The sequence below is a fragment of the Dermacentor albipictus genome, chromosome 7, assembly GCF_038994185.2.
Source record: "Dermacentor albipictus isolate Rhodes 1998 colony chromosome 7, USDA_Dalb.pri_finalv2, whole genome shotgun sequence".
Lineage (NCBI taxonomy): Eukaryota > Metazoa > Arthropoda > Arachnida > Ixodida > Ixodidae > Dermacentor > Dermacentor albipictus.
In genome coordinates this window covers 127,484,992-127,557,080 of record NC_091827.1, presented here as the reverse complement: position 1 = coordinate 127,557,080, position 72,089 = coordinate 127,484,992, and positions in this window count along the sequence as shown.

Here is a 72,089-nt window from a genome sequence, read left to right as displayed (position 1 = left end):
AGTAAAGATACCCTCCCCTCATTTACCTAGAAAAGTTACCTTGGGTTAACCCCCCCCCCCCCCCCCGCCTTGAAAAAAATGCTGGGTACGTTCCTGCTTTGTACCCTACATAGTTTTGCATCGTCTAAGTCCTGTCAACTACGAAGTTATTCCAGCCGAAACCTCGCACCACTCCCGTAGATCACGTTCCTCTGATATTGTAGACGTTACCAGGAAGAAGTCCATCCACTCGCGCTGACTCCCATCCACAAACTATGTGATTCGGCCCCTGTCGTCACGTCCGTTGTCTTTCTCATTTCTTTTATTTTCTCTCTTCTTTTTGTCTTTTTCTGGAGGGAGGCACGCCCTAGTTACGCTAGAAGCCGAGGATGAAGAAGTGTGCGTGGTAGCTGCAGCAGAAACAAACAGTAAACTGCCGTTCGCTTGGAACTGCCTGCTTTCCTTTTCCTATCATGACACTATATCACAACGGAGGAAAAACGTGTTGCCCATCAGAAACATTGGAAAGAACAGCGATGACACACATGTTTGGCACTGTGATTGTAATCCAAACTTTGTATTGCGAACTTTCTAGTATGCTCCTCAATTTTATTTTATGCTTGCTAATTCCCAGTCATAGTTGCTCATGTCATGGTTGCTCAAGTTTTGTTCTCTTGTTTGGTCAGCTCTGTAATATTGCTATACACAACTACCCATATTATTTTGTATTATCATTCCTATTTTATTGGTATCGTGTTGCATGAATATTTTTGTATGGTCAATGCTATGTTGCATGCTTCAATATAAGAAGCATTATTGTTCCTTTTTTCTCATTTGTACTTTGCTATTTTCTAGCCTGCTGCCTAATAATGCTAGTCATTTTATGTTCTACCTGACAGGAGGTCCCCTTACAGCCTTGTGTTCTGTGACTTTCTTCTGCATCTTATTTTATGTGCTCCATGTAACTCAATAAAACATCTTTCTGATTTTGAGTGTATGACACATAAGCATGACAAGCACGTGTCTGACGTCAAGGTGTAAAACAGCATTACAGGCGCGCGAGTATTTCGATGCAAACGTGTACCGTGTTATGTAGTTCATTTGCTTCCATGTGCAAATAAACAATTGCAGTAATTCTTGGGGCTGGAGATACAACACCTACCTACATGCCCTCCCATGATTACAAAAACGCTGGCTTAGGATTATTACTTATTGTAACTACAACCACAGTTGCACACTGTTTTTTGATTAATTAGAAGTATAACCACCTGACTTATTACGAGAATTGAAATATCCAAAGCTGTAAACGAGAGCGTAACACTCAACCGCCCATTTAACTCCTTCTTTGTTCTCAAATCATCGCGAATGATACGAAATGTTCGCGATGCTAATTTTAATGTAGCACCAGGGAAAAACGTGAAGGAAAACATAACTGGGGGAATTTATAGACACAAACTCATAGTATTGCCAGCGCCATAAATAATACCATCTACAAATTCAATAATTTGTAAAGAAATATATGTCACTATTATTATCGAGTGTTAGCATTACCGATTTTTCTTTTACTTGTTTCATTCCCAAACATATTGCAGTGATGCCACCTAGTTATGATCAGAGTCGGCACTCAAAAAAAGAAGCCTTACGCATGAATTGTCTTGAAGAAAAAGACTTTACCGAACCTTATGATGGACACTTTAGTGAAGGGGTCGGCCAATGGCAAAGATCACTTGCGAACAAAAACCTTTCGAAATACGGACCGTGTTCCAGATTCTGAACAGTGTTGCAGTTTGTATTCATACTGAGCTACGCTTAGTGAAACTAACGACAGCAAGTAGCAGAAATAGACGCACCAAGGAGGCCGATAGGGAGCTACCTCATCCTGTTTCGTGTATTTATTATTGTTACTTGCCGGGATCGGGTTCACTCAGCGCAGCTAGAATAAACATTAAGCAGCACACTTCCTTGCCTTACTCGATGGCTCTTTGTATATTAATTTATTTCGCTAGATTGTTATTCACTAGAGAATGAGATTGCTTTAGATTATTTAACTATTCGGTCAAGGTGGAGGAGCGTTTGAAGTTTTCATGTTTATTGCAACGGCTTCTAAGTATGCCAGATTCATGCTTCGACCGGACGAATAACTAGCTTTTGGCTATTCGTCCGATATTTCTTTGCATTTCTTTCGCGGTTGATTTACACAATAATGTGAATGAATGAATAGCGGACGTCTTAATGCACTGTGTGTTCATTCAGTGGAAAATATTGCAGATTTGTCGACATGTTTGTCGAATAAAATAGTGTGAAGAGTGTGAGACTTACACCACCAATGCAAAAGACAACTAATTACCTTATATTCTAAGATTTCAGCCGCGTGTTAAGGAAGATAAGGTTGTCATGGCGCCTCAATGAATGTGGCGATTTTGCGCACATATATTGAAAACTACATGGCTATCATGTTTTCCTGAGGGTGCTATACTATGGCACCTATGTGAGGTCGCCATCGACGTTTCTGAAACGTACTGACGTAGCATCGACATGCTTATTTCTTAGGCGTGATTTTTAGCGAAGCACACTCTTGCTTATACCAGAAGTATTTTCTTTCGCTGTGTAAGCTTCTTTAAAAATTATGTGTGGGATGCGGCACAATTATATCCTTTGAGAAAAATTACTTGATGAGGGGGCCATCATTTCTACGAAAAAAACAAAATTCCTAAACTAATATTATCGTAATTTCACTGAATACTTTTTTAAATAAATATTTTGGGGAACCTAGTTCAATCTACGAATTGTAGACGGAGAGTTCGCAAGTGCATACACTTTGAACGAATTCCCAGGCCTACACCAGTATCGAGCTATTAATTTTCAGTGTCCAACGAAATGTTTTGTGCTCAAGTTACTTTTGTGCTTAAACGCATAAAGCAGCGTTTTCATAGGCAAAAGTAAGCGGAACAACAGGGCACCTTCACGCACGTTTCACGGTGGATATCTCGAGACCAGCGCCATCCTCACAACTTGTTCCTAGACGATAGCCTCCCAAACTCATTAAGTACACTTCGTAGATTAAAATACGTTCCGTATGGTAATTAATTAGAAAGGTAATTAGCATAATTATGCTATTTACGTAAATAACCATTTTGATTTCACGTAGAAGCAATGGTCGCCTCAGAAAATTTAGCTCAAGGGTTAGAATTTGGCTATCTGCCGAAGGTAATTTTTAGACCCTTGGCGACGCAACAAAAATATTTATAGAAAAACTATTGACAAATCCGACTGTCATGTCTGTACAAAATAAAAATGTATTCGCTTGTTTGATCACTGCTGTCGCATACAACTGCCTGAACTGCCAGCTGTAAGTGAAGGTAGCTCAAAAAAGGCTCAATCACAGGGAAGCGGGCAAGAACAAGGGCTAAACTAGCCCCTTGTTCTTTCAAGTGTCCCATGTGATCGTATGTTTTTTAGGCTACCTTTAGTTGGAAATACATCTAACGCAATGGGCAATATCAAAATGGGCTTGGGCAGGACACGTAATGAGGAGGGAAGATAACCGATGGTCATTAAGCGTTACAGAATGGATTCCAAGGGAAGGGAAGCGTAGCAGAGAGCGGCAGAAAGTTAGGTCGGCGGATGAGATTAAGAAGTTTGCAGAGACAACATGGCCACAATTAGTACATGACCGGGGTAGCTACAGAAGTATGGGAGAGGCCTTTGCCCTGCAGTGGGCGTAACCAGGCTGATGACGATGATGATATCTAACGCGCTAGGTTCTTCATGCAGGCGCCAACTTATATCTCAATATAATATGTGAAACAAAGCAACAGGCGAGCGTACGGTAGAAATTGGATTCTTTCATTGCTGCAACTTTAGCCGCGAAATAAAGCGCCAGGCGCTGATCCCCTCCAGGCGTTGAAACTATAGAATTACACGTGAGATTGTCGCCTAATGGTTAGTGTATCGGTATCCAGTGCTGCTAGCGATTCCCCGATCGGGAGGGTATTTAGTATGGGCTATTCAGTATGGCAGCAACCACGGGCAGGAAACTTCGCTGTGGTTTTCAGACACAGCTTTGTTTCAATAGCTTTACTAAATTCTCCGCACATGCATTTGTCTTTCACCACGATGCTTGCCTATTGGCCGCGTTGTTCCTTCTCCTTTTTTTTCCAGCTTATATTAGTATGGCGCGATGCACGATTGTTGCTGCCGCCATATTATTTAAGGCAGTAATCCGTACAGGCTGTGGTTCTTGCGAAACTCATAGCATGCGCAGGGCACCATAAAGGCGGTCTTTTTTAAAATTCTTTAAGAAAGAACGTATTTGATTTGACCGGCTGTGCGATGCTGTCTGTAATGTCTGTACACTTCTTGGAAGCAGCAACAGCGGTTGCAGCACTTGCACTGTGGCTAATACGCTCACTCGGTGCATCGCAGGCTGCTTGAGTTCCTGATAAGGAAGCATCGCCGTGTCTCGTAACTGCCAGATGAAGTGCCGATAGCGTTTTTCAAGTGGGAGCTTGCCTTTTTTCATCCTGCGACCCTGCTACTACACACCTGCACCGCCCATTGGTCCTGGAAGTGAGCTGCATTCTGGAGCACCGCCACATAACCACAGGCGTCGATGATCACCCCTTCTTGACTGCAGCAACAACGGATGCAACACTTGCCCTATGGCTAATACACTCCCATGTAAATCGCAGGTTTGTTAACTCTTGCATATGTACTATTCCTTCGTGTGCTCCATTGCTGTATCCGCTGTTGCCGCTGCGGCCAGATTGTGCCTTCCTGTTACTTTCTCTGCATTGTAGTTCTTAGCAGCCTTTTGGCACCAGAAATTTCTTTTTGAAGGAATTGCACGAAGCACTGATATCTGCTGGAGAAAACCAATATGGCGAAAGCAGCTATTGCAGAGCTAACGCTTGAATTCGATGAAAAACTTGCGGTGTGCAGGCAGGAAATGGAAGATAAAATCACAGAGATTAAAGAAACTGTGGAATTTCTTAGTGCGATGTACGTGGAAAGTAAAACGCTGCTGGACTCTACTCAGTCAGAAAACAAAAAGTTACAAGAAGAAAATCTGTCCCTGAAGGCCACGCATGAGGCCTTAGAAACGCAGCTGGAAACTGTTGGGGACAGACTAACTTAGTCAGAGCAGCACAAGTGAAATTGCAAACTGGAAGTCCAATGTGCGCCTGTACCTTAATATGGAAAGCATACAGACCTGAGCAAGATTGGCGAAAAGGTGGGAGACCCCATCGATGCATTAGACATTGAAAGTGTTCAGCGTGCTCCAGTAGCTAAAAAGGCGAACCATAAAAACATCGTTGTCCAGTTTGTACACCGCAAAAAACGTGACGCTGTCTTGGAAAAGGCTCGCAAAGCAAGGATTGCGGGAACTGACCTTGGTCTGAACACATCAGACTCAGTCTCTGTCAACGAGCACCTGTTTTCCCTGCTGAAAAGACTCCTGAGAAGCGCAGTTGCACGAAAACATGAAGACAGAAGGAAATTTGTTTGGGTTCAAAATGGCCGCATCTTTGCGTGAAAAGATGAAAGCTCGCCGTTGCTCAAAGTTTCACGTGTGTGTGACGTGTCTGAAACCGTTTAAACGGCTTCCGAGAGCCACTCAGCAAAATCCCAATTCAATCTTATCAGTCATGGCGACACATCTGCACGACTCTCCCACCGTGGTTTTGGAATTTTCTTGTTATCATCGTTATCATAGTTTCAGCTAAAGGCTAGCCATTTCTCATCCGAAGAGCGCATACAGTGACTGCTAAACCTACATGCGTGAGCATGTCTGGCAAGGTCGCTTTTTCAGATAAGGAATATCACACAACACTTGCTGATAGTTCAAGCCTCAGCGAAGTAAAAGCCACTTTGGGCCACCTAAATAGGTCTCGCCAAATCAATTATGCAAAAAAAGTGTGCGTTGCCTGATATTCCAGCCACCGCATATCTGGTGTATTTTTCCTCGGATACAAAACTTGTACCATTGCTAAATCAGTCATGACTGCACCAAATAACATTCCGTGTACTCAGGAAGGGGGGACTAAGTTTTTCCATTGCAATGTACAATCAGCCAGAAGTAAGCTGGATGACATATCAGAGTTTCCTAACGAATTTTCCTTTAAATTTGAAATCGTTATGCTAACTGAAACCTGCTTCGAAAATGAGCATGACGTCTTGACCCTACCTCGGTACACTACCTATTGTTTATTCAGGCTAAGAAAACGCGGTGCAAGAGCACTACACCTTTTAGGCGCCAAATTGACCGCAAGCCTACAATCAGATTTCTCAGTTACATACAAAAATTATGAAGGCTTGTCTGTCGTTTGTGATTGAAATATGTTTACAGTTATATACCACTCACCCACAGGATATCTAGATGCCTTTTGCCGCTTCCTAGACAACATGTTCTTTTTTATCCACACGAATAAGTTAAAATGGGTTATAGGTGGTGACCTAAATATTATTCTCCTTCAATGTAGTACAGTATCACATGACTTCACATTACTGCACGAATCACATGATTTCAAGAAAGGCATTACAGAGTGAACACGCGTCACAGTAGAATCAGAATCATTATGGGGCACGTTAATCACCCTCCGTTACACAGAAGACATAAAGGCTGGTGTAAGTATAAGTGACCACCTACGAATATCATAAGAAACCAACTAACCCTGACACCAAGGACAAGATAGGCGAAATTGTGCTTAATAAATGATATAAAGAAGCGACAAATTAGTGGAAATAAATTGGATGAAAGAAACAACTTGCCGCAGGTGGGGAACGATCCCATCTGCGGCATGCGAAGGTTCTGGGATTCTTCCCCACTTGCGGCAAGTTGTTTCTTTCATCCAATTTATTTCCACTAATTTGTCGCTTCTTTATATGATTTATTAAGCACAATTTCGCCTATCTTGTCCTTGGTGTCAGTGTTAGTTGGCTTCTTATGATATGACCAACAAAATTCGGACCCCTCAGTTAACCCCATTTCTTCTACTTTATCACCTTTGAAAATATATATGTTTTCGAAAGCTAATACTCAAATTGAAAGGAAAGCTGTCTGAAAAACTTACTCTGTCGTGTACATAACTCCTACTTCACTTCATAATTTCCGGAATCAAATTTCTGTAAATAAGTTGAACGCCATGTTCGAATCTCGCAAAGCAAACGAGGCGTGCAATATTTTCCTTGACATCTTCAAATGCGTTTACCAGAATTGTTTTAGATTTCAAAAAGTTGGTGAATTTAAAAACATACGAAAACCTTGGATAACTGCCAAGTGTCTTGGTCAGTGGCGTAGCTAGGTCGTCTGGCACCCGGGGCCCTTTGCTCTTCTGTCATCCCCCCCCCCCAGGGTGTAGTCGAGGAAGGCGAGGATATCGACAATTTTCGGGTGTCTTCAGACGTATATGACACCCCCCCCCCTCCCTACTGGCCCCGTGCACCCGGGGCCCACGGCCCCCCGCACCCTCCCCCCCCCCCCCCCCCCCTGTTGCTACGCCACTGGTCTTGGTACAATCCATAGGAACACGTCTATGTATACGCAATTGCTCAAACATAGAAAACCAGAAAATCTCACTAACTTTAAGAAATACAGAAACTTTGTGACGCGTTTTCTTCGAAATGCGAAACAGGCCTATTTCATCAATTTATATGACAGTGTAAACAGAAACCACCCCGACGACTTATGGCGTGCTACAAATATTATCATGAACCGCAATTAATAAACAATTGATGATATTCAAATTATACAAAAGAGCGAAATTCTAAAAGGCCAGCAACTCGCCCATGCATTGAACTCCTATTTTCTTAACTCGGTAAAAAGCAGTCATGATGAAAGCTTGAGGACCAAATTGAGTAAACCTAACGAACACAGTACATTTTTTCCCTAGAAGTGAGAACGAAATACGGTCGCTCTTTGCTGCTTCATGCAATAGCAGCGCTAGAGATGTTGATAGTTTTCAAATTATACCGACCAAATTTGCCTTAGACCTGTAGTTTGCCTGTACCTAATCTGATATATAGCTTCAGCCTGTCATCGGGTGAATTTCCGGACAGTATGAAGCGTGCTAGAGTGACCAGTAATAATAACCCAGGCGACGAAAAGTAAATTTTCAACCGTCGCCCCATATCTACCCTTCCCATTCTCTCGAAGCCGGTGAAGAAGATAGTATCGCGCAGGTTAGACTCATTCTGTAATTAGCACTAATTTTTATAACCCATGCAGTTTGGCTTCCGAAAGGGTATGTCGACCGGCTTAGTCCTATTGACACAGAAGGAAATCATTCTTAAATCATTTGTGGATAAGAAGTTATTATTGGGCATTTTCATCAATTTTACAAAAGCGTTCAACAGCTTAAATCACTAAACGTTAATAACAGAATTGGGATATTATCGTTTCGTGGAATTACCTTGGAAATTTTCAAATCCTGCCTTGCTAAAAAAAAAAAACAATGCCTCGCCATAAGGGCGGTTTTTCCCTTTTTATGGATTTGAATGCCGGCGTTATCCGGGGAAGCACATTGGGCCCGCAGCGTTTCAACTTGTATTTTAATGGTATAGTGAACATAACTACTCAATCAAAATATTTTTTGATGCGGATGACACGAGTGTCTTTATACAATCTGAGAATCCCGCTGAACTCTCCCTTCTTGTTAAAACAACCCTTGAAAGGTTATTTGAATGGAGCAGCAAAAGTCCCCTGTAGATCAACAACGCGAAAACGAATGCTGTGCTATTTACACCATATCTAAAATCAATTAGCCACAACTTTAACGTTATTATTGCCAATAATCCCATTGAAGTAGTTTATGAGGGAAAACGCTAAGTGACACATTTAATCGGCTCTTATCATGGAATCCCCACGTGCAGCATGTTTCAGCAATCTTGCCAAAATACCAGTGCTCTGGAGGTTCCGGTACATTTTGCCACCGAAGTTTAAACTCTTGATGTATAGTGCCCTGTTTCTTGCTCAGCTAAATTACGGTGGACTGGTATGGGGCCCAATTTCAAAAGAAAATGTGAATACGATTTATTTCTGTACAAAAGAAAGCCCTCCGACATGTAGCCAATCTACCTAATGACAGTCCATTACAAGACACCTATTATGCATACAACACAATACCCTTTCCTAAATAATATGACTTCAACCTGATAACGAGGCGCAAACATAGCTTCAAAACAAATAACGACTCATTTCTGGCCCTATGCAAATTGCAGCCTCCCCCGCCCCTATTAGGAGATATGCCATTGATGTAGAAAGAAGCATGGTATGTGCCACTCCGCATAATCAGTTATGGTGTCGACCACCTCGAAAATCGCCTTCCAAGATTAATAAAGGAATTCATGCAAAACGAAATTGACCCATGAACTGCAACTAAGGCTAATATTAAACTTCATTTCATCAACCAGCTCTTTGGCATTGAATAACACTATCAGTCGTCACCTTCATTAACACTAGATATGTGAAATACTTTGTTTCACCACAAATTGCAGTGCTTGCGTTTCGTCATTTTTCTTAATTTTCTTTAATCCTTCCCATCAAGCGAATATGTTTCTCATCACTCTCATCTTTCAGATCACGAATTGTGCTATCATGCGAGAGTTTGTGCCTCGTATTTGTAATTAGAGTTGTATGAAACACTGTCATCTTCTGTAGAAAAATGACATCTGCTGCGAATTGTTTCTGCTTTGACTGACCAATTGATGTAGAGCTGCTCAAAAAACTGCCTGGTAAAGGAGTTGGGGACGCAGTCAAGCTTGCCTTAGAGCAGCTTTTTGTCTCCACTTTCTGTATTTTGACCTGTGTGAAAATAAAGAAATGAACGATTGATTGATTGATTGAGTGATTGATTGAAATAATCAAGAAAGAGCTATGGGCCTTCTCAGCTGTCGCGGCACATTACCCTCGTGCTGTGTTCTCTCCCCGCCAACCTACCCCTCTAGCTGATCAAAAATCGTTCCGTTAATTATAAAAAAACTTGCAGGATGCTAAAGCTTCCCCTTTATGACTAGAACGCGATAGCATACAAAGATCACTGACAGCTCCTCAAGGTTCCCGGCAACTGTAGCTTATGCACCCGCAATGTTTACCGGAAAACGCTGGCGGCATACGCTATGCACGAGGCGAGCTTTCAGGTAGAAAGGCGCCATCTTGCATGCGCCAGTCCCGCATGCAGTGCACAGCCGCGCCGAAAGAAAAAACGTAAGTTTTAGGTTTCTTTTATTGTTCCATACATTTAATATTTAAGTCAGAGAAGAGTTAACTTAAAAGTCATGCGGTACCGGTGTTTTGTTTCATGTTTTGGATGTTTGCATAACAAACTTGAGTCCACGAGACATCTCGAGCGGAATATTTTCATATGCTCTTAGTGATCATCTGCCAGTCTTTTTGCTTTTTTCAATCGCTAAGCACTATGACAAGCCCTATATTAACAGAGAAGGTAGACGAGCCATAAACCGTCCAAGACAAAAAGAATTTTTCCACTTGGTCAGTCTGATTGACTGGACTGACGTTTACAATGACGAAAATGCAGACAGCGCTTACGAGAAATTCTTTTCTTTACTACACGCTTCATACAATGCCGCATTTCCTGTATTACAGCCGACCGGTCGTAATAGAATAAAACACAAGAAACCTTGGATTAATTCAGAGCTTTATCACCGTATCAAAATAAAAAATAAGTTATTCCATGATTTTATCCGTTCACGGGATCCAAATACATTCACAGAGTTTAAGAAGTATCGGAATGCTTTAACGATGGAGTTAAGAAAAGCAAAACAGTACTACTATCAGAATCTTTTTGAGAGCATATATAATAATCAGCGACGAATATGGGAGGTTGTAAACTCGCTCACTTCAAGAACAAAAACTAGGGATAGGATTACGCAGCTCGTACTTGATGGTAAAACACTCATCGGTGAACAACTAGCTAATACAATGAACACACATTTTGTGGATGCTGGCTGCTACAATACCATGAGCGAAACTGTCAGCGACGACAGTATGCCACTAGACACCATATTGAATCACTCTCTTTTCCTGAAACCTACTGATCCTAGTGAAATTTCAAGTATAATTGGCAAGCTAAAGAATAATACATCTCCAGGCGTGGATGAACTTCGTTCAAATGAAATAAAATTAATATCGCCTTTAATATGTGAAGTTCTTAGCTACATAATTAACCTCACTCTAACAACAGGCGTATTTCCTAAGCTATTAAAAATCGCCAAAGTCACCGCAATTTTCAAAGGAGGTGATACAAACAATTTATCTAACTACCGACCTATTTCAGTACTTCCTACAATATCTAAAATATTTGAATGCGTCATTCATGAGAGGCTAGTTTCATTTCTAGAAAAGCATCAGGTCATAACCCAATGTCAATATGGCTTTCGCAAGCATCGATCGACAGAACACGCTCTCGTACACATCAAAGACAGGATAATTGAAAACATGGAATGTAGAAAATATACACTAGGTTTGTTTTTAGACATTCAGAAAGCTTTTGATTCCATACAGTTTGATTTATTACTTAACAAATTATCAAGATACGGTGTCCGAGGTATTGTGCTAGATCTTCTAGATGGCTATCTGAATGATCGTTATCAGTTGGTGAAAATTAATGATGCGGTATCAACACTCGCGAAGCTAAAACAAGGAGTACCACAAGGATCCATATTGGGCCCATTACTATTTCTTGTCTATATCAATGACATTGTCAAAATTGATAGTTCCGCTGAAACCATAATGTATGCTGATGATACCAATGTCTTTTTCTCTTCGCATAACTTACTGACCCTTGAATCCTCTGTAAATGACTACCTTGTGCATCTTTCGAACTGGTTAAGCAGAAACAAGTTAAGATTAAATGCCTCTAAAACAACATATGTCATATTTCGTCCTCCCAACAAACCTCTACACCACAAACTTAACGTGAAATTTGAAAACACCCTTATAAAACAAGTTCAGACACAAAAATTTCTCGGGGTTTGGTTTCAGGAAGACTTGAGCTGGTCAGTGCACGTTAGAAACCTAAGTGTAGATCTTGCCCGCACAGTTGGATGTCTATATAGGATATCTGCGCTCATACCGCTCTGGCTAAAAAAGAACATTTATTATTCACTTTTTTATTCCAAATTAACCTATGGCTTAATGGTTTGGGGCACTACTACGCAATACAATTATACTAAACTAATTACTTTGCAGAAGAAAATTCTGCGCTGTTTTGAATCTTATTGTGGTAATCCACAAGACTTAAGAACCGCTCCACTGTTTAAGAAACACGGTATCCTAAAGGCAGACCAGTTATATTATTTAAAAGCGCTGCAACTAATGCATCAGAAGAAACTATACGGAATTATGGACTCTGCAAATGCTGAATACCTTTTGAGGCACCGAAAACACCGAACACCAAAAATCCGAACAAATTATGGAAGGCAAACAATGGCGTATCAAATACCTGCGATCTTAAACAAATTTGAAGGCAAGCTAAACTTTGAATGCAAATTAAAAGCATTTAAAAGCCAACTTAGGGAGCTATTGTTATCCTGCCAATTTAACTATAGCCAAAATTGAAGTGTTTTTTCATATTTTACTGTCTTCTCGTAAAGGATACTTAAACTCTATATAACACCAAATGACTAGTAATGGCTCCTATCTTACTTTTGTGTCGTTTCAAGCAACATTATTCAGTTTCACTGACAGTTATATTTTATTTGTATGCTTTTGTACAACAGCTGTTTGTGCTGATTCATTCAAGTAATTTGCTTAGCGTCCTATTATGTATCATTGTATTGTTTCATTGTATCATTATGTATCATTGTATTATCCTATTATGTATCATTGTATGATTTGTTATGTGTCATTTGTGTGCAACAGTATATGCACTACATTTGTGTATAGGTGTCAAATACTGCGTCTCTTTTACTTTATTTCCTTTGTTTCTAAGATTTGTGTTGTATCTGTAACCGCTGTAGACTGTTTGGGGTCAGAGGCCTCGTCAGGCTCCATCAGCCTTTAGCTTCTGTCCCTACATCAGGCTCTGCTTTCGTCTGATGTTGAAATAAAATAAATAAATAAATAAATAAATGGCACTTGTCTGCAGGCTGTCATTCTCAAAATACCCAGGAATAACTTTGTCACGAATGTAAGACAAGGTATGAGCAACTTTAGTGAAAAAATGGTGTAGTAAAATAACGCGCATATACCGTATGTCATATAGCAAGGCGTCACATATACATGTACCTGAAATATATACGGAAATTTCCGCTGACGGACAACTCCGCCGACACCGTCACCGGATTTTCTGCGACCCAAATCACAAAATGGAGGAAATCATTCACAACTTGCACGATTTAAGCTTTGTTCATTTGCGTGCGTCGAAAAGTAAAGTGCAGTTTACTTGGCCCTCAACTTATGATAACTTCGCAGACCGAACGCATAGTCTGCGTTACAAAGATTTTTTCTGCGTAGAAGGCGCACAGGATCGATGTAACCAAGGGTCTGACGTGCACCCCTGATGTGCACTTGGACGCCCGTCCCTAGAAGCTTGTAGACAATATCTTCTTTCGTGAAGGCGTCGCAATATAATTTCCAATAAATAACTTTCTCTCAAACTCGCGTATTTGATCCTTTCTGCACCTTTCTCGTTTCAGCGCATTTATTGTTCAACTGAAAGTTGAAGAAGTTAATGGTCACTTGGCCTTCCTTGACGTCGAATTCATGCGCACTGCATCCGGCCTTTCCACAACTGTTTATCGAAAGCCTACCCACACAGGGAAATATCTGCACTTTGATTCGGCCCATCCCCTTGGAGCAAAAACGATCTGTTGCCTCCACATTGTTCACCCGTGCATTCCGATTATGCTCGGCTACTGACGCTCGCAAAGCTGAGTTGAAGAGAGTGATGCAGGATTTGGTCAGCAATGGCTATCCCGGCCAGTTTATAAAAACTGAAGAAAAGCGTGCAGCTGAGCCCCCTGTAGGGCCGATAAGAACAAGAAAACGGGTCTCTCCCCTATGCACGAGGCGTGAGTGAGTCAATGTCAAGAAGTTTCAAAGATTATGATGTACTAATCTTCCACATCCCTTCAAGCAAGCTAAAACAACTCGTCCAAGTCAAAAACCGCCTCGAAAAAGAAAAAAATTTCCCAGCGTCATCTCCAAAATTCCTTGCCAGGACTGCCTTGCGTGCTACGTAGGCGAGACGGAGAACTTTAAAAGAAGGCTACAACAGCATCGCAATGATGTAGCGAAAGGACACATGGTCTCCAGCGCCCTGGCAGAGCATCACGAAAAGACTGGACATAGTATTAACTGGCATTCGGCTTCTATCGTCGACAGAGAGAACAAATTATCATCCCGATTGCTCCCGACGAAGACGAAGTGATCTGAGCAAGCATCGCTTCCTGCCTTGCTACGCTCGTTTTCTCATAGCGGAGGCCTAATTGTGCTTCTTGGACGAGACGCCGTCCCAAGCGATGACAGACGACACACCACCACTTGCGTCGAGCACGCCTCTTCGCACTGCGTCTCGCAGGGACATATTGTAAGGCTTGTAACGTAGCCATGGAGACGTCCGCTTCCTGTTTCTCCAAGAGGGAGTCAATGGACTCCGACAACGACTACACCGTCGTGGAGGGCAAGCGACTGAAGAGAAAATACCGCAAAACAAGCAAAGACGTGAGTCAGCAGGGCCCCAATGGACCGCCTACTCCGACTAACAGGATTGCTTTTGTGCTACTCGACGTCTCTAAGAATTTAAATTCTGTACACAGGCAGATTCTTAACACCTACCTTGGTAATGTGTCTCCGAAAGGAATTAACTAAGTGCGTTTCAACACCAAGAAAAATGTAGTCACCGTGGAAGTAGCGACGCAGGCCGCACTAGAAAAATTGAAAACCGTGCGCATACCAGGACACACAGAAGTCCGGTCGTTCGTCGTGCACAGTGGTCGCACTAGGGCAGATGTTATCTCCGATGCCGTGATTGACATCAGCGACGAAGAGCTACGAAGGCTTTTGTCTTCAACAGTGAAGGTCACAGATTTTCACCGCTTTGGTCTCTCGACGAGCGTCAAGCTTCTTTTCGAGGGAGACACGCTACCTGATCATGTCAAGGTGGGCTACGTGAGACACCCGATGCGTCCTTCTGTGCCCCGACCATTGCAGTGTCACAAGTGCCTAAAGCTAGGCCATGTCAGCACTCTCTGCACGGGCCAGACGGCATGCCTCCGATGTGCCGGCAGCCACGACGTATCTTCATGCGCAGTAAGACAAACGAAGTGCTCGATTTGCGACGGAACCCACTAGGCCAATTGCAAGGACTGTCCTAAACAGAAAAAGGAGAAAAAAATACAGAACCAAATGAGCAAGACAAGTATGTCCCACAAGGAGGCGGCAGCATCAGTGCAACACCGAAGGAGACGAACGCGTCGTCGGCGTGGACAAGCTGTAGGTCCAGATGAGAGTTTCCTGGCTCCAATTCCGCAGGTCCAGCAGAAGGCAATCGAATCGGCATCAATAGATAAACCATTGCTTCAAGCGAGCCGTGCAAGCCCGGAACCAAATGAATGGCCACGCTTACCGCCGCGCTCACGGGCCTCAGACTGTCAGCGCGAGCAAGGACAGTGCACTCAGGTATCGCCATCGGACTCTGTCATCAAAGCCATGCTGCGACAAGTAGTCGCCGCCGTGCAGCTGCTACTGTCCGGTTTGAATACGCCAGTGGCGCTAACAGCGGCAAAAATTATGAACGCTATAGACAGCCTCTTCGCTCCGCTGCAGTAACTTATACCTCTGCCCGCGAAGATGACTGTGCTGTGCAGCCCTCATCATATTCACCTTACCACCACCGTCTTTCCTCTTCACATCCTATCTGTGTTATTCCCCAAACCCCTTCCCCAGCGTGGAGTAGCAGGCTCGAGGCATTTCACTCAGGCCGACCTCTCCACCTTTCTGTCATTAAATATTATATATATATATATATATATATATATATATATATATATATATATATATATATATATATATATATATATATATATATATATATATATATATATATACCGTATTTACTCGCGTATAACCCGCCCTTGCATATAACCCGCACCCCTAACTTTGAACCCCATGAAATAAAAAAAAATATCCTCGCGTATAACCCGCACACTTACCTGAAAAAATGAGGACTAGGAAGTTACAACTGAGCAAACAGTCACCATTTTAGTTTTCAAAACAAATATATTTGAAAACTACTGCCGCAACGTTGTCAGTGCTGTCGTTCAATTGTCAATCGTCGCCACTCTCACTGCTGCCGTCTGAGGCTTCATCGCCGCTCTCAAAGACGTAATCATCTTCGGTACCATCTAGGCTGTTGCTTATGGCACACTTCTTGAAACTCTTGCGTACCATGTCGGCCGGGATCATCCCCCATGCATCAACGATCCACTGGCACAGCAGTGCAATATCTGGCCTTCGCACGCGTCCCGTCGGCGTAAGGGCGTAAAGGCCATCGGCCATCCACTGGGCATATAGCCGCTTCACGTGAGCCTTGAAAGGCTTATTGATGCACACGTCGAGTGGTTGGAGCATGGAAGTCATGCCGCCAGGTATTACGACAAGGTCTGTGCCGTTGTCAGCGAGGCGAGCTTTCACCGCGTCAGTGCAGTGGCCTCGGAACGAATCCAGCACCAGCATCGAACGGCGTGCCAACAAGGCACCTGGTCTTTTTTCCCAGATTGCTTGAATCCAGTCAATGACGAGGTCACTGTTCATCCACGAGTTATCTTCCACTCGCACAACAATTCCTGGGGGAAGTGGTGTACTCGGTAGAGTCTTGCGCTTGAATATTACATACGGGCGCAGTTTGGTGCCGTCGGCCAAAGCACACAACATCACTGTGCAGCGCAGCTTGGTGTTGCCGCCAGTCAGCACACTAACAGATTTTGCGCCCTTTTTTTCCAGGGTCGTGTCCATAGGCATCTCGAAATATACTGGCGTTTGGTCAGCATTTCCCAGCTGAGATAGCAAGTAGTTGCGCTCTTTCCTCAGTCCGATGACGTAACGTTGAAAGTTGAGCAGCTTCTCCTCGTAAGCGTCGGGAAGCCGCTGGCACATGGTAGTTCGCCGCCGCATCGAAAATCCATGCCTGGCCATAAAGCGCTGCAGCCATCCGCGGCTCGCATGAAACTCGCGTGGAATGTGCATTTCCCGGGCCAGCTTCAGGGCTGTAGACACAGCGTGGCCACGACTCCTCTGCTCCTCGATGAATTTTGCGTCTCGAGGTACGCGCCAGTCTTCGGGCCGCGAAACGCTCGCCTGTCCTTGTTCGCAGCTTCGTCTTTTTTCTTCCGCCAGTAGATTCGTCGACATCGTTCTTTCTCGCAGCAGCTCTGTTGCCGATTTGTTCAGCAGCGGCGACGATCCTGAGTTTCTCCTTCGCCGTGAATGATTGCCGCCGAGACACACTCATGATGCCTAGACAAGGCTGGCGAACTGTGCAAACTGGGCGTACAAGAAACGGCACCTTACTCAAGGCTCATCAACGTCTGAACAAAGCGTATGCAAAGCATGCGAAACGCGTGGCTGGCGTGGGACTAAACAGACTATGGATGTGGATCTGGCTGTGACCTGCGTTGGCCTCTTGTTGGCTGGATGGATGGATCATAGTGGCTTAGCCCTTTGTAGCGGTGGTGGCTTGCGCCCCCTAGCCTAGGATTCCCCCCTTTTTTTCCCCCGTAATTTTGTTCGTATTGTGAACTGTAATTTGTCCCTCTTTTATAGACTCACTCGTCCCTAGCCCCTTTTGCACCAATCTTCCAACCTACTCTTTGTCACCACTACCCTTCTGTCATCCACACGTCCGTCCTCCCCTGCAAATCCCAGGGCACCCTCTATATCTATCGCCGCGTCTTCGGCAATGTCCGGACGAAGTGTTCTGCACCGCAAAACGATATGCTCCATGGTCTCCGCTTCCACGTGGTCTTCTTTCAGTCCATACTGGCCTTCGGTGGTCAAAAGGTTGGTGCAATATTAATATGCACTGCAACACACGTTGATGTCGATGGGGATGCGGACTCTGCACGGCAGGCCGCGCGTTGCCGTGAAGCCGACCCGCCGAGCCCCCCTTCTCCGGAATATTCGCGTATTACCCGCACCCCCACTTTTTAAACACATTTTTTCAATTTTTGGTGCGGGTTATATGCGAGTAAATACGGTATATATATATATATATATATATATATATATATATATATATATATATATATATATATATATATGTATATATATGTATATATATATATATATATATATATATATATATATATATATATATATATATGTATATATATGTATATATATATATATATATATATATATATATATATATATATATATATATATATATATATATATATATATATATATATATATATATATATATATATATATATATATATATATATATCTGCATAGAATCTACTACTAACACAATAAACTGGACACGGGGACCCCTCCCTGAGTGGTACGCAAGCGCACTGCGTCTTCCAACACGTATATAATAAAGACCACCATGCATTCGTACATTGTGAAAAAGGCACCCGTATTGGGCGCCGAAACGCCAATCTCTGTTATGAATTTTTTCAGTTGGCGAGTGTACGTTTATTCAGTCATGTTCTTTCCTCGCCCGACGAGTTTTCGTCAAACCCTAGACTTTATCGTTCAACTGCGCGCGAGCGCCAAAATGTTTTCCACCGAGGCGTCGTGAACGTGTCGGGACTGACACGCGCTTTTATCGGCTGACCCCGACTCTTCGGGCCGTCCCTGCTTTGCCGGTGGCAGACGAACCCATCGTTGGCGCCGCTTCGGCCTGGCCGAGCGCCCCCTGGGCCGCGGGATGCGGGTGTCGACGGCGTCCGTCGCCATGGCAACGGCCCCCATCCCTACTCGCTCGCCTCGTCCCGAGCTTCCCAGGCGTGTGTCCAGCCGCCGCGCGACGGGATGCGTGCTCCTGCGCTGAGCGGCGCCAGCAGCGGGCACATCGGCGGCACCACGCTGTCGCCGTCCGGCAAGCGGTGAGTGCTGCAGCGGGCGTCCATGCGTGCGGTCCCGGATGCGTGCTTGCCCGCTTTCCCAAATCAGTGGCAGAACGGGTCTCTCCGCGAAAGCTTTCCAAAATGCAAATTGGCCGTGTCTGCGCTCAGCATGTGCTGTGCGTGTTATCGGCGCCGATTCGCACGTGCCAGCATTGGTGATTTGCGAACCGGCGTTGCTCTGCTTTGGTGTGCGGTGATGTTTTGGGGTTGACGTTTACCTCTAGTGAGTAGTGTGCGAAACAGGAGCTCGGTTGGCAGCTGCGGTATTGCTTGGCATTCTGATAAAGATGGTGACAGAGAAATATTTGATGTTAAATGTCTTCAGAAGGCATCGTCGTTGGCATGTGTCACTTTACATAATAACGGTATGCACCTTCGTGCGAGACCACTGATAGCACAATGGGCATATAGCACCATGCCATGTTACAGTCTTATTCCAACGGATAATTTTGTTGAAAGCGAAACTTCTTTGTACGGTAGGTGTTATTTGCTCTTCAAGAGCGTATTAGAAGGAAATAAATGGGACTAGTGTAATATTCGAGAGCGACAGTTTCAAACAAGCTGCGAACAATTTTAGGTCAAGAAAAGTGCGCTTACGCCAAGAAGAGCCTTTTAAAGGAAGGGAATGCTGTAAATAGTTCTTGTAAAATGTATTGTTCTTCACCAATAGACGTACAATAGAAGTGCTCATCGAGAACATGTGCAATCGTGACATGCGTTCCGCTAACAATTCGCAGTATCACCTCTGATATTTGAAGCATTCAAGCCACTGTTTCGGGGCCTAATTCACTATAAAAAAAATGGCTGTGGCTTAGCTAAGGTTAAGCCCAGGACGCGAAGCATACTAGCCTTTATTTTAATTGTTGAACCACTGTTTAGCCTGGTGAACTGCTGTTGCTTGGCTATATTTGGTTCGGCTAGACGAAGAAACAACTCATGCACGCGAGCGCACGAGCTGAGACCCGGCTACGTAGCTACGCGGCCGCAAGCGAGCGCACGAGTTGAGCCTCCGCTTTTGCAGCTGTTATGACGTCATATGGTAGCTACGCAGCCGCACGCGGCGCAGCAAGGAAGAGCGTGGTTGTGCGGCTAGTATGCTTCGCATAAAAATTTGTTGGCCTCTACGTCAATAATTGCAACTTGAATACCTCTGACTACATGGCAAGGAAATTCACAATTGCGCCTTATTTTGTTACTCGATGCGAGAACTGTGTGAGTGGAATTTTTACTCTTTGGCAATAAAGCGAATGTAATCCTGCTCCTCGAATTTGCTAATTCGGGATGTATAAACAAGTAAGCTATTTTTCCCCGTCTAGCAAAACTTCTGGCACGTCTGAACGGGAGGCAAGTGCATAAGGGAAGGAGGTCCAGGGCTACAAGTTATTCAGTTTTGTATATCAGTGTAGTCGACTTTGATCTTACAACATATTATTAAGGAAATGGGGTAGTTTCTCATAGAAGACATCGTCTGTACCAGCAGACAATCTTGCTTTTTGCAAGCTCTGTTATCCGTCCCTAGGAAGCTATGCAGTCACAATTCGTCAGATCGCTACAGTACAAACTCCCAATTGGTAATGTAGCTTCACTCCCACAGTCACCTCTTTAGGAAACAACAAATTAAAAGCCGCGATGTTTGCGTCGTTTTGCGACCCCATGAACTGCTTCAAGTAAATTCAGTGCTATCATGCTGAGAACACATCGGCTTCTTGGGCGTCCCTCAAAAGTACCCTGCGAGCGTCCCCCCCCCCTTTTTTTTGCTTTCTATTGTTGCCCCGTGGCATAACACGAGAATGAAACTACTCAAATGCAGGGGTCGTTTTAAGCATATACAGCCACAGCCACTTGTGAATCTCGTTACCCTTGAGTCAGCGCTGTTAGTCACCGGATGGCCAGCGCTTTGCAACACTCCGTTTTCAGCTTCAGATGCCAGGCGATCGCCCGGTGGATTTCGAGAGAAATCTTGCGAGACTATGTGGTTGGATGAGCCGCGCGAAATTGTGTGTTTTGCACTATGCAGGGTGTTCGTTAACCTTGCAACCAATTTTTAATACCGAATGGCCGCATTTTTTCCACCGAGCCGTCGGGAACGTGTCGGGAGTGACACGCGCTTTTATCGGCCGACCCCGACTGTTCGGGCCGGCCCCGCTTTGCCGGTGGCAGACGAACCCATCGTCGACGCCGCTTCGCGATGTGGCACCCGGCGTGGCCGAGCGCCCCCTGGGCCGCGGGTGTCGACGGCGTCCACAGCAACACACGTTCGTTTATCACCAATTTCTGTGGGTCGCCTAAATACTCAGTTTTCTTTTTACCCCATGCACCTGTCATCTGAATGCGCTCATTCTCACACCCAAGGGGCCATATAACACGAAGCTATTCCGATCTCCTGATGTCAAGGTTACGCAGCTGCCGACGCAATTATGCAGCGATTGCTCGCAGCCTTGTTTAAACAGCCCACTCAAATGCTACCTTTGTGTATTGGTGGACACCTTTATTTGCTTTCATAGCAAATAGCATTGTCTATCGCTGGAGATTTTTCGTGTTTGATTGGCTGTCAAGAGGCAAGGAGCGCGGAAAAGTGGAGGGTGTTTCAGGGGCACAAGCTAGTGTAGCGAAACTAGATAACAGAATCATGTAGGTGATGCCGGCGTCTGCGATTGGCCCGCTTCTCCTTGCTTTACTTGCGGTGGCTGGTCGTCGAAAATTGTGGCAGCGTCCGAGGGAACGTTAAAGATGCCGCTAGAACGGATCGTAAACCTACAACAGTTGACAGAGTCATGACGTATGCGTTGCACAAGGGATCGCTAGCCTTATAATGCCACCCGCCGTGGTTGCTCAGTGGCTATGGTGTTGGGCTGCTGAGCACTAGGTCGCGGCATCGAATCCCGGCCACGGCGGCCGCGTTTCGATGGGGGCGAAATGCGAAAACACCCGTGTACTTAGATTTAGGTGCACGTTAAAGAACCCCAGGTGGTCGAAATTTCCGGAGTCCTCCACTACGGCGTGCCTCATAGTCAGAAAGTGGTTTTGGCACGTAAAACCCCATAATTATATATATTAAGATTATAATGCCATGCAGCAAGTGCAGTTGTACGCAGGGGAATTTATTCTCCCCAGAAGCTCCGAGTGACCAGTGCCAAAACGATCGGCGGGCAGCCATCTTTCGGACCTTCTGGAACAGGGGAAGGTCCGGCAATTCTGTAAAGCTTTTTTTTGGCATAATATTGCATCTTTAACGCGGACACATCACTTTGACGTGGGAAATCTTGTGGTTTATTGATATCGCGTGACTGACCGCAGAAGTGGTCGCGCCCGGAAACGTTTTACCAATAGCGGATAGCTAATGGTCAAAAAGGCACAGAATTGGAAAGGATTTCGCTTTTTTTGCTCATCCTAATTATGAAAAATAATGGGTACACGTCATACCAGGCGGCAACGTTTCGCTGTTTTTGTGACGTGGTGGACCGAAAAGCTCATCGGTGATTGTGAAACATTATAATGGGAAATTTTAGTGCAGCTCTTCGTGTGTTTTCATTTCACGAAATATTGCCTGGCACGGACAATCTGTCTCGCACGGCACGTCGTAAACAGAGCGAAGTGTGGCGCGACTATGTCGCTATTCAGGCGACCGCGAGAGCCAGCGCGTGGGTTACGTACGGACGCGATTCACACAAGTCACCGCAAACAGCCCTCCACTAATGCAGCGCTTTGTTTTTATATATAGTATCATTCGACGCACTAGCCGCATGCCGTCGGTGAACAGATGCCGCGCGCCATGCTGGCGCCTTCTCGTAACCTTGGTCAGCGCAGCGTGGCGCGACATTTTTTTCTCAAACTTTCGCCATGCCCCCTTCGCCACTTTCCGCCTCAAGCTTTCACTGGAGCCTCCTCTACCGCTTCCTTCCACGCACTTTCTTCGTTTTTCATGCCCCGCTGGGCTTCTACATACACCAATCCTTCGCTTTGCTCGCTCGGTTACATTTACGACGACCACACCGAAGCACGCCGAAGCTCAACTCAGAAACGGGAGCTTAAGAGTTGCGCTCTAAATCATTTGACCAATCGTGGAGGGCAAGTGGCAGGAATAGATTAGAAACTTATAGGAATAGCTCTACTCTATAGAGCCGCAGATGCTCCTTTACTGCACCACCATACCGAATGCAGAAAATGTGTACAGCAGTCATGGATCTTTCTTAGATTTGGCGGTGTGGGATAAAAAAATGTGTTGGGCGCTCTCATGTTGCTCTGAAGAAGGTTAAGTCCCTTGAAGCCAAAACAGATTCTATCGTGGGACATGCCAGTATATTTCCATCGAATTATTGCTGTGCAACCACTACGGCGTACGTATATTCCGCTATTTAGGCTATGATGGCATCCCTGTTATATTGAATTAATGCGTGTTGCTCCAAATTCATTCACTGATGCTGCCGACAAGGAAAGCGATGATTGTGTACTGCGCTGAATGCGTCCATGTTCGTTACTTTTAACGCAAAGCATTCTTGTCGAAGTCACCCCAGCATTTGTAATGCGTCCGACTGTTGTCATGGGCTGATCTCGAAGATAATGCAGTATACAATGCAGCCATTAAACATTTGCCCTGCATGACTTCTTTACGAGTTAAAAGCATTATAGTCCAAAAGAAAAACAGCATAGAACTGCATAATTAGGCTTGGCATTGTTCCGCCTCTTCAGAAGCTGCTTTGCGTCAAAGAGCGGGCCCCTTAGCTCTGCCGTGGAGGTCGAACTTGCAATCGCGTACTGTGTTTGGCAGTGCACTCAGATCGGCCTCCCAAAACACTGTAGAGACGCACATCGCACTAGCTCCACCCAAGGCTTCTTATGATATGACATATATATATACATATATATATATATATATATATATACATATATATATATATATATATATATATATATATATATATATATATATATATATATATATATATATATATATATATATAATGTTGCGGGATTAACGACAGTCAGACGAGCATTTACAGAATATTTACAATATATATATATATATATATATATATATATATATATATATATGTATATATATATATAAACGAGAAGAAAGGGGGTTAACCGAGGGACCCGATAATTATTAGTCATATAATGAGAAGCCAACAAACACTGACACCAAGTACAACATAGTGGAAATTGCATGTGCTTAATAAATGAAATAAAGTAATGATAAATTAATGGAAATTAAAGTGGATGAAAAAACAACTTGCCGCAGGTGGGAACCGAACCCACAACCTTCGCATGTCGCGTGCGATGCTCTACCAATTGAGCTACCGCGGCGGCGTTTCCCCATCCACTTTCTTGGGTATTTATGTGTACTAGTAGAACCCTGGGAGTGTTAGCCAGCGCCCTCACTCACAGACCTTGGCGGCGGACGTGGAACCTCTTTTTTGCCGCAGGCGTCACGAGAACGTGATCTTTTCGGGTGAAGGCAACTGGTCAATAAACCCACATATGCTACCTGAAGGCATCAATGTTGCCGGATTCGAGACCCTCGTTATGTAATAAACGAGAAGAAAGGGGGTTAACCGAGGGACCCGATAATTATTAGTCATATAATGAGAAGCCAACAAACACTGACACCAAGTACAACATAGTGGAAATTGCATGTGCTTAATAAATGAAATAAAGTAATGATAAATTAATGGAAATTAAAGTGGATGAAAAAACAACTTGCCGCAGGTGGGAACCTCACCCACAACCTTCGCATGTCGCGTGCGATGCTCTACCAATTGAGCTAATTGGTAGAGCATCGCACGCGACATGCGAAGGTTGTGGGTCGGTTCCCACCTGCGGCAAGTTGTTTTTTCATCCACTTTAATTTCCATTATTTATCATTACTTTATTTCATTTATTAAGCACATGCAATTTCCACTATGTTGTACTTGGTGTCAGTGTTTGTTGGCTTCTCATTATATGACTATATATATATATATATATATATATATATATATATATATATATATATATATATATATATATATATATATTTAATGTTACGGGGTTAAAGGCAGTCAGACGTGCATTTACAGAATATTTACAATAATTATATCAGCTGACAAGATGGTAGCCAGCGCGCGAAGCCCAGCACATCATCTTCGTCCGACGATGATTAAAACATCTTCGTCAGCGTGTCACATGACCCCCGGTGGATGAAGCACCGGCTCGGTGCTGGTTAAGAGGCGGGCGAGTGATACAACTTAAGACGTCAGTTACTTGACGCAAGACACGGTACGGGCCGGAGTAGCGTGAAAGTAACTTCTCTGAGAGGCCTACGCGTCGTGACGGTGACCAAAGGAGAACCAGGGTGCCCGGTGTGTAATGGACGTCAGGATGGCGGGCGTCATATAAGCGCCGCTGATTGTCCTGCGACTCCACAAGTTGACGTCGAGCAATATGGTGTGCTTCTTGTGTTTTGAGGATGGCTTCACAGGCGTAGTCGGGTGTGGAATTCTGAGTAGCAGGCAGAACGGTGTCGAAAGGTAACGTAGGGTCACGGCCAAACAAGAGAAAGAATGGAGAGAAGCCTGCGGTATCATGGCGAGACGAATTATAGGCGAAAGTAACGAACGGCAGCGCAACGTCCCCGTCTCGGTGGTCATCGGAGACATACATGGACAGCATGTCAGTGAGGGTGCGGTTAAGGCGCTCGGTTAGATCATTCCTTTGTGGATGGTAAGCAGTAGCAAATTTGTGCTTAGTCGCGCATGAGTGCAGAGTGTCATTGACAAATTTAGAAAGAAAGTAGCGGCCTTGGTCGGTGAGGAGCTGTCGAGGGGTGCCGTGGTGAAGGATGACGTTTTCTAGGAGGAAGCTGGTGACATCGGTTGCACAGTATGCCGGAAGAGCCCGTTTGATTGCATATCGGGTGGCGTAGTCTGTTGCTACAGGAATCCACTTGTTTCCTGAAGCAGACATAGGGAAAGGGCCTAAAAGATCAACACCTGCACGGAAGAATGGTTCTGATGGTACGTCAAGTGGTTGAAGGTGACTAGCAGGGAGTGTGGTCGGCTTTTTGCAAGTTGAGAGCGATCACACGCAGCGACATAATGGCAGACGTCACGGCATTGGCCTCGAGCTCCACCAGTGGAAAAGCTGGCGCCACCATCGGCGTGACGTGCTATTAGGGATCACGTGGACATAGCGGCCGCGTCGGCCGCTTCGGGAGCGCCCAAGCCAGCTGAAAACGAGAGTTTAAATTCCTTTGTACGTTGCGGTTCTCATTTAGTGGCGAGATTTTCCCGCTTGGAGTGTCTCCTTAACAACGATGGAAAGCACTACAATAGGCAGTGGCTGCCCTTGAAAACGCGCAGCATGGTAGGCACAGTGCTCGGTGCCACCGGGCCGGACGCACGTAACGGAGGCCGGTGTCAGCCTTATTCACACGTAGCCGCAGGACAAGAAGCTGCGTGAAGCTTGGCTAGCGAAACATAAAACCGGCAAACAGTACTCGGCTACAACTCGGGTATGCAGCAAGCACAGACGCGAGGAAGATTTCTGCTACCCCGCCGGGTCTGCGATGTTCGGAAAGCGCGCCCTCTGACGCTCGCCCGAGTCCGCTGCCCAACAAATGTCATGATGGTTTGGTCTATGAACTTGTCGATGCTTTAGATACTGGCAAGTTCAGTGGAGTGGAAAGGGAGTGGTAAGTTGCACATTAATGAAATCATGGCATATGGTCATGTTTGTGCTATGAATTCTGTGCACTGGATTACATAAAAGAAACAGCGGGAAATCGCACGCTGAAAACACCAATAAACACACAGTGCGACGCAACTTGAGAAATAACATTGAAACGTCCAAGAATTTAGAAGAAAAAGAAAGATTGAATCATCGCAACCGCACATCACAGTCCCCGTAGACGTCGAAGTCTCTACTATGAAATTATTTTTGAACAGCTCTGATAGCGCCCACGCAACAATGGTTGCTTGTATATTGTCAAATGCTCATATTCTGCGGCCTAAAGCTCATGGCACGGTGCGAAAACGCGCACGCGGAGAAAGCGACACAGTGCGCGGACAAGCATGCAGACGCGCAGTCGTTCGCTGCGAATCTGTGCGATCGCTGCATTGAGGCTTCATTCTATTACGCTCCATTTAGTTACACAGACCCTATAAGAACACATTTCATGTATTTTACTCTCAGGGTTTACACACCTTTCGCGCAAGAAAGCCCGTTCGGAAGTCTCCATCGCGGTGACAGCGCGCAGTGGCGTTCACTGTACATATTCGGTAAAGAGATAGCGTCTGTAAACGAGTCTGGGATTTCAGTTTGCCCAAGATTATTATTTAGACAGTAAAAAACTTCTCTCGTTTCGAAAGTACTTACAGAAATGTCCGGGAGAGCTCGCGCGTGGTGTTTTCAGTGAGCGCTGACAGCAAAACCTATGAGGAGCGCGCCGCGTGTTCCCTCATAATACGCCAGCGAGGCGCTTCCGTTAGATGGCGACTCCGTAACTCCTCGCCGCCAATAGACCAAGCGAAAAGAAGCGCCGCCGAATCGCGGTCATAAGTCCGTGGCACGCCAAGGTGACCTGCAGTCGGTACATCATGAAGCTGGGCGAGAACAGCCTGACGCAGATGCTCAGGCACAACAGAGTTACCATTTCGTTACCATCGTTACCATTGCGCGTTACCGAAATGGTAACGATGGCGTGAGGGAAAGCGACGTTATGTGAGAGCAGGACATCCGGATTAGAAGATACGAACATTAAAACATCGTCTTCCTCAGCCAGTCAGAATATATATATATATATATATATATACAAATACCTTATGGCGTTTTAGGCGCCAAAACCACTTTCTGATTCTGACGCACGCCGTAGTGGACCCTATCAATTATATAATACAGAATAGAAGCACCTACGAAAAACAACAGAACTTTACTGACGTTTCAGCCGCAGGACCGGCCTTCGTCAGAAAGTCGGTCCCGCGGGTGGCTGATACGTCAGCGAAATCTAGTTCTTTTTCCCCTGGATGCTTCTATTCATTGACACACACACACACACACGCACACGCACACACACACACGCACGCACACACGCACACACACACACGCACACACACATACGCACACACGCACACGCGCGCACGCACACACACGCACACACGCGCGCACACACACACACACGCACACACACGCACACACACACACGCACACACACGCACACGCACACACACACGCACACACACACGCACACACACACACACATATCTCGGCGACGGCAGCGGTATTTAGATGGGGGCGAAATGTGATAACACTTGTGTACTTAGATTTAGGTGCACGCTAAAGAACTCCAGGTTGTCGAAATTTCTGGAGTCCTCCACTACGGTGTGCGTCATGAGAAAGTGATTTTGGCACGTAAAATCCCATAATTTAATTTCTTTTTTAAATACATAAAATCATATCATAAGAAGCCATCAAACACGGACCCCAAGGACAGCATAGAGGAAATAACTTATGCTTAAAAAATGAAATAAAGCAACGATAAATTCAACATCCTCATCAGCTTGGTTACGCCCACTGCAGGGCAAAGGCCTCTCCCATAGTTCTCCAACTTTACCGGTCATGTACTAATTGTGGCCATGTCGTCCCTGCAAACTTCTTAATCTCATCCGCCCACCTAACTTTCTGCCTCCCCCGGCTACGCTTCATTTCCATTGGAGTACAGTCCGCAACTCTTGATGACCACCGATTATCTTCCCTCCTCTTTACATGTCCTGCCCATGCACGATAAATTAATGGAAATGAAATTGGATAAAAAAAACAACTTGCCGCAAGCGGGGAACGACCCCACAACCTTCGCGTTTTGCGTGCGAGGCTCTACCGATGCTCTACCCCCTTTCTTCTTGCTTATTACATAACGGGGCTCTAGAATCCAGCAACATCGATGCCTTCAGGTAGCATGTGAGGGTTTAATGACTGGCTGCCTTCACCCAAAAAGATCGCGTTCTCGTGACGCCTGTGGCAGAAAGAATGTTCTACATCCGCCGCCGAGGTCTGTGAGTGGTGGCGCTGGCTAACACTCCCAGTGTTCTACTAGGAAAACATAAATACCGAAGAAAGTGGATGGGAAAACGGCGCCGCTTTACCTCATTGGTAGAGCATCGGACGTGAAATGCGGAGCTTGTGCCAGACGCTCGTCACGTCCGCCTTAAAAGCCTGGATCCCGATATGAAATTTCCTATTCTGCGTGGAATTCCACGCCCTCATACATGCCTGATACACAGACTGCGATTAGGCGTCGCCTTCACGCGCAAATATTTGCACATTATTGGACGGACAGACTCCCCGGACTGTTCAGTGTGTCGCGCTGTAGAGACTATAGAACATGTGCTCGTGGTGTGCCCTGAATATGCGCGAGAAAGACTGACATTGGCAGATACATTGAGACATTTCCACAATGGACCACTGTCGGAGGACCTCTTGCTAGGCGCGTGGCCACAGAGATGGCAGACGACAGAGACAATGCATGCACTTTCACGTTTCCTAGGTGACACGGGCCTGGACTCACGCCTGTGATACCAGTTGTGTAATGTGTCATTCACCTCGTTCCTCCCATTATCATCCATCATTGTGACCCCTTTTCTTCCCCTCTTCCCCCTCCCTTACGTAGAGTAGCAGGCCAGATGCTCCATTATCCGGCCGACCTCTCTACATTTTCCAATCATTAAAATACTTCTTCTTCTTGTGGAATCGTTCTCCACCTGCGGCAAGTTATTTTTTCATCCACTTTCATATCCATTAAGTTATTATTTTTTTATATCATTTTTTAAGCACAAGCAATTCCCCTGTGCTGTCTTTGGTGCCAGTGTTTGTTGGCTTCTTATGAGATGACTAATAAAAATCGGGCCCCCTCGGTAGCCTCTTTTCTTCTGATATATATATATATATATATATATATATATATATATATATATATATATATATATATATATATGCGCAGGAAGGCGGCGATGAACTTTTTCGAAGACTTATTTACTAAGCGTTTTCGGTTTATGGGCCAGCCTTTGTCAGAGTACAGTCATGTACTGTACTCTGACGAAGGCTGGTTTACCAGCCGAAAACGTTTAGTAAATAAGTCGTCCAGAAAGTTCGTCGGCTCTTTCCTGCATGTGTTACGTCAGATCCTGCGTGCTGAACTCTGAAGAAATTACGGATATATATATATATATATATATATATATATATATATATATATATATATATATATATATATTGTCACGTAGTAGTGACGGAGAAGAAGGCAGCCAAGCTGTTGATATAGAAACTAGCGTTTTATTGGACGAACTTGTGCCCTCAAAAGCAGGCTACACTCAAAGAACAACGATGGCGGCGAACCCACTCGGCGATCGTCAAAAATCTGATCAGCTGGTCAAGCGCGTCGTCTTTTATACATCAGTTGTTGAATGTTCAACAGTTATAGCTGGCACCCGCGTGCCTTCCACAAAGTTCTACACCATTCGCGTCGCGCAAACATGCAATCAGATTACGCAAGGTTCGGCGACAACAGACAGTGGATAGAACCATCGATAACATTCCAGAAACATTTGTTAGGTGTTGAAACGTGTGGCCTGATAGATACAAGTACGCATGTCAATATATAATGAATGAGAAGAAAGGATACTGAGGAGCCGGCGTGTATTAGTCATATCAAGGACACGCAAACACACATATTATATATATATATATATGTGCGTGTGTGTGTGTGTGTGTGTGTGTGTGTGTGTGTGTGTGTGTGTGTGTGTGTGTGTGTGTGTGTAAAGATGTCGCAGTGCTGCGCGACTGAGGCAGAGAAAGAAGTAGAATGCGCGTGTGTGAGCTTGGGGTACTCTGCGCCGGCTCGGCCTTCCCTGTGTCTTCCTCCTTGACCTCGTTTCGCCATGTACCAGGAGAACACAGCCTTCGTGAGACCTGACGGTTTCCTTGAGTTCAACGTTATGCCCTTTGGCTTATGCAATGTTCCAGCGACATTCGAGCGATTTACGGATACCACGATCCGCAGACTCAGATAGGAAATTTACTTGTGCTATTTAGACGGCGACATTATCAATGGTCGGACATTTGACAATCAGGGCCTGTCGGTCATTCTTGACTGTATCCAGCAAGCTGGCCTTGTGTTCAACTCGAAGAAATGTCATTTCGGCGAGCGTCAACCCTTTGTACTAGGCTTTCTGGTCGACAAAGACTGCATACGACCAGACCCTAAAAAGACAGAAGCGGTTCACGACTTGCAACAGCCACACACATGATGAAAGATCTGCTTAGAACGACAGAAAGCTGAGCTAGTTGGTAAGGATTCATTATGCGAAATAGAAGTGAGGCGTGCGGACAGGATAGAAGAGTAGAGAAGTGGACAACACGAACGCCGTTCGTGTTGTCCACTTCTCTACTCTTGTGTCCTGTCTGCACACCTCACTTCTCTTTTTTGCAGAAAGATCTGCGAAGTTTTTTGGGTCTTTGCTGAAATTTCCGGCGCTTTAACAAGGATTTCTCGCAACTTGCTTCTCCCTTCACGTCACTCCTTCACACTGTTGACTGTTGACTGCGAGTCTGAGTTTCAACAGCTGAAATTTTTGTTGACTTCTGGTCCAGTTCTGCGGCATTTTGATCCGGAGGCGTGAACTGAGCTGCATACTGACGCCAGCGAAGTGAGTGTTGGCGCTGTGCTTGTTCAGATATGCGGTGGCCGTCAGCATGTCATTGCCTATGCTAGTCGGACACTCAAAAAGGCGGACAAAGAACAAGAGCGGAGAAAAGAGGAGAAAAAAGAAGACTTCGATGAGCATGCCTAGTTTCCATTTCATCCGACTTTCCAGACCAGTGTGCCTTCGAGAGTGAGCAACGTTGCAATTCTACCTTGAAATCCCCACGGGAAGCTGCACGTGAGCCAGAAGCAACAACACCGTTTACCTTTCTTAACGGTTTGCTGTACCAAAAAAAATTTACGTGGCTGATGGTCCTCCACTGCTTCTAGTTGTGCCCAAAAACCTGCGCTCTGCTGTCCTTCGTTCCATGCAGGACGCTGTGGTATCTGGATACCTTGTCTTCGCGCGCACACTCCATCTAATTCACCAGCGAGTTTTCTGGCACAAGCTCTGGAAAACAACCGAACAGTATGTCGCCAGATGTATTGTTTGCCAGCGCCACAAGCAAACGACGACGGCTCCATCAGGCTATTTTCAGCCAGTTAGGCTGCCGACAATACCATTTGAAAAAGACGGCATCGACTTGCTCGTCTCGCTTTCAAAGACGTCAGCTGGCTACCGCTGGAATATACTATGCGTCGATTACCTTACTCGTTTAAACGGAAACGGCGGCACTTTTATCTGCCACTGCAGCAGATGTCTATTTATTTTTTTCTTATTATTTATTTATGTATGTATTTATTTATTTATATATTCATTTATTCATTCATTCATTTATTTTTAAATTTATTTATTTATTTATTTATTTATTTGTTTATTTAAATACCCTAATAGCCCAGCAGGCATTACATAGGAGGGGGGTAACAACAGTAAGTACAAAGCAACGCAATACTATGATGTGTACAGAAGTCACTGACCATTAACAGCATGTTGAAAAAAAATATGAGGACACATAGCAACAATCATCAACAAACATTCAATTGTTACAGAGAGTAGTGTTATATATGCACATATGTATAAAGTGTGGAGAGGGAAAGATGAAGGTTACAGCTCAAGGTGACGTTTCAGGCTCGATACAAACGCTTCGTAATCAATGAAAGATGCAATGGTGCCAGGCAGAAGATTCCATTGACGGATGGCTAGGACGAGCGGCGAATTAAAGAAGAGGGTAGTGCCAGCAAAGATGGGTTCGACTTTGAGTTGGCGGTCAATGCGTGGGATTATGCGATGCGCTAGCGTGAGACGGGATATAGCAAAGGAAGAGTGGCTGTGATATAATTTGTGGAGAAAGGACAGTATGGAAAGCCTTCTACGTCTTTCAAGAGGTAACTTGAGAGCTTTCTTTATTTCAGTCACACTTGCCGTACGTGAGTAGTTCTTCGATATGAATCGAGCGGCTTTATTTTGAAGAGACTCCAATTTTGGTATTAAGTATGCCTGGTATGGGTTCCAAATCAAAGAGGCGTAATCCAACTGCGAGTGCACTAATGTGGTGTATGCTAAATACTTAGTGTCTGCATTAGCCAAACGCAGATTGCATCTGAAAAATCCGATTGCTTTAGAAGCCTTGTCAATGACCATATCTATGTGAATGTTCCATGAAAGGTCGGATGCTAAATGGATCCCTAAATATATTATGCCAGGTACCGATTCTACGGTCGTGCCGTTTACAATGTAATGGCAAGGTTCCGGGTTTGTTCTTGTGGTTAATGTCACGACTTTTGTTATCGAGGTATTAGTTTCCATTTGCCATTGCGTGCACCAATTGTTAATCACGTCTAAGTCCGATTGTAACTGAAGTGAATCAGAAGGTTCAATTATTTGCCTGTATATCACGCAATCATCTGCAAACAACCTGACCGTAGAACTCAGGGTATTGCTTAGGTCATTATTATAAACTAAGAATAAAATAGGTCCTAGAACAGACCCTTGTGGTACTCCAAATTTAACGTGGGAGGGGATAGATGAATGACCATTAACAAAGACTGAGTGGTAGCGATTGGCCAAAAAATTGCAAATCCAAAAAATAACCTTCGAAATAATGTTCAGGTTGTCAAGTTTTTCTACTAGACGTTTGTGTGGGACTTTATCGAACGCTTTGGGGAAATCTACAAATACAGCGCCTATATTAGAGTGAGCATGAACAGCGTGATGAAGGTTAGTAATATATTCGAACAGCTGTGTTTCGCAAGATCGACCGCGGAGGAAGCCGTGTTGATTCGCAAAAAAGAAGTTATGCTTCGCCAGATAGCTCATGATGGCCGATGAGATTATGTGTTCTAGTAATTTGCAGCTGATGTTGGTTAGCAAAATTGGTCTGTACTTTGACAGGTTAGATGCATCACCAGATTTGAAAACGGGCATTACACGCGCAATCTTCCAGTCGTTTGGGACACAGCCCGTGTCTATAGATTGCTAAAAAAGTGCGGCTAAGATCGGGCATATTACAAGTTTGCTATTTTTAGCAATTTAGGACATGTTCCATCGGGGCCGGGTGCCGAGTTCATAGGGAGATGGTCTATGGCAGAATATACGCCTTCTGGCGCGACAGTCATGTCAGGCATGTCAGGCATGTCAGGCACAGCATGTCAGGCAGTCCGGCAGCAGTGTACGAAGCAAGTGGGCAAGTAAAAGTACATGTGCAATCCATTGCAGTGCACCGGAAACTGGTGCCTCATCACAGCTCGATTGATCTCCGGAACAGATATCCCTGAGTCGGCGCAGAAGGCTGGCTGCTGATCCACGGCTGGCTCTATAAGCGCTGGAATTCTGGTCTTCTGTGCAGTCCGGCAGCAGTGTACGAAGCGAGTGGGCGACTAAAAGTACATCTGCAATCCTTTGCAGGTAAGCACGTGGAAATTCAGCAAGTACCCATTGGTGGGAATCTACAGCAAAACCGTTCTTCGTCGACGCATAGCCTGCACTGCACCGGCAACTGGCGCCTCATCACAGCTCGATTGATCACCGGAACAGATATCCCGGAGACGGCGCAGAAGGCTAGCTGCTGATTCACGGCTGGCTTTAGAAGCGCTGGAATTCTGGTCTTCTGTGCAGTCCGGCAGCAGTGTACGAAGCGAGTGGGCAACTAAAAGCACATGTGCAATCCATTGCAGTGCACCGGCAACTAGCGCCTCATCACAGCTCGATTGATCACCGGAACAGATATCCCGGAGTCGGCGCAGAAGGCTAGCTGCTGATTCATGGCTGGCTTTATAAGCGCTGGAATTCTGGTCTTCTGTGCAGTCCGGCAGCAGTGTACGAAGCGAGTGGGCAACTAAAAGCACATGTGCAATCCTTCGCACTGCATCGGCAACTGGCGCCTCATCACAGCTCGATTGATCACCGGAACGGATATCCCGGAGTCGGCGCAGAAGGCTAGCTGCTGATTCATGGCTGGCTTTATAAGCGCTGGAATTCTGGTCTTCTGTGCAGTCCGGCAGCAGTGTACGAAGCGAGTGGGCAACTAAAAGCACATGTGCAATCCATTGCAGTGCACCGGAAACTGGCGCCTCATCACAGCTCGATTGATCACCGGAACAGATATCCCGGAGTCGGCGCAGAAGGCTAGCTGCTGATTCACGACTGGCTTTATTAGCGCTGGAATTCTGGTCTTCTGTGCAGTCCGGCAGCAGTGTACGAAGCGAGTGGGCAACTAAAAGTACATGTGCAATCCTTTGCAGTGCACCGGAAATTGGCGCCTCATCACAGCTCGATTGATCACCGGAACAGATATCCCGGAGTCGGCGCAGAAGGCTAGCTGCTGATCCACGGCTGGCTTTATAAGCTCTGGAATTCTGGTCTTCTGTGCAGTGCGGCAGCAGTGTACGAAGCGAGTGGGTGACTAAAAGTACATCTGCAATCCTTTGCAGGTAAGCACGAGGAAATTCAGCAAGTACCCATTGGTGGGAATATACAGCGAAACCGTTCTTCGTCGACGCATGGCCTGCAGTGCACCGGCAACTGGCGCCTCATCACAGCTCGATTGATCACCGGAACAGATATCCCGAAGTCGGCGCAGAAGGCTAGCTGCTGATCCACGGCTGGCTTTATAAGCGCTGGAATTCTGGTCTTCTGTGCAGTGCGGCAGCAGTGTACGAAGCGAGTGGGCAACTAAAAGTACATGTGCAATCCTTTGCAGTGCACCGGAAACTGGCGCCTCATCACAGCTCGATTGATCACCGGAATGGATATCCCGGAGTCGGCGCAGAAGGCTAGCTGCTGATCCACGGCTGGCTTTATAAGCGCTGGAATTCTGGTCTTCTGTGCAGCGCGGGAGCAGTGTACGAAGCGAGTGGGTGACTAAAAGTACATCTGCAATCCTTTGCAGGTAAGCACGAGGAAATTCAGCAAGTACCCATTGGTGGAAATCTACAGCGAAACCCTGCTTCGTCGACGCATGGCCTGCAGTGCACCGGCAACTGGCGCCTCATCACAGCTCGATTGATCACCGGAACAGATATCCCGGAGTCGGCGCAGAAGGCTAGCTGCTGATCCACGGCTGGCTTTATAAGCGCTGGAATTCTGGTCTTCTGTGCAGTGCGGCAGCAGTGTACGAAGCGAGTGGGTGACTAAAAGTACATCTTCAAACCTTTGCAGGTAAGCACGAGGAAATTCAGCAAGTACCCATTGGTGGGAATCTACAGCGAAACCGTTCTTCGTCGACGCATGGCCTGCAGTGCACCGGCAACTGGCGCCTCATCACAGCTCGATTGATCACCGGAACAGATATCCCGGAGTCGGCGCAGAAGGCTAGCTGCTGATCCACGGCTGGCTTTATAAGCGCTGGAATTCTGGTCTTCTGTGCAGTCCGGCAGCAGTGTACGAAGCGAGTGGGTGACTAAAAGTACATCTGCAATCCTTTGCAGGTAAGCACGAGGAAATTCAGCAAGTACCCATTGGTGGGAATCTACAGCGAAACCGTTCTTCGTCGACGCATGGCCTGCAGTGCACCGGCAACTGGCGCCTCATCACAGCTCGATTGATCACCGGAACAGATATCCCGGAGTCGGCGCAGAAGGCTAGCTGCTGATCCACGGCTGGCTTTATAAGCGCTGGAATTCTGGTCTTCTGTGCAGTCCGGCAGCAGTGTACGAAGCGAGTGGGCAACTAAAAGTACATGTGCAATCCTTTGCGGTGCACCGGCAACTGGCGCCTCATCACAGCTCGATTGATCACCGGAACAGATATCCCGGAGTCGGCGCAGAAGGCTAGCTGCTGATCAACGGCTGGCTTTAGAAGCTCTGGAATTCTGGTCTTCTGTGCAGTGCGGCAGCAGTGTACGAAGCGAGTGGGTGACTAAAAGTACATCTGCAATCCTTTGCAGGTAAGCACGAGGAAATTCAGCAAGTACCCATTGGTGGGAATCTACAGCGAAACCGTTCTTCGTCGACGCATGGCCTGCAGTGCACCGGCAACTGGCGCCTCATCACAGCTCGATTGATCACCGGAACAGATATCCCGGAGTCGGCGCAGAAGGCTAGCTGCTGATCCACGGCTGGCTTTATAAGCTCTGGAATTCTGGTCTTCTGTGCAGTGCGGCAGCAGTATACGAAGCGAGTGGGTGACTAAAAGTACATCTGCAATCCTTTGCAGGTAAGCACGAGGAAATTCAGCAAGTACCCATTGGTGGGAATCTACAGCGAAACCGTTCGTCGTCGACGCATGGCCTGCAGTGCACCGGCAACTGGCGCCTCATCACTGCTCGATTGATCACCGGAACAGATATCCCGGAGTCGGCGCAGAAGGCTAGCTGCTGATCCACGGCTGGCTTTATAAGCTCTGGAATTCTGGTCTTCTGTGCAGTCCGGCAGCAGTGTACGAAGCGAGTGGGTGACTAAAAGAACATCTGCAATCCTTTGCAGGTAAGCACGAGGAAGTTCAGCAAGTACCCATTGGTGGAAATCTACAGCGAAACCCTGCTTCGTCGACGCATTGCCTGCAGTGCACCGCCAACTGGCGCCTCATCACAGCTCGATTGATCACCGGAACAGATATCCCGGAGTCGGCGCAGTAGGCTAGCTGCTGATCCACGGCTGGCTTTATAAGCGCTGGAATTCTGGTCTTCTGTGCAGTGCGGCAGCAGTGTACGAAGCGAGTGGGCAACTAATAGTACATGTGCAATCCTTTGCGGTGCACCGGCAACTGGCGCCTCATCACAGCTCGATTGATCACCGGAACAGATATCCCGGAGTCGGCGCAGAAGGCTAGCTGCTGATCCACGGCTGGCTTTATAAGCGCTGGAATTCTGGTCTTCTGTGCAGTGCGGCAGCAGTGTACGAAGCGAGTGGGCAACTAAAAGTACATGTGCAATCCTTTGCGGTGCACCTGCAACTGGCACCTCATCACAGCTCGTTTGATCACCGGAACAGATATCCCGGAGTCGGCGCAGAAGGCTAGCTGCTGATTCATGGCTGGCTTTATAAGCGCTGGAATTCTGGTCTTCTGTGCAGTGCGGCAGCAGTGTACGAAGCGAGTGGGCAACTAAAAGTACATGTGCAATCCTTTGCGGTGCACCGGCAACTGGCGCCTCATCACAGCTCGATTGATCACCGGAACAGATATCCCGGAGTCGGCGCAGAAGGCTAGCTGCTGATCCACGGCTGGCTTTATAAGCGCTGGAATTCTGGTCTTCTGTGCAGTGCGGCAGCAGTGTAAGAAGCGAGTGGGCAACTAAAAGTACATGTGCAATCCTTTGCGGTGCACCGACAACTGGCGCCTCATCACAGCTCGATTGATCACCGGAACAGATATCCCGGAGTCGGCGCAGAAGGCTAGCTGCTGATTCATGGCTGGCTTTATAAGCGCTGGAATTCTGGTCTTCTGTGCAGTCCGGCAGCAGTGTACGAAGCGAGTGGGCAACTAAAAGTACATGTGCAATCCTTTGCGGTGCACCGGCAACTGGCGCCTTATCACAGCTCGATTGATCACCGGAACAGATATCCCGGAGTCGGCGCAGAAGGCTAGCTGCTGATTCATGGCTGGCTTTATAAGCGCTGGAATTCTGGTCTTCTGTGCAGTCCGGCAGCAGTGTACGAAGCGAGTGGGCAACTAAAAGTACATGTGCAATCCTTTGCGGTGCACCGGCAACTGGCGCCTCATCACAGCTCGATTGATCACCGGAACAGATATCCCGGAGTCGGCGCAGAATGCTAGCTGCTGATTCATGGCTGGCTTTATAAGCGCTGGAATTCTGGTCTTCTGTGCAGTCCGGCAGCAGTGTACGAAGCGAGTGGGCAACTAAAAGTACATGTGCAATCCTTTGCGGTGCACCGGCAACTGGCGCCTCATCACAGCTCGATTGATCACCGGAACAGATATCCCGGAGTCGGCGCAGAAGGCTAGCTGCTGATCCACGGCTGGCTTTATAAGCTCTGGAATTCTGGTCTTCTGTGCAGTGCGGCAGCAGTGTACGAAGCGAGTGGGTGACTAAAAGTACATCTGTAATGCTTTGCAGGTAAGCACGAGGAAATTCAGCAAGTACCCACTGGTGGGAATCTACAGCGAAACCGTTCTTCGTCGACGCATGGCCTGCAGTGCACCGGCAACTGGCGCCTCATCACAGCTCGATTTATCACCGGAACAGATATCCCGGAGTCGGCGCAGAAGGCTAGCTGCTGATCCACGGCTGGCTTTATAAGCGCTGGAATTCTGGTCTTCTGTGCAGTCCGGCAGCAGTGTACGAAGTGAGTGGGAGACTAAAAGTACATCTTCAATCCTTTGCAGGCAAGCAGAACATATCCCCGTGCTACTTTCCTTGCTTTCTTACACTGCTGCTGGACAACTGACTTTACTTTACTTTGAAACTTGTTGCCTGAAGTTTCTTGCCATGAGTAAGGGTGACAAGAAAGATGTTTCGACATTATTATCTGATTTTCAACGGGAAATACGTGCTGAGATAAGGTCGCTGAAAGAAAGCTTAAAATTCTGTAGGGATACATGTGACGATGTGAAAGAAATAGGAACCGACATTAAGGCATTCTGAGCCGAAATAAAAACGCTAGTTTCCCAGAACGAAAAACTAAAGACCGAGAACCGGCGGCTTGAAAAGAAAATTGAAGAACTTGAGCAATATCAAAGAACCAACAATCTTGAAATAAAAGGTGCACCCGAGGAGCTTGACTCAACTATCATGGTTAAAAAGATAGGTGAGCTCGTAGGCGAGCCAATCTGTGATAGTGATATTGACATCTGCCGCAGGGTATCCACGGCAAAAAACATTGAACGAAACATTGTTTTCTGGCTCATTTCACGCACAAAACGTAATGCGCTACTCGCGAAATCAAAGAAGCAGAAGATGGCTTCGACTGACCTAGGACACAAGGGCACAGAAAGTGCTATCTATGTTAACGAGCACCTGACACGACAGAACAAGCACCTCCTTGGCGCAGCCACAGCAAAAAAGAAATCCGCAACTAGGAAATATGTATGGACGAGTGGAGGAAAAATTCTGGCTCGCAAAGATGAAACTTCAGATGTAATCCGCACAACAAGTACTGCTGACATAGATCTCATCAAGTGAAAAAAGGGAGGACAAAATGGGCAAAAATTATTTTTCCTTGTCAATGGAAAAAACAGTACGGATGAGTAGTGATGCTTGTTCTAGATCTGGTTTTACCTTAATACATCAAAATATAATAAGTCTTAAAAATAAGAAGAAAGAATTTGATATATTTTTGCGTTCTCTTCATGCTGACCCTGGTGCAATACTGTTCACAGAGACATGGCTGTGTAATATTGACATGTTTCCTGAATTCCCCAATTACTCTGCAGTGCGATTGGATCGCACTGGAAGAGGCGGAGGGTTAGCTATATACATGAAGCAGCAATATTCCTTTCAAGTACTTGATGGTCTTTCTATGAGTAGCGTTGACATAGAATGTCTAGCAATAGAAACGAACTCGTTTCTGCTTACTGTAGTATACAGACCCCCAACTGGATACAAGCGCCGTTTTCTGAGCCATTTAGAACAACTTGTGCATTGTTTTAATGACGTAAAAAGCCATATTTCGTCATGGGTGATGTGAACATTAACATGATGAGTCAAGATTTGTATGCGCTTGATCTGATAAACCTTATAGCATCCTATGAATGTGAACATGCTATTTTAGAGCCTACCCGTGTTACTCACAACAGCTCCACATCTATCGATGTCTGTATAACAAACGTAAACAAAAACGATTACAACGCAGGCATATTGTGCTCAGGCCTTAGTGATCACCTACCTATTTATATTTGTACACAAAACTTATTCATTAAAGAAGAACGTCCAAATCTCCTGCGATATAGAAGTATTATTGACAAAACTCTTCTTAAGTTTAGCGAATTAATTAAATGAGCTGACTGATAACGTGTGTATGTGCAAGAAAATCCAGATAAAGCATATGACACTTTTTTAGAAATCTTCGTTCAATGTTACAACAATGCTTTTCCGCTACAACAGTTCAAAATAAGAAAGGGTAAAAATAGAAGGCCATGGTTAAATAGTGTCCTTTAAAAGAAACCAAGCAAAAGAATGCACTTTTTCAGATTTCTAGCTACCAGAGATATTGCAATAGTGCGAGAGTTCAAACAATCTCGCAGCAGGTTATACAGTGACACTAGAAAAGCAAAAATAGCCTATTATGAAGTAATGTTCTCGCGCACAAAGTCAGATCCTGCAACTATATGGAAGCAAGTTAATTCTTTAACTGGAAGAACAGTGTCATGCAATAGACCCAAAGAAATAAAAGTTAAATATATTATTTTAGAAGGCAGGGAGCTTGCGAATGCAATTAATCAGTACTTCGTGAATGTGGTTGTTAGCGAATAGGATACAATGCAATAGAAAATTGAACTAGGGAACCAGGTGAATTCTCTCGCGTTGAACGAGGCATCACCAGAAGAAGTCCGCAGATACATAGCAGAAATATGGACCAACATTTCAAGTGGTTACGATGACGTAAGAGTGGCTCCAGTTAAGGCTGTTGCATCTATACTTAGCCCGGTATTAGCATATCTTACAAATTTTTCGTTTCTGGAGGGAACTTTCGCAACAAAACTTAAAGTGGCAAAAGTTACTCCTATCCATAAAGGCGGAATTACTTCTGAGTTAACAAATTATCGACCGATATCTGTGCTACCAGTCCTCTCGAAAATATATGAAAAATGCGTAAACAACCGCTTTAGAAATAGCTCGACAAACACAGCCTATTATCGCCATATCAACATGGTTTTCGAAAAACAAAACGGCGGAAGAGGCTCTAATAAGTGTAAAAAAACCACATAGTAGAAAATATTGAAAATACGATGTTCACTTTGGGTGTCTTCCTTGGTCTGCGTAAAGCTTTCGATTCAGTTCACCATCATATCCTATTGCTGCAATTAAGCCGCTATGGAATTCGTGGTGTTGTCCTGGACTTATTTAAAAGCTATTTATCATCAAGATATCAATTTGTTGGCATGGACAATGCAGAGTCCCAGTACTTAAGAGTAATAAAAGGAGTTCCACAGGTATCTATATTAGGTCCCGTGTTTTTCCTTCTATATATCAATGATATTACGGATGTTCAATATACACCGGAAAATACAATGCTTGCTGACGACACTAGCCTGTTCTTAACAGGATCTACTATTCGTGAAGTAGAAGCTTCAGCAAATCTATACTTCACTAAACGTTCAGGTTGGCTAACAAAAAATAAACTAAAACTAAACACACAAAAAACTAAATTTGTTATGTTCAGGCCTATTAACAAGCACATCCGTGGTAATGTAATAGTTTATTATAATGACCAACGCATCAAAAAAGTAAACACACAGAAATTCCTGGGAGTCTGGTTCCATGAACACCTGTCATGGACCCCACACGTGCAACATCTCTTAACTGATCTGGCTCGCTCTGTAGGATGTCTCAGTAAAATCGCTTCCCTTCTCCCTTCGTGGTTAACTAAATCGCTCTACTAATCATTATTTTACTCGAAACTACTATACGGAATGCTGGTGTGCGGAACAAAAACTAAAACAAATTATTATAGGTTGATGATCCTGCAGAAGCGCGTGCTTCGTATTCTGGAAAAATATAAAGGTCATGCCAAGGACCTAGCCACTTAACCACTTTTTCTCAAACATGAAATCCTATCCGCAAAAAAAAGTATATAATCTAAAGTTGATGCAACACATACATAAACACAAATTACAGGATGCCTTCCCAAGAACTGTATCCATGAAATATGGGTTCAGAAGCTCTAGCCGAAAAACTAAAAAAATACGCACGAACTATGGCAAACAGGCCATTGAATATAAAGCAGTGCAATTATTAAACCTCTATGAATCGAATATTGACCTTACATTACAAGCCAAGAAGCTCAAGCGCAATTATAGATCATTCCTTCTGACTACTAACCTCATAGTCGATCCATAAATGTTGACAAATTATGGTTTGTATATTTTGAGTTTTGTATAGGTTGGCGTCCACGGCACAGTTGTTCCGTCAGCTAAGGGTGAAGAACAGAAGTATGAATAGGAGCAAGGTTCGGCCGCAAATACTGTTCCTGTTCGGGTGCAAATCCTGCAATTCTGTTGCATCATGTCATACTCTGTCACGGCGCTCCACCAGTTGTCATCAGTGACCGTGGACGGCAATTCACCGCCGACGTCGTTGAAGAACTTTATGGCTTTGTGGTGTGGTTCTGCATGTCGTCATTCCACTCCTTAGCACCCGCAAACAAATGGACTCACGAAGCGGACGAACTGAACCCTTACTAGCAAGTTATCAATGTATGTCGCTGCTGACCACAAAAATTGGGACGCCGTCTCCCCTTTTGTAACGTAAGCGTGCAATAGTGCCAAGGATGAAGTTACTGGATATGCGCCGTTCTTTTTGCTTTACGCATGCGCTCCCCAGAGCTTTCTGGACATTATTCTGCCTTTATCGTTTCAAGAAGATCCTTATATCGCCCAAACTCTGTGTCATGCTGAAGAAGCACGTCGACTGGTGCATCTTACGGCGTTGTCCTCATTAGGCAACAGCAAAATTTCCTACGATGTGCGGCATATCTCCGTCAGCTTTACTCACGGTGCCTATGTTCGGTACGCAAAACGGGATTGTACTGCAAGTTTCTCTCCACTTACACAGGACCATTCATTATGCTCAGGCGCTTGAGTGATGTGAACCATGCCATCGCGAAAGTGACGGCAAGTAATCGGCGTTCCCGTGCGACAAAAGTTGTTCTCGTGACCAGACTCAAACAGTACCATCACAGGTCCCTTTAACACGCTCTGCGAGCTTCGTCTGTCCCCGGGGAAAATGTTTCATCACGAAGAAAACCTATGTGTCAAAATATTGCAGTTACTGCAACAGCGTTCATGCATTCTTAATGTTCTTTATTAGGGTCTACATATTGTTACGGGGTTGTTGAGAGAGTAGAAAGTTTATATTGACAATATATATACAAGATGAGTCAGAGTACTCAAGATGGCTGACCACCAACAACACGCAGCAGCGAGCGTCTCGCGAGCTTCTTCCTCTCTCTTCTTTCATCCTGCCGTAACAGGACCCCCCGGTGGTAAAGCGCTGTCTCGGCGCATAGTACGAGAAGAATTGCGAGCGAAGTATAGCTTCAGCAGCGAAACGTACACGACGTCAACAGGTGGCTTATAGAGGATGCATCAAACTATAGCAGCAAAAGCTTGTAATTTACGCCACTAACATGACGTAGGACTTCATAAGGCCCTGTGTAGCGAGAGAGAAGCTTCTGGAAGAGGCCAACTCGATGTCAAAGGGGCACCCAAGCACCAGGTGACCAAAGGAGCCCCCAAGCACCTGGCGCACTATTTTTGTATATGCTGCGAGGCTAATAAACGAGATGGGGCGACTTTACGTGCCATGTGGGCGCGCTCGATGACTTCACGAGCGTACTCAGTTGCAACACGTGGCACAGAAGGGAGGATGGTGTCAAAGAGCAATGCGAGGTCGCGACCATAAAAAAGATAAAAAGGTCAATATCGTGCGGTGGGATGTCGGGACGAGTTATTCGCGAACGTCACTTAGGCCAGCGCAGCGTTCCAGTCACGGTGATCGTTGGAGACGTACATCGGCAGGATCTCTGTGATTGTTCGGTTAAGACGTTCCGCAAGAACGTTCCATTGTGGGTGGTAGGCGGTGGACAGCTTGTGCTCAGTGGCACAAGAGCGGAGGAGGTCGTGGACAACTCGAGAGAAGAACGAGCTGCCGCGGTCTGTAGGTAACTGTCGAGGTGCACCACGGTGAAGAATGAAGTTGTGGAGGAGAAAATTGGCGACGTCTGATGCGCAACTAATCGGCAACGCCTTTGTTATCGCGTAGCGTGTCGCATAGTCAGTAATCAGTAATCAGCATAATCAGTAGCAGTGGCGATCGACCTACTCCCTCTAGTCGTCGTCGCAAGAGGGTCAAGCAGGTCAACGCCTACGCGAAAGAACGGTTCATAGGGATCTTCAATTGGATGGAGTCATCCAACAGATCGCAGGCGTGGTTTCTTCCGGCGCTGACAAAATTCGCAAGTTGCAACATAACGACGCACAGAGCGGCAGAGACCCGGCCTGAAGATTTGGGGTTGCACGCGGTCGTATGTACGCAAAACTCCAATGTGTCCCACCGTTGCTGCATCGTGAAGTTGTTCGAGAACGACGGATTGCAGATGACGAGGCAGGACAAGGAGCAACTCAAGGCCATCAGGCTCTTTTGTGCGGTGGTAGAGGATCCCGTCATGCAGCACGAACATGCAGCATGTGTCTTCGGTGCTGTCAGATTGCACTCTGGCGATGATGGACTGTAAGGATGCGTCGCGTTGTTGTTCAGCGCGCATGTCGGTCATGTCAGTCAAAGCCATCACGCAGGTCACGGGTTCATGCACAGCAGGATCGAGAGGATCCACGGAGTAACGAGAGAGGCAGTCAGCGTCCTTGTGCACACGTCCAGACTCATAGTTAATAATAAATGCAAATTCCTAGAGCCGCAAAGCCCAGCGACCAAGCTGTCCAGTTGGGTCTTGAAGGGAAGACAGCCAGCAGAGTGCGTGGGGGTCTTCGACGACCGAAAACGTGCAGCCGTACAAATATGGCCGGGATTCGGGGACAGCCCCTACCTAAAGCCAAGCACTCCCGCTCGGTGATGGAGTAATTTCTCTCGGCAGGTGACAGCAGGCGGCTGGCGTAAGCTATCGTGCACTACGTACCATTTTGTTGTTGGGCGAGAACAGCGCCGATGCCATGGCCGCTTGCGTCAGTGTGGACTTCGGTCGGTGCAGATGGATCAAAGTGGGCAAGTATGGGAGTGGTGGTCAGAAACCAGATGAGAGCGGCGAATGCGTGAGCCTGCTCCGGGCTCCATGAGAATGGCGTGTTCTTCTTTAGAAGATCTGTCAAAGGCCTAGCAACATCAGCGAAGTTTTCGATGAAACCATGAAAGTAAGAACACAGGCCGACGAAACAGCGCACGTCAGAAGAAGAACGTGGCACAGGGAAGGTGCGTACGGCGCGAACTTTTCCAGATATGTTTGGACATTGGATGCGTGAACGAGGTGTCTCTACACGGTAATCTGACGGCACCCGAATTGACGCTTCCTGGAGTTCAATTGGAGGCCGGCTTTTCGGAAGACCGCAAGAATGGCAGCGAGTCGGGTAAGGTGGCTGCCGAATGTGGGAGATAAAACAATAACGTCGTCAAGGTAAAAAAGACCGGTGGTCCATTTCTAGCCTCGTAGAAGACAGTCCATCATACGCTCAAATGTCGCAGGAGCATTGCATAGGCCAAATGGCATGACTTTGAACTGATATAAGGCGTATGGCGTGATGAAGGCCGTCTTCTCGCGGTCCATTTCATCAACTGAAATCTGCCAGTAGCCGGATAGAAGATCGATGGACGAGAAGCATTTAGCTCCGTGCAAACAGTCCACGCCATCATCGATGCGTGGTAGTGGGTAGACGTCTTTTCGTGTGATCTTCTTTAATTGATGCAAGAATGCCAGGTGGTGGTGGTGGTGGTGGTAACAACTTTATTAACAATCCGGCAAATTCGTGGCCTGGGCCTAGGCCGCCCCCGAGGAGGTCCGGAGATCCTGTCTCCTCGCCGCCTCACGGGCTTGCTGGATGGCCCATAGTTGATTTTCGAGGTTTGAGCTGCGCAACGCGGCCGTCCATCGCGCCGCCGCTTCATCTGGGGAAACTGCATTTTCTTCGCATATAACGTCACATTCCCAGAGAATGTGTCTAAGAGTTGCGTGAGCCCTGCTGCATAGCTTGCAGTTATCATCTGAGTAGACGTCCGGATATATCCTCCTGAGATGGATGGGGTTGGGGAAAGTCTTTGTTTGTAGCTGCCGCCAGTCTACCGCTTGGGCCCTGTCGAGTTTGGGGTTAGGGGGCGGATAAACCCGCCTTGAGTTTTGATAAAATTTTGTAATGTCACAGTATCTGGTCATTCTGTCCCTCTCTGTCCATGCCTCCGTTGGATTTCCAACCCCAAGAGAGGATCCTTCTTCGCGGGCGCGGAACGTGAGACCTCGCGCTACGCGGTGGACCTCCCCGTTGAGGTTGGGTACGGGGGTGTCGGGGGACGTGTGAGCCGGGAACCATATAATGTGTCGTTCCTCCGTCTCCTCGGAGATGACATAGTTCGCGTTAGCTTTTAGTATAGCCTCAGCCGTCGGCGAAATTCTGCCTTGTGTATAGTTTCTGACCGCCGTCTGCGAGTCACTGATTACGTATCTACAACTGGGGTTAACGATGGCTAGGGCTATCGCCACCTCTTCCGCTACCTCGGGGTTTTTTACACGTATGCTACAACAACTGACCAATTGTTTCTCGGTATTGAGGACGGCCACTGCAAAAGCACGTTGATCCTCGTATTCTGCCGCGTCTACGAACAGCGCTTCCTTGTCCCTACCGAAGGCTTTGAGTAAAGCCTTGGCTCTACTCTCTCTTCGACCCTGATTGAATTCGGGGCTCATGTTCTTGGGTATATTAGCCACCTGCAGCTTTTCCCTGATCGCGCTTGGAAGGGATGTCTTGTCGCCGTGCTGCTTGTGATAACTTATACCGAGTTTGTCCAGGATACTCCTGCCCGTTCGTGTCTTCGCTAGTCTTTCGAGTTGCGAGATTTGGTGTGCTTCAATTAACTCTTCAAGCGTGTTGTGGACGCCCAGCTGTAGCAGCAGTTCCGTGCTGGTGCTGTCTGGAAGGCCCAGTGCCATCTTGTATGCTCTTCTAATGAGGGTGTTCAATTTGGCATATTCGGCCGCGTACCAGTTGTGGTAGGCGGCCACATAGGTAATGTGGCTAATAACGAAGGAGTGTATGAGTCTGACGACGTTGGCCTCCCTCATACCCTGATGTCTGTTGGTGATTCTTCTGATGAGCCTCATCGTGTTCGTGATCTTAGTCTCCAAATTCCTGACCGTTTCTCCGTTGTTGCCGTTCGATTCTATGATGAATCCGAGCACCTTAATCTGCTTCACCCGGGGTATTTCTTGTCCGTCTTTGGTGCGTATGCAAATTTCTTCGCATGCAGCATGCTGGATGTAAGCCTTGGGGGGTCTTCCCCTAAGCGTCGGGCGGTAGAGGAGGAGTTCCGATTTTTCTGGCGAGCAGACGAGACCGGTTCCGACGAGGTACTCCTCCACCACCTCGACCGCGGTCTGTAATCGCTGTTCGATTTCTCCGTCGCTTCCCTCGGACACCCAGATCGTAACGTCGTCCGCGTATATTGTGTAATGCACTCCCTCGATGGCGTTGAGGCGCTCGGGGAGGCCGATCATAATGAGATTAAAGAGCATCGGCGAGATGACCGAGCCTTGCGGGGTGCCGATGCTGCCTATGTCCATGTCTTCGGATGCGAGTTTGCCCAGCGTTAAGGAGACTTTCCTGTTTGTGAGGAAATCCTTAACATAGCTGTACGCACGGTTTCCTAGATTGAGTGCGGCAATGCTGCGTAGTATGGCTGCGTGAGCTGCATTATCGAAGGCTTTCTTGAGGTCTAATCCTAGAATGGCCCTGGTACCTCTTGTCTTGTTGTCGAGTATCTGGTGCTTGATTTGAAACATTGCATCCTGCGTGGAGAGATGAGCTCGAAATCCGAGCATGGTGTCTGGATACGCTTCCACGTCGTCCAAGTGTGCGTTGATACGGGTGAGGAAGGCGTGCTCCATCAACTTGCCGACGCACGACGTAAGGGATATTGGTCGCAGGTTGGCCAGATCTGGGGGTTTCCCTGGTTTGGGGATGAGCACCATTTTTGCTCTTTTTCACTGGTCAGGGATGCATCCTCGGGTCCAGCAATCGTTGATGTACTTGGTCAGTTCGGAGATGGTCTCGTTGTCCAAGTTACGAAGGGTCTTATTAGTTACGCCGTCCGGTCCCGGGGCCGACTTGCTGTTGAGCTTTTGTAAAGCGGCCCGGATTTCCGCCTCGCCAAAGTCTCTGTCCAGAGAGAGATTGGGATTTCCCGTGTATTCGCCGTGTTGAATAGTCGGGCTGTGCGGGGCGTATCTGTCGCAGAGGTCGGAAAGGATTTCTTCCTCGTCCTTGGTGTGTGTGTGTATTAGCTTGCGCATGGTTTCCCGATGTGTTGCCTTGGTCTTGGTCGGGTCTAGCAGGTGTCGGAGCAGGCGCCATGTGTGACCGGTGCCAATCCGTCCGTCCATCTCGTTGCAGATCTCATTCCATTGTTGTTTACTGAGAGTTTTGCAGTGTTCTTCTATTTGTTTGTTGAGTAACGCTATGCGTTTCCTCAACTTCCTATTGTGTCTTTGTTTCTGCCACCTGGCTTGAAGCGATCGTTTGTCCTCCCACATGTGCACCAGGCGGCTGTCGATCTTCTCGACGGGAAGTTCTGGCGTCACGATCTTTGTAACTTCATTGACGTCAGCCATCACTTGTTCGGCCCATTGTTGAATGTCTGTGATGGGCGCGTGCGTCATTCCGGCTCGATTCTTGCGGAACTGGTCCCAGTCCGTCCATTTGAACGTTTTGTTGGGTTCGACCATTAAATTCTCAAATAATTTCGTTTCGAGAATTCTGTGGTCACTACCAAGGTCTTCAAACGTGTTATTCCAACTTGCTCCTCTTGCGTTCTTCACTAATGTTAGATCGGGCGTGGTGTCTCTTGTCAGCCCTGTTCCCATTCTGGTGGGGGAGCTGGGGTCGGTGATGAGGGTCAGGCCTGTTTCCTGTATATCCTGCCATAAAGCCTTGCCTTTGGCTCTTGTATAGGCGTAGCCCCACGCTCCGTGCGGGGCGTTAAAATCTCCCCCGATTAGTAGGGGATGGGAGCCCGCGATGTCGGTGGCCCTCCTAAAAAGGGTTAGAAAGCGCTGTCGTATGTGCGCTGGCTTGCTGTATAGATTGAGGATAAACGTGCTGCTTTGGCTCTTGCTTTTAGGTATAATTTCTACGAATACTTGTTCAATCTGCGCTACCTTAAGGTCGTGACGAACGACCACTAAGCCTTTCCTGACCAAAGTAGTTACCGCTTGGTTCTCCCCGGATGGGGGACCGATGGCTTGGTAACCGGGTAGTTTTGCTAATTCGTGTGTCTCTTGTAGCATTATTACATCGGGTTTCGATTTGTTTTTAAGGTGTTGTTGCAGGACCGCTTTTTTTGCGGCGTAACTCCTGCAATTCCACTGCCATATCGTCAGCGCGCCTCTTTTACCGTGCTTGCCTATTTTGGTCTGGTTGAGGGCTGGAGGTCTGAACGATCCCAGATGCTCCTGCGTTGTTTACAGGGATGTCGTGGAATTGATTAGATGCGACCCCAGTTATGGGGGCCCCTGCGGTGGTTACTGGCTGCAGCTTGGCTACTCTAAGACTTAGGTTGGCCACGTTGCTTTCGAATTTGTCAATTCTCGACATTATGGTCGAGACCGCCAGCGTGAGGTTGCCGACGGCTTCCGCTTGTTCTTTGAGTACATTTTGCATTTCTGTTAATTTCTGTCCTAGGTCTGCCAGTTGTGATCCGGTTTGGCTGCTAACGGCTAGAGCCTTTCTCTTAGGTGGCGGAGGGTTGTCATCCTCCTCCATGCTATTATTAGGAGTTACCGCAGCTGCACCTGCACTACAAGTACTCAGACGGGGAGATATCTCCACCCTTCGACTATTCTTAAGTTCCTGGATTTCTCTCGTGAGGTGTGAGATTAATTCTCTCAACTGCGCATTTTCCCGTCTCATTTCTGCTATTTCTTTAGAAGCTGCAGTTTCCTCAGTTCCGCCGCGGCGCGACGAGCCTTTGACCGCGTCTGCCCAGCTCACCTTGTTGGTGGCCTCTTCTACCGCCGGGCCGCCTCCGCTGCGGCGGGAAAGCGAACGCGTACGGCTCCTGGATCTGGTTCGGGCCGGTCCGGGTATGCGGCTCCGTGATCTGGACTTTCTGGTTCTCGAGCGGGCCCTCGAGCGTGAACGGGGCCTGGTATCTCGGGAAGGGCGTCCAACAGATTCCCTCGTAGCCTCCGATGCTAGAAATTCTTCCTGTTGGCGTTGTCTTTCCCAGCGTCGTCTCTTGACTATATATGGCGTCTTGAAGCGAGCCTTGCAATTCTTATCGGCCGTTAAGTGCTCACCCCCGCAAAGTTGGCAAAGGGGGTTGCACTGGTGGTCGAGACCAGGGTTGGCCGTGCCGCAGCCTCTACAAATGCGGTCCTGCGGATTGGGGCACACGTCCATGCGGTGGCCCAGTCTGCCGCATTGGAAGCACAGGTCAAGTTGTTTTCTGTACAACGCGCACCTGATGAGAGCGCCTCCGTAGCGGACGAAGGAGGGAACTTTCAGTCCGGAAAACAGCACGATGACCGTGGTGGTATTGCTGAGTCGTTTCGCAGCAATTGCCGTAGGATTCTTGGGGGTAACGACCTGGGCGGTGATGTCGCGGGGCGAATCTTCGAGAGGTATACCCCTGATGACTCCTTTGGAAGTTAAGTCGGGTGCCGATTCATATGCGTTGGTCTCATAGGCCTGGCCGTTGACCACGAGGCGCTCGACTCTTTGGTATCTGTCTGCATTGGCTTCACTGGGGGTACTCACTACGATGATGTTCTGTTGGACGTTGAGGCACACGGTGTCGTCTTCCCTGTGCTCCCCGGGTATGCCAGCAGCTTGGTAGACGCACGAAGCTACTCGGGCCGCTCCTAATTCGCCAATCTTGAGGCCTCCCTTTGGGCGGGTGATAATCTTGAAATCACCCTTCGGTAGATATGGCATGCGGCTGGCCTTGATTAACTGCTGTTTCAGTTTCTGCTCGCGCTTCTTCCTTCCGCCGGTGCCGAGGTGGGCGCCGAAACTGCTCGTATTCGATCTCTCAACGGCTTGCTTTTTCGAGCCGACGGTACTCCAGCCCGTGCCAGCCTCAAATTCTTGGGAAATGTTCTGCCCTTGCACGAGAACCTCCATTTCTTCCGTCGGCGAGCGAGCGTGGGCGCGCGCCACGTGTACTTCTTGCGGGGGCGCCTATAGGCCTAGGCTCGCGGCAGCCACCACCGCGGCTGCCGGTGTGGCAGACGAAAATTTGGCGTAGAAGTTCGAAAAATGGGATTCCCACCTTGAAGTTGGTATCGGCAGAATCTTGGTAACTTGCTGCGTGAGATGGTAGCAAAAACTCGGTGATTTTCGGTGACTTCCCTGCGAAATCATTGAACGAAGACGGAGCCGACGTGAAGTGCATCTGCCTTCTTCGGCCACCTCTTCTTCTTTTCCAAGAATGCCAGGTAACATTTTTCTTTTTCGCAAGGACGACAGGTGAAGCCCAAGGGCTGGCTGATGGCTCCATGACCCCTTTGCGGAGAGCATTTTGTCCACTTCTAATAGGATGACGCGACGTTCAGCATGCGATACACGATAGGGATTCCGACAAATAGTATTCGTGTCTCCAGAGTTTATACGGTGGTGAACAATATGCAGATGTTTCGCCCAAAGCCCTGTCGCCGAAATCAAAGATGGCGTGGTAGGATTCGAGTAGGGGACGTATGTCCACGGCCTGAGCGGAGGTGAGGTCAGGTGCAATGATCCTCACGAAGTCATCCGTTAGTGAACCAGAGCTGTGAGCTGCAATTGACGCTAAGAAACCACTCTCGGCATTCAGACTCTCAATGTAAATTCGGAAGTATGAGAAACACTGGCCAAGAATATGTCGGCTGGAAGCACTTCAGGGCACAGGCTGAAATTCAGAGGCGGAAGGACAACGTCGTTATCAGTAATCGTCATGAGCGTACGCGGAAGAGGAACGTTCCGGTTCAAAAGCACGTCGATGATGGGTTGAAGGAGATATTCACTGTCAGGAATGTACGGCTGTGCGGTCAAAGCGACGTGACTACCTCAGGTGACAGTCGCACTTCTTGAAGCGAGCACAAGTGCGATGGGGCGGTGCTCGGAGCTTCGGTGACTTGAGGCCGTTCCAACTGAAAAACGCTCGTTGCGCAATCGATGAAAGCGCAACGATAAAATAAAAAATCTAATCCAAGGATAACGTCATCAGGGTGGTTGTCAATCACAGCAAAGAGAAGTAGGGTGGCCAGCTTTAATTGAACGTGCAGTACACATTCCGAGAACAACCGGCACGCCGCCGTCGGCCCCACGAAGCACTCGGGTAGCTGCTGGGGTGAGAACCTTCTTTAAACGTATGCGTAGGCTAACACTCATCACAGGTACGAGGGCTGCAGTGCCGACGAGTGCTTGGACAGGTACGCCGTCTATTTTAACGTCTGTTACGCTTCTCCTTGTGGGCACAGACAGAGGATTTGCTGCGATAGTAGGCAATGAAGCACCACCTCCGAGGGCGGCATTTCTTAAGTTTTCCAAAAGGGTGCGGCCAAACGCCATAAGGGACCAAAGGTTACGTGGCTGTGGTGAATAGGAAGATGGGAGACGAGTTTGCGGTGAACAAGACTGGTGTGCGCACTCCGATGGTGAGCTACTGTACCATACTGTACGACTTGTTCCTAGCAGAATTGTCGGCGCGGTTAGACTCGGTGGTGGCGAAAAGTTGCGGGCATTTCCATTACAACGGCTTAGGTTGGTTGGCGTGCGAGGTGTTGAGGGCCACGAGTTGCGACAGTATCGGGCGACATGACCAATGCATCGACAGGTGAAATATATATGCTGGTCGTGCGCAGTTCTCCACTCAATCGGGTTGCGATAACGTGGAGGGAAGCGTCTGGGTGGAGCGAAAATAGTAGAAGGGCGTTCGTTAGATCTGGGATTGGCGACAGTACGCAAAGACTGTAAACCAATGTTTTCAAGTTCCTGGCGAACGATGGCTTGTACGAGGGGAATTGAAATTGTTGTAGCATCAGGGCTACGCGAACAGAAAGCTGCGGGCGCCATCGCATCCAGTTCACGTCCAACGATTCGCACCAAGTCCTCTGATGATGTCGCATGCTGCTGTGCGGGTTGAGCTGCACACATCGACGTTGCAGCAGCATTGGGAAGTCTGGCGAAGGGTTTCAAAATGCGTCGGCTTTCGGTTTGCTCGAATTGTCGGCACTCTTTATTGATTGCATCAACTCTAGAGCAGCTTTTGCACATGAGCAGCTTAAACGTGTCGTCAGCAATGACCTCAAGCACGTGTCCGACCTCTTCAGCTTCTGTCATGCCGTGATCGTCTTTACGACAAAGTGCCAGCACGTCCTGGATTTACCAGACATAGGACTCCGTAGGGATTGGCCACGCGAGGCCAGTTCCTGCTTTGCGGCAATATTACGGTCGGCTGGTTTGCTAAACAACTCTGTCAATTTCTCTTTGCATTGCTGCCAGCTGGTTAGCTCCTCCTAGTGGTGGTCGTACCACCCCTTTGATGTGCCCCTTAGGTAGAACAACAGGTTGGCTAGCATAAGCGTAGGGTCCCATCTGTTGATTGCACTCTCGCGTTCGTAAAAGCCACCCACTCTTCAACGTCATCACCATCGGTCCCGCAGCAAGTTCCAGGATTCTTGGGTTGCACAACCACAACCGAAAGTGACAGCGACGCAGCTGGCGACGGTGACGTTGGAGGCGGCAGCTACATTGATCCCGCGTGCTTACCGTCATCCATGGTGCGGACGGTGATGCGACAGTCACTGCGGAGCTCCGTTTCTAGCCGTGGTACCCCGCACCTCCCACCAATATGTTACGGAGATGTTGGGAGTATAGTAAGACTGTATTTACAATATATACACAAGATGTGTCAGAATAGTCAAGATGGCTGTAAACCAGCAACATTTATTTATTTATTTATTTATTTATTTATTTCTTATTCCTCAAATGCCTTATTTGGGGTTTTACATGAGGAGTGGCCATATTTAGGTCATATGTTTAATGAATGCCTTGAATGATGAATGACTAGAGTGGAGCACCGCTTCAGGAGGTAGATGATTCCAGTCTTTCGTTGTTTGAACGAAGAACGAGTTAAGATAGAGCAAATAAACTAGAAATAAACACTAAAAAGACAAAATAAATTATTTTTTGGCCTCGTAACAAGGGTATTGATTATAGCTTAGTATTACGATTCCATCATGAAGTCATCATACGTTCTGTGTCCCTGAGGTTCCTTGGTGTTACGTTTGAAGAAAACTTAAACTGGTCCAGTCATGTCGGCAACATTAAAACCAGCATTGCAAGATCCATCGGTGTTATTAATTATTTAAGCGTATATTACCTTCTAGATTAAAAAAATCAATTATACTATAGCCTAGTGCATTCACGCCTCCAATACTGTTTATCTGTCTGGTGTACCAGGACGAAAACCAGTTTCCATAGTTTAATGACCTCGCAGAAACGAATGATTCGGGTAATTGAGAATGCGCCCAATAAAAGCCACTCCGCTCCGCTTTTCAAGAATAATTGTATTTCAACATTAACAAACCTTATCAACAAAAACAACAACAGCCATTGCAATATTTAAAGAGGGAAGGCTCAATGGAAGCGCCTTTTTAAAGCATACCTCCCGTATGAACATAAATACAACACAAGGCAATTAACTTACAAAGGCAAGATCCGTACCAATTACGGCATGAAAAAGCAGGCATTCATAGTTGCCAATTTTTGGAATCATCACCCTGGCTTACTCACTATAATAAATGAATCACCGCCCCTAAGCACTTTAAAAAAAGGGAACATGTATTTGCTGTCGCTTCATGTATGACTGTCCATTCTTTTGTACACAAATCGCATTCAGTTTTTCTGTTACGTATTTCATGCACTTCTCATTTTTTTGTGTTATGTATCCACTTTTGTACCATGTTTGCCCTGTGTGCTTGAGTGTTTTGTGCACTGGGGACGGGTCGGGTAAGGGGAATGACACTTAGGCATTCGTGCCTTTTTGTCAGCCTCTTTGACATAGCTTCTTTGTATTTGTTCTGTCAAAATAAACATTGATTCATTCATTCATTCATTCAAGATGAGCGGTGGTGTGAGCTGGAGGGGAATATACAAACTTTGAATGGCTATGACGGAATGAAGTGCGATGCGCAGGCGTGATGTTGGTCTGGTGAAGCAGCGAGTGATAAAATTTGTAAATGAGACGGAGTCTTGCTGTTAAGCGGCGGTGCTCGAGGGTTGGAAGATTCAGAGATTAGTTAAGTTCAGTGACGCTAGTGTTGTAAGAGTAGCTAGAATGAACGAACCTTGCGGAACGATTCTGTATGGATTCCAGTGCAGTTGCCAGGTTAGATTGGTATGGGTCCCATCCTGAGCATGCGTATTCCAGTTTGGGTCGAACAAGTGTTAAATATGCGAGCAGTTTTACTGAAGGGGTAAGAAGCCGTACATCACGGCGCAGGTAGCATAGTACACGATTTACATCATTGCTAATACTGTAGATGTGTGAGGACCAACCGATGTTACCGGAGAAGTCAATATCTAAGTACTTATAGAAAGTTGCAGCAAATATTTCAGAACCGGAGATAGCGTAATTAGCTGAAATAAATGACTGGCGACGGTGGAAAGTAAGTAGCGACGTTTTCGACGTGCAGAGACAGTAGCCAATTATTACACCAAGAGTGAATGACGTTAACGTTGGACGTCAGAGGACGAAAATCAGCCTCGTTAGTTATAGGACGATCTGTTGCGCAATCATCAGCAAATAAATGAATTTTGGAAGAACACCCTCTCGGTAAGTCGTTAATGTATATTAGGAAGAGTAGTGACCCCAGGACTGTGCCTTGCGGCACGCCAGAGATAACGGGTGGTAAATTAGACAAGCATTGGTTAACGTAAACGAACTGCTGATGGTTAGTCGGAAAGTTAAGTAACCATTCCAGAAGGGAAGGCTTAAGATTAAGACCGATAGTTTTAGGAAGAGCCTGTCATGAGGAACCATGTGGAAAGCCTTTTGGAAAGCTAGGAAGGCGTCATCAATGGGTACGTTTTGATCTAGGTGTGAGCTGATGTCATTAACGAAGGAAGCTAGCAAAGTCTCGCAGGACATGCTTTTCTGAAAACCGCATTGATTACGATTAAACTAATTAGCGGATGTTCGATACTTTAGAATATGACAATACATTATATGCTCCATTCATCATCATCATCATTATCAACCTGTCTACGCTCACTGCAGGGCAAATGCCTCTCTCATACTTCTACAGCTACCCCGGTCATGTGCTAATTGTGGCCATGTTGTCCCTGCAAGCTTCTTAATCTCATCCGCACACCTGACTTTCTGCCGCCCCCTGCTACACTTCCCTTCTCTTGGAATCCAGTCCGTAACCCTTAATGACCATTGATTATCTTCCCTCCTCACAACATGTCCTGCCCATGCCCATTTATTTTTCTTGATTTTAACTAAGATGTCAATAACTTGCGTTTGTTACCTCACCCAATCTGCTCTTTTCTTATCCATTAACGTTACACCCATCATTCTTTTTTTCATAGCTCGTTGCGTCGTCCTTAATTTAGGTAGAACCCTTTGCATAAGACTCCAGGTTTCTGCCCCGTACGTGAGTACTGGTAAGAAACAGCAATTATACACTTATCTCTTCAGGGGTAATAGCAACCAGCTGTTGATGATCTCAGAATGCCTGCCAAACGCACCCCAGCCCATTCTTATTCTGATTATTTCCGTCTCATGATCCGGATATGTGGTCACTACCTGCCCTAAGTAGATGTATTTCCTTACCACTTCCAGTGCCTCGTTACCTATTGTAAATTGCTGTTCTCGTGTGACACTGTTAAACAGCACTTTAGTTTTCTGCAGATTAATTTTTAGACCCACCCTTCTGCTTTGCCTGTCCAGGTCAGTGAGCATGCATTGCAATTGGTCCCCTGACTCTTACTAAGCAAGGCAATATCATCAGCGAATCGCAAGTTAGTAAGGTATTCTCCATTAACTTTTATCCCCAATTCTTCCCAATCCAGGTCTCTGAATATCTCCTGTAAACACGCTGTGAATAGCATTCGAGAGATCGTATCTCCCTGCCTGACGCCTTTCTTTATTGTGATTTTCTTGCTTTCTTTATCGAGGACTGCGGTGGCTGTGAAGCCGCTACAGATATCTTATATATATATATATATATATATATATATATATATATATATATATATATATATATATATATATATGTATATATATATATATATATATATATATATATATATATATATATATATATATATATATATATATATATATATATATATATATGGCTCGTCCACACCCTGATTCCCTAAAGCGTCCATGACTGTTGGGGTTTCGACTAAATCAAACGTTTTCTCGTAATCAATGAAAGCTATATATAAGGGTTGGTTATATTCCGCACATATCTCTATCACCTCATTGATAGCGTGGATATGGTACATTGCTCAGTCACCTTTACGAAATCCTGCCTGGTCCTTTGGTTAACAGACGTCTAAGGTGTTCCTGATTCTATTTGCGATTACCTTAGTAAATAGTTTGTATGCAACTGACAGTAAGCTGATCGGTCTATAATTTTTCAAATCTTTGGCGTCCCCTTTCTTATGAATTAAGCTTATGTTGGCGTTCTTCCAAGATACCGGTACGCTCGAGGTCATGGGGCATTGCGTATACAGGGTTGCCAGTTTTTCGAGAGCAATCTGCCCACCATTGTTAAACAAATCTGATGTTACCAGGTCCTCACCAGCTGCCTTCCCCTTTGCATAGGTCCCAAGACTTTCTTTACTTTATCCAGCGTTAATTGTGGGATGTTAAATTCCTCTAGAGCATTGCCTCTTCGATTATCATCGTGTACTGTATATAATGGTACTGTATAAATTTGTATGGAACTCCTCAGCCACTTGGACTATCTGTCTATTAGTTTGGCACAAACACTGGTGAGGGAACTTGGACGGTAGTTGTTGCACCGTGATGATGATTCTTTGTTACTGATATCAAATATATATATATATATATATATATATATATATATATATATATATATATATATATATATATATATATATATATATGGTGTGTGTGTGTGTGCATTGTAAGCGAGAGAAGCAGACATGAGTCCGTCCCGCCGAATAGCTGCTTCTGCCCAGGTCGTCCTGTCTTCATTCCTGAATGCTCGCATGGCCTTACGTCCTTCAACCTTTACAGTAGGTGACGTTGTAAGTTTTTGGCTCGGCTTAGAATCTCACACCCAAACACTTGACAGCAACTTCAGTGTACCATGTGTGGATAGAAACCATGGTCGAGTAGTCAGGCAAGTCAGATCACAATCGGTGAGCCGTGTTGAGCACAAGCCGTTTTTATGGTGGGTGGCACTGAGTGTTGCGCTCAGGTGGCAGAACAGAGCCGAAGTTGCCGTGCACAAACCACCCGCTGGCCGCACCTTGCAAACAGGGAAGCCATCTCCTCAACCACGTCTTCGCAGCGTTGGCGTCAAAGAACAAATGATTGCAGATGCACTCCAGTCACCTGAGGTAGGCAAACGCTCGTATGCTGCCGGGCCCTACGTCCTCGAAGGTGGATCAAAGGGTGTTTCTTGGCCAGAAGCCGGGACGTGAATCATAGGCGATATGCGCATTATCTGGCAAGGCGGGGTTTCGAGTTTTTCCTTGCTCTGAAGTAGCCAACAGCTACGTCGGCGCCGATGCGTGCCATCTTTTGTGCACCTTAAAAGAAAACTTAGGCCGCATGGACAGGTCTTTGATAGTCACGTTAGTCGTGTTGGCCGCAAAAAAGAGGTGTGACGTGCAGACAGGACACAAGAGTAGAGAAGTGGACTACACGAACGCCTTACCAACTTACCTATCCTTACCAATCCTTACCAACTAGCTCAGCTTTCTGTCGTGTTGGCCGCATTGGCTTCCTTCAGGGAGACATCGGTCAGTGGGGCTTACCATCTGCGAATTCAGTCAATGACAACGCTGAATTCCGAGAATCTTACTCTGCCGGATCATGACTTACATTCTTGCTAGGATCCGTGAACAGATTTGGGCCCTGGAGACCTGTGCGCTGCATCATCCGCGGTGGACGACACTTCGCGCGCAGGTGAACTGTTCATTTTTGAAGGTGGAATACTATCCTGTTATGCGGTCTGAAAATTTTTCAGTTAACCGGAATAAAATGGCCTGTTTAGATGACATAGTTCTATTCCGTGAGCAGGATGATTCAGACACGGGGTATTACTTGCAGCAGAAATCGAAACACGTAGTAAACTAATTGCCAAGAAATTATTAATTTACATCTAAATAACTACCTCATGGCACATACTGCAATTTACGAATTATATTCGATGGGGTTTCAAGGTGCATCCACTTAGAATGAATACCCAGAATAACACTAGTTTCGAACTATGCGCTATCAAACTCGCTGCAAAAGTGCAGTTGTTCCTCCTTTTCAGCAAACTGCTCTTTTATGCATTGAAACAGAAAGTCCCTGTAATGGTCATGCATTTCGCCCCTGCGCTTTTGGAAAGATCTCGAAACTTGTTTCATCCGGAAGACTCATTCGAAGTCGATGCGGCCTGCAAACCGACTGCTTACAATTCGTAAATTGCAATATGTGTAGTAATGTAATTATGAAAATGTTAATCGGTGAAAATTTGTATATATGTTACGTAGGAAGATGCCGACGAAAAGCAGTATACAACTATATTTACAAGGCAATACGCTGCACTTGGCGAAGAGGTAACAGCCCGCGCTAGCGCCTAATCGTCGTCGTCGTCTTCATCCTGCTCACCTGTTTGTCATCGCAAATACTGTTCCGTAGCACTACCCCCGGCGGCAAAAGCGCTGTCCCGGAGCGACCAAACGCCGGACTCGGAAGCAGTGTAGTAGGCCTTGAGCCTACTGATGTGCACAACATCACGAGATGCCAGAGTAATGGACGAGCTTGAACGCACAGGAGCAATTTCGTGCGTCACAGGCGTCACTTGGCGGAGCACGCGCTAGGGCCCTGTATATCGCGAAGGGAGCTTCTCTGAAAGTCCAACGTGACGAGAGGGCGACCACAGGAGCACGAGCGCACCAGGTGGAAACTGTAGGTCACGGTGGCGGGCGTTGTACTGACGCTGCTGAGTGGTTTGCGAGGCCGTCAGTCGAGTAGGGGCAAGCTGGCGTGCATGGTCCGCGAAGGCAATGGCGTCGCGCGCATACTCGCTTGTTCAGATCGCAGCAGGAAGATGTGCCATGTAAAGGGGCAAGGTCGGTTCGCGACCGTACAGTAGATAAAATGGAGAAAATCCGGCAGTATCGTGCCGGGAAGAATTATACGCAAATGTGACGTAAGGAAGGGCAATGTCCCAGTCGTGGTGGTCTTTGGAAACGTACTTGGACAGCATATCGGTAAGAGTGCGGTTTAACCGCTCTGGCAGGCCATTGGCTTAAGGACCGTATGAGGTAGCCAGCTTGTGTTAAATGGAGCAGGAACGCGCAATGTCGGCGAAAGCTTTCGACAGGAAGGTACGGCCACGGTCAGTAAGCAGATGTGGCGGGGCGCCAGGAAGTAAGATAATGTCACGCAAGAGAAAGTCAGCGACGTCAGTGGCGCAACTGGTAACGAGAGCCCGCGCGATAGCTTATCGGGTGGTGGCGTAGTCAGTTGTGACGGCTACCCATTTGTTCGCAGAGGATGACGTGGGAAAGGCACCGATGAGGTCTAATCCAACACGACAGAACGGTTCCACAGGGACAGAGATCCGCTGGAGATGCCGGCAGCTAACACCTGAGGTGTTTTCCGACGCTGGCAGGGATCACAGGCAGCAACATAGCGCAGAGAAAATGCCGTTAGCGCTACCACTGTCGGCGTCGCCAGGCTCGTCTACCGGGTAGCGAGACAGCCAGTCAGCGTCCTTGTGTAGTCGGCCAGATTTGTAGGTGACAGAATACGAATATTCTTGTAGGCGTAAGGCCCAGCGACCAAGTCTTCCTGTAGGATCTTTCAGTGAGCATAACCAGCCAAGCGCGTGATGGTCTGTGATCACGGAAAAGAGTATGGGTGGAACTTCGCAACCGCCCAAACTAGGGCCAGACACTCACGCTCAGTGATGGAATAGTTGCGCTCCGTGGGTGAGAGGAGCCTGCTGGCATAAGCGATAACACGGTCGTGGCCGCGCTGGCGTTGTGCCACCACTGCGCCAATTCCGTGATCCCTGGCATCAGTGCGGACTTCGGTAGGCGCAGAAGGATCGAATTGGGACAGAACGGGAGCTGTTGTGAGAAGGTTGATTAGAAGCGAGAATGCAGAAGCCTCGTTATCGCCCCGCTGCAAAGGGGCGTCTTTTTTCAAAAGCTCTTTTAGTGGTCGGGCTATGGCCGCGAAATTTTTCACGAGACGGAGTATGAGCAAAGGCCGATGAAGCTGCGCACATCCTTGACAGACTTTGGAACAGGGAAGTGCGTAACAGCATGAATCTTACCTGGGTCCGATTGCACCCCGTTCGCGTCAACGACATCTCCAAGGACGGTAATCTGTCGACGGCCGAAATGGCACTTCGATGCGTTGAGGTGCAGACCGGCTCGCCGAAAAACACCCAGGACTGCGGAGAGGCGCTTGAGGTGCGTAGCGAACGTTGGGGAGAATACTATGACGTCGTCTAAGTAGCACAGGCACGTGGACCATTTGAGACCTTGAAGAAGGGAGTCCATCACGCGTTCGAAAGTGGCAGGAGCGTTACATAGACCGAACGGCATCACCTTGAATTGATAAAGACCGTCAGGTGTTACAAAGGCAGTCTTCTCGCGGTCGAGATTGTCCACGGCAATCTGTCAGTAGCCGGCGCGAAGGTCAATAGAGGTAAAATAGCGAGCACCGTGGAGGCAGTCAAGGGCGTCATCAATCCGAGGTAGGGTATACACGTTCTTTTTGGTAACCCTGTTAAGGTGCCGATAATAAACGCAAAAGCGCCATGATCCATCCCGTTTTTTACCAGTACAGCAGGTGACGCCCTAGGACTACATGAAGGTTCGTTAATGTTCTTGGCAAGCATTTTGCGAACTTCATTATGCAAAAAAGAGAAGTGAGGTGTGCAGACAGGACACAAGAGTAGAGAAGTGGACAACATGAACTAGCTCAGCTTTCTGTCGTTCTTGCGAACTTCGGCGTAAATAACTTGACGCTCAGCCAGTAATACTCGATACGGGCGGCGATGAATAGGAGGGGCTTCGTCGGTAATAATGCGATGATTAACAGCTGTAGTTTGGGCCAAAGGACGATCATCAAAGTAAAAAATATCGTTGCAGGAAAACAGAACGCGGTAGAGCTTACGAGCGTGCTCAGATGGCATGTCAGGTGCAAATATTTTCTGTAAGTCGGCGATGGTACAAGTTGCCGACTGCGATGCTACAGGAGGATTAGCTGAATTATCGTCTACTGCAATAGATGCTACTGAGGGATCCTCGAATGAGCAAAGCTGGGCCAGAGACATCTCGCGTGGCAGCACTTGTGTTGTCAAGCCAAATTGGACCACTGGCAGACAGACGCAATTCGCTGTAATAGATAAAACTGTATGAGGTACTGTGATCCCGTGTGTAAGGAGGACGTCTTGCATAGGAGCCGCGATGTAGTGACCGTCGGAGACTGGTGGGGATGACACGAAGTCAACGTAAGTCAGTGCCGAAGATGGCAAGTCGATGGAACTGAGGCGACTGGGGTGTGGTTCCGCGGGATCCAGAACAGGCAGGTCAAGGCGAAGAGTACTGGCTGAACAATTGGTGAGAGCAGAATGTGCGGAGAGGAAGTCTAAGCCGAGGATGATGTCGTGGGGACAGTAGGCGATGACTGTGAATAGCACGATAGTGGAGCGATGGGCGAAGGAGATGTGGGTGGCACACATACTAATTACAGGGGCAGTTCCGCCATCGGCGACAAGGACAACAGGCCTCGTGGCAGGCGTGATTAATTTCCTCAGCCGGTTACGAAGGTCAGCGCTCATTACCGACAAATGCGCCCCAGTGTCTATGAGGGCATACACAGAAACACCGTCGACTTGCAGGTCAAGAAGGTTCAGATGAGTGGGCAACGTCAGTAGAGGATTTGGCGGCGTAGGGAGCAATGCAGCGTCACCTCGAGGCGCTGCATCGTCTAGTTTCCCGGCTGGGAGCGGCGTCCGAAGGCAGTCGGTGCACGGGGGAAGCGAGATTGTCGCCGTTGGGGCCAAGGCGAACGAGAGTAGGGGTCGTTCCTTGCAGGAGAATCAGTGGCGGCATTATCGGAGCATGCGGCATAGGGACGAGAAGGGCCACCTGGGGAGCGAGAGTAGGCAGTATCAGTAGACCGGATAGGGGAACTCCAGCGACTGCGACAGTGCCGAGAAATGTGCCCGATTCGATGGCAGTAGAAAGAAATGGGCTTGTCGCCAGCAGTGGGCCATTCAGATGGGTTGCGGAAACGTGGTGGGTAAGAAGATGCCGGACGGGGCGGAATGGAAGAAGCCGGCGGGTATCAGGGCGATGGGCCGAGCAGATGGTGTGAAGACCCATGTTTCCGAACTCCTGGCGCACAATTGCCTGCATCAGTAAGACCGTGACTGCAGATGTGTTTGTGGGACTGGAGTCGAAGGCAGCCGGATAGGCGGCCTCTATCTCACGCCGGACGATCCTGGTAACATCGGCAGTGTTGCTGGGACGAGGAGCATTGGCACAGGAAGATGTCGCTGGGGTGTTGGGTAGACGGGCATGAATGAATAGAATTTATTGATAGGAAAGACAGAGAGGTCGACCTGAGCTAGTGCGCTCTAGTCTGCTACTCTGTACTGGGGAAGAGGGAAGGGGAGTGAAAGTATTGGGATGGATGATGATGATAAGAGAAGTGGTGAGTGCTTATGTACATGAGACAGTTGCCTCGCTAGAGCCGCTCGTGGAGCTTGGTGTCCTGCAGGAACTTCAACAATGCTTTTGTGGCACGCATTGAAATTGCAGTGTCAGGCCATGGACCGAGAATAGCTTCCTCCGACAGTAGTTGTCTGCCAACGCTGGCTAGGAAACTCTCTAACGTCCTTCGCTCCAGCATATATGCTGGGCAGTCGCAGAGTATGTGTTGCAGTGTTTCGGGCATCTGGCAGTGTACACAATCAGGGCTGTTCGATTGGCCGATGAGGTGTGAGTAGCGACGGGTGAAAGCAACGCCGAGCCGAATCCTGTGTAGCAATGATGTTTTGCTCCGTGTAAGCTTCGGGGGCAAACAGAATTTACCGTCTGGGTCAATCATACGTAAACGTCTGTGAATGTTATCAGAGTGGGCTCTGTAAGCCTTTGTAAGGTCCTGCATGAGTGCCTTGATCATGGAGTTGGTGTCAGGTCGCGAGTAGGCAATCCGTACTTCATCACATGAAGGGGAGGCCGATCTTGCCTCACTGTCAGCGAGTTCATTACCAAAAACACCACAATGGCTAGGCACCCATTGAAAGGTGATCACGTGGCCACTTAACTCGGCACTGTGATAAAGTTCGACGATTTCCAGCACGAGCAGATAGTATGGTCCTTTGTTTAAAAAGTATTTTAGCGCCTGTAGCGCTGATTTGGCATCGCACAATATTGTCCATTTATGGGGTGTCTGCGTTCTCATAAAACGGACAGCCTCCCGTATTCCCGCAAGTTCCGTTGCCGTAGATGTCGATTTGTGGTCTAATCGAAATCGTTGAGTAATTCCAAATTGTGGGATGACAAATGCGGCCGTTGTGGCAGATGGCGTGACCGAACCATCGGTATATACTTCTACAGTCCCACTATATAAAGTAAATATATGGGACAGGGTGAGCTGCTTCAAGCCAATGGAGGAAACGTGAGATTTCTTCCTAATTCCGGGTATCTGAAGCCTCACTAGTGGTCTTGGCAATGTCCATGGAGGTGTCGCGGGGATGTCGGTTACCTGGAATCTTGCAGGCACAATGCTTGCGTGACATGCAATAGCTTTAGAAAAATCACAGTCAAGGTTGATGCTTGGAAGCGTTGACAGTGGATGGCGTGAGTGTCTGGTTAGCAGGCGAAGATAGGTTCGCACGGGTTCACAAGACCTGTATATGTCGATAGGACAAGCCCGTGCTTCCGCTATTGTGCCCTTAGTTGACGTGCAGCGTGGCAAGCCAAGACATATCCGTAGTGCTTGAGCCTGAAGGCCCTCCAGCGTGCGTATACAAGATGACCCCATGTTAGATAACACAGGCATGCTGTAGCGTATGTAGCCCACAAAAAGTGCCTGGTACACTTGGAGCAAACTTCGCTCAGATGGCCCCCATCTCAGTCCTGATATTACACGAAGAACGTGTATGAAGTTGGACAGTTTAGCCCTAAGCGCAGTAACATGTTTGGTCCAAGAAAGATTGCGGTCTATTATCACGCCAAGAAATCTGTGGTGGGTGACTAAAGGGAGCGCCGTTCCGTCGACAACGATTGGATAATTTGACATCGATTTGCGCGTAAATGCCATGACTGCACACTTAGTAGCTGAGAGTTGCAGGCCTCTACGGCGCAAGTACTTCGCCGTTATGGTAACCGCACGTTGAAGCCTTGCACGCACTTGCGGACGTGTGACCCCAGATGACCAAATACAGATATCATCCGCGTACGTACTGATACGCGCTGTTTCAGGTAGCTCGTCTGCAAGGCCCACCAGTATCATATTGAACAATACTGGGCTAAGGACACCACCCTGCGGAACACCCCTGCGAACTTCATGTCTATCGGTCTCGCCATCCGAAGTGGACATGAAAATGGTGCGGCCACTGAGGTAACTCTGCAGCCACGCATACATCCGGCCACCAACACCTATATCCTCAAGCGCCTGAAGAATCGAATGGTGGAAGACGTTGTCGTAGGCACTTTTGATGTCCAGAAATATTGCGCATATCAGACGACGGCGTCTCTTTTCCTGTTGAACAGAAGATACTAAGTCGATCACACCGTCAATGGATAGACGGGCAAACTGCTGGTCAATACCTCGGCTTTTGGCGAGTTCCAGGTGGCGGCACTCTTTTATAACAGCATCCTCTGTCGCTACATTGTTGCAAACGAGCAAGTTGAAGGTGCCATCGGCAATGCCTTTGAGGATGTGGGAAACCTTGTCTCACTCAGTCATGTAGGTGGCAACTTTGCGGCGCCGAGCCAAGACGTCCTGAATGTACGTGACATAGGGCTCTGTTGATGTCTGCACACGGCCGGAAAGCGCCTTCTGCGCGGCAAGTTGGTGACCGTAGGGGTTGCCAAACAAGTATCGAAGCTGTGTCTTAAGTGAATCCCAACTGGTGAGCTCATCCTCGTGCGTGCGATACCAAACTCTAGGTGTGCCACCGAGGTAAAAGACTACGTTGGCGAGCATAATAGTAGGGTCCCACCGGTTATTGCGGCTGACGTGTTAGTACAGGCTGATCTACTCCTCGACGTCTTCCCCATCTTTGCCCGAGAATACGCCAGGATAACGGGGAGCGGAGAGAGTGATGTAGGTCGTCGAAGTGGCAGCAGGTGTCGGAGCCGGCGCAGTCGAGTTGTCGTCGCCGGGAGCCATCAAGGAAGGCTCGTAGTACCGTCCACTGCGAAGCTCCGTGACTAGGTACAGGGAACGTCCACCTACACCAGATATGTTACGTAGGAAGACGCCGACAAAAAGCATATACAAGTATATATACACGGCAATATGGCGCACTTGAGCAAGAGGCAATAGCGTGCACTAGCCTCTAATCGTTATCTTCACCCTGCTCGCCTCTTTGTCATCGCAAATACTGTTCCATAGGAATATTGCACTCGTGTTCCCATTTCTCATGCAATCAATGTCTGTCTGTCTGAAAATCCAGCTCAAGGAAAAGGATAGGTCTATCCGCCACAGGCGATGTTTAGATTAAAAAAAAGCAAAAATGATTACTGCGTAAAATATAATACCCTAGCCGAAGCCCCGTAGAGTGAAATAAACAGTAACAATTACGGTTCTTTTATTTATTTCATAAAAACAGAAACCTTGATTGGGGAGAAGTATTACCGCTTCTTGCAGTTATTTTTCTGGCTTTCTGGTGTTCATGTGTGACTTTCCTGGCCTTGCAAGCAATGATGGTATCGCTGGACTGCAGTAAGTGTGAGCAAGTGTGAGCAAGCGGATCTGAACACATCACATGTACAAGAATTCTGGACATTTCCCTTCGGAAATTTACAGCCGTGCACAAGTGTAATTCAATGGGCATTTTTTTTTTCAAAATTATATTTCTGAAAATGGGCCGAGGGTCAAACAGTTTGCACTGACTACAGCAAGAGGGTCGTCCCTTGGGAAAACATATGCATTATGGCACTTAGTCGGACCATTGGTGGTACATTAAAGCAGGCCAGAGGTGGGCGGTGAAGTCACATGATAGGAGGAAATCATTGTGCACCCTCCGGGTAGATGGCATATTGACATCATGAAGGGCCAAATTTAATCCGTAAATCAATTTATTACAGTTGGCGTTGAAACGGCAATGGCAGACGGAGTGTTGTGCAGTCTGTTTGCACGAGCAGGTTTTTGAGAGGCAGCCGAGACGGTAGAGAGTGATTATGCATGTGGACGCCCCGAGCGTGCCTGTGTGTGGTTGTATGCGCATGTGCGTTGTGTGTGTGTGTGTGTGTGTGTGTGTGTGTCCGCGTTTGCGTTTGCATGCGTGTGAGTGTGAGTACGCGTATGTGAGCGTTCGCAGCGTGTGTTCATGCCTGTACGTGTGCGCGCGTGTTAGTGCATGTGTGCCCGCGGTTGCGGCGCATGCGCGGGCGCGTGTGAACGCGTACACGTGCCAACGTGAGTGTTCGTGTTTCCCAATGCACGTGCGCGAACAAATGTGCGCGTGTTTGTGCGCGCATGGATGCTGCGCGTAGGTATGGTGCGTGTGTGCGGCCGTACGAGGGAGAAATACAGTGCGTGCGTCTGTGCGTGAGTGCATGCGTGTGAACGAGAGTGTGCGTTTGTGTGGAGGGGGACAGAGAGTGTGTGTACGGGCGAGAGAGCGAGAGCGCGGTGTTTGAGGGAGAGAGAATGCGTGTATGTGCGTCCATATGCGTGTGCGAGTGCCACCGTATACGTGCGCGCGAGTTCGTGTATGTGTGTGTGAGCATTCGCGGCGTGTGTGCATGCCTGCATTTGCGCGCGCGTACGCGGGTAGGCACGTGTTAGTGTATGTGCGCTTGAGTGCTTGCGGTGCGTGCATGGGCGCGTGTGAATGTGCAGGTGTTTGTGGGCACATGGTTACCTGTGTGTGCCAGTGGCGTAGTCAGAAATTCTGTTCGGGGGGGGGCTACGCCACTGGCCCCATGAGTGTATATATATATATATATATATATATATATATATATATATATATATATATATATAGTACATCTACAGCGGACAAAATGGATATGTTACACATGAATCTCAAAAAAATTTAGTATTGTCGAAATACGGCTTGTGCAGAACCCTTGTACACAACGTAACCAATTCACGTAAGATACAAATTGACATAGCAAACTTGCCCGCTTTGACTGTTATAATAGATGCCGTTTACAGAACCACAATGTCTGTTATTCATGCATAGCTATTAGTTTGTAAACGTCGTGCTTCTATATTTTCAAACTTTCGAATTTTTCGAAGTATTTTAAACAACATTCAGGCCCTAAATCGAAGTTGTGTTTCCAACAGAACTAGTATTTAACTTTCTCTCTCAAATGCAACGAATTTCAATAAAAGCGATTAGCAGGATTGTCTAAGAAAAGGGTTTCTGCGTTTTACAAGTATTTGAATAGGCCGCGTCGGATTGGGCCCGAGCTAAAGCTTCCTCTTAAACAATTTGTCAAGGGATCAAATCCATGAATAACTGCATTGTCATTGCCAAAGATGCTGCAAACGAATTCTTGAACGCTACGCACAGTCAAAACAATAAAATATGTATTTTTTCATAAAAGAATGTACTCGTATGCGCCAAAAATATTGCCCGAAATAACTGATATCAATGCTTCCATATTTTTGTCTATTTAAGTAAAGAAAATATCACACGAACTTTAGAACTATATCAGTTCGAAACCAGGAAAGCAGTGCATGCCACTGATATGAAAAATTAAAAGGCAATGAACTGAACAAGTTGAGGACAATTATGTTAATGAAACTTTGTCATGCAAGAACCGTGCTTACATTCTTGTATATATGCAATGGCCAGTGAAAAATCTCAATGACGCTGTAATTTGTTTTAATGTATTACGCAGAAGCAGCTGTCACCGGTCGTGTATCGTGAGCAATTGCACCGAAATCAGTCGCAACAGAGGGCACGTATAAAAAGCAGGAATTCTGCAAGATATACGAGGGCAAGTCAAATAAATGTGAGCCAACAACGGGGTACTTCTTTTAAAAGTAGTCTTCATGAGAATTTAGACATTTGTCCCATTGACTAACGAGTCGCGTGATTCCCGTCTTATAAAACTCCTTGGGTTGCTGTTTCAAAAAGTCTGTATCTGGTTCCCTTGAGCTGTTTTTTCGGTTGCCCCAAAATGTAGAAGTCGCAAGGTGACAAGTCTGAGCTGTATGGCGGATGCTGCAGCGTTTCCCACTTGCACTTTGCCAGTTTTGTATTAACCACATAAGCGACGTGGGGACAGGCATTGTCGTGGAACAAGATGACCCCATTCGTCAATTTTCCACGTTGTTCGTTCTTGATTGCGACACACTGCCGTTCTGGCGTTTCACAATATCGGAAACAATTGATAGCCTGTCAAGATTTAGCAAATTCTATCACTAATGGACCCTGATGACCGAAAGAAAAGTCAACAACACCTTTCCAGCCGAAATGTTGGCCTTTGCGTTCTTTGGGCGTGGTAAATTCGAATGTTTCCACTGTAAGCTTTGCCGTCGTGTTTCAGGCTCGTAGTAGTGGCACCAAGGTTCGTCCCCGATCACAATTGCAAACATGAAGTCGTCATCCTCATTGTGATACCGATCAGATGAGTCAAGACAGCGCGAAACTACTCTGTCTTCTCGCTATGGATCAAAATCTTGGGGATCCATTGCGCACCAAAGAGCCGATAACCGAGAAGCTCATGAATTAGGGCGTGAACCGAACCGTGCCTGATGTTCAGACGGTCTGCCAGTTCATCGATGCTTATCCCCCGTTCTTGTTTCATCAGCTCATGAACCTTTGAAATTGTGTGGGGGGTGATTGCACGATGGTTTTGGCCCGGTCTTCGAATGTCTTTACAACGTCCTTTAAACCGTTTGCTCCAACGCTTCACAGTGGTCAATGAAATGCCGTGTTCAACGTAAACGGCAGCCATACGGCGTATAATTTCTGTTTCGGAAACACCTTTAGCTGTCAAAAACTTCGCGACACCGAGCTGTTCAACTTTTGAAGTGTCCATTATGTGACGCAACCATACTCAACCCAGTGTATGAGAGCATTAAAGAACATTTATCTTCACACCTGCGTGTCACTTTTGTAAATGAGACATGCCGTTCTCCTACGCGCATGCCTCGCAGATAATGAACCGAACCATTATTGCGTGGTTAGGGTAGGCGCACTTTCATTTGACTCGCCCTCGTACATTAGAAATGCAAAGATACAATGGGATATACAAATGTGAAAATACGGCTTGATAAAGGACAAAAAAAGTGTCACTGGAAACATAGTTCACTGCATGTATACACAAAACATCGCATATACGTATAAGTCTCCAATGAGTATATGTATATAAGAAAAAGTAACTGCATGTAATGCGTCAAACAAGGCAAATAAACATGTTGCACAATCATAGATCACAGAATCCTAGATTCCGCCCCCATTCCATCCACTCCCCCCGATGTATTGCGTGCGACGCAAGGCGGCGCGCTTGCTCCCCGCTTTTCTCCTTTGCGCACACAAGACTGAGCCACCATCGTCGGCTCACCCATTCCATCTCCCCCCCTACGCTTTCATTCGCACATACAGCATGCAGCGCGTGGTCACGATTTTATCACCCTTGGACTTCATACGAAACATGAGGGCGACGGCGACG